This window comes from Medicago sativa, chromosome 3 (assembly GCF_051527215.1).
Source record: "Medicago sativa cultivar Bolivia chromosome 3, Bolivia_mono, whole genome shotgun sequence".
NCBI classification, from domain to species: Eukaryota; Viridiplantae; Streptophyta; class Magnoliopsida; order Fabales; family Fabaceae; genus Medicago; species Medicago sativa.
The window spans coordinates 79,031,854-79,103,942 of record NC_140751.1 but is presented as its reverse complement, the minus strand read 5'-3'; the positions used below and the strand labels follow the sequence as shown (position 1 = coordinate 79,103,942).

Here is a 72,089-nt window from a genome sequence, read left to right as displayed (position 1 = left end):
ATGATTATGTGACTTCCACATGTTATATAAAGAACGATCTACATGTATTTTACACAAAAATAAGGAGATATTTAGGTCCTTACAACAAATTTTTGGAACAGTTTGGTTCCCAAAAAATAAAAATAAAAAACCAAAAATGAGTAAATTTTGGAAATTGCTCGTTCTTCTTTAATTTTCATTTCCTCCTTCAATCACAAAATGGTCAAGTTTGTTGAACTCTAAGGAAACAAATTGGTACTTTTATATTTGTGAGAGACTATTGATACTTCATTTTTTATGGAGGATTGAACTTGACAAAATTACATATACATTCTCAAACTAGCTAGTTAAACCAATCTCTTATGTGCGAAAGCATAATTTGGTCCACCACAAAATATGAAAGTACTAATCTGATCTCTTAGAGTTCAACAAACTTGATGATTACATATCGACTAAACTAGACAAAATTATGTATACATTTTCAAACTAATTAGAAAAATACAATATTTCTGTCTAGTTAAACCAACAACTTAAGTAGTAAAAGCATAATTTGGTCCAGTGGCGGAACTGGGGGGTGGCAAGGGGGAGCCACCGCCACCCCATCCTAAAAAAAATAAAAAAATTTATATACTGCTTCTGGTGTTTTTTCTATCCTACTGAGCCAGTTTAAATTTGATGTTAACAATGTCTTTCAAATTTGATGAAAAGGCTTAAGCTTTTAGTTTGCTTTTGTAGAAATTGTGGTCTCTAAGCATGAGGAAGAAAGAATGAGAAGGAACAAGGAAAGGAATAAAGAAACATGAACTACAGTAGAACGAAAGAGAAAGTCGTTAGGTGCGGCTTAGGAAATACTACCAACCAATGTGATACAACAACTAATTTATGTTGGAACAAAATGTGTTTAACAATGAACCTTAAAGAGTTTTGATGATAACAAGGTATTAAAAATTGTAAATTGGACTAGCTAATATTTGTTCAAGTGTACAGGACCATAATTATAAAGTTACATCATTGGTTGGTTCTGAATGAGCAAATAAAGAGCAAAAGAAAATGAAGCTTAGATGATTCTGAAGGCAAAGCGCTCCTGAAGTCAAGCTGCTCCTGAAGAAATACCGCTTCTGAAGTAAAGCTGCTCCTGAAGAATAGTGCTTCTGAAGTCAAGAGGTCCAGAAGCCACATCGTCAGAAGCTGCGTCATCAGAAGCTGCAGAAGTCATATCATCAGAAGCTGCATCATCAGAAGCTGCCTCATCAGAAGCTATTTCACCAGAAGCTGAAAATCAACTGGATTTGCAAGAACATTCAAAGATTGAAGAATCTACATTGCAAAAGCTGTCTATTGAATTCGAAAACACAAACAAAGGATTAGTGGAGTTTGCAACGGTCATTTCAAAGGTGTTTGAAGGCGTGTGCTTGCAATTTGGACGAAAGCGTTGACATTGTACTTTGTACGAATTGTACAACCACGTTCTCCACTACTCTGCTTTGTGTCCACGCTACAGGACAAGAAAACAGCTCCAGAATACGGTCTCGCCTGCATAGATGTTCCTTTGGATAAGGAATGGATTTCAAATTTGTTCTTCATAGGACAACAACCAAATCAGGCAAAAGATCATTGGTGAAAGATCAAGCTTCAATAACGACTCTTTGGTGTGCTGGCAATTTCACAACGTCTCTTTCACACCTCTATATAAAGGAGTGAAGACCTAGTGATTTGGTAATGCAAGAACGCTGAACGAAAGACTCACAACATTTTTACAAGTGCCAAACCTCTGCTGAAATTGTTCTGCATTCACTTAGAATTTCTGTGTCTTAAAGTCATATCTTAGAAATTCTTAAGTCCATTGAGTCTGTATCTGATTTGTATTGTGAGCACCTCTGATTGTATATCAAGTGTTCAACCTTAAACAATTTTCTGTGTAATTTTGTTTAGTGAGGAAGTCTCTTGCAGTTGTGCTTGAGCAGGAAGTCTCTTGATTGTGTTCTTGAGCAAAGGAAGTCTCTTGCTTGTGTGCTTGAGCATTGGAAGTCTCTTGCTTGTGTGCTTGAGCATTTGTAATCAGATATTACTCATAGTGAAATCTCCTTGGAAGTGCAAGGGGGACTGGACTACTTCCGGATTGTGGAAGGAACCAGTATAATTGCTTTGTGTCGTTCTTCTTCTCTCTCTCTGTTTTATTCCGCTGCATTTAGATTCTGATTATCACTTCAGAAGCTGTCTCACCTAGCTTCTGATCAGTGTGTTCAGTTTTTAGGAGAAACGAAGAATTTTTCAAAACACAATTCAACCCCCCTTCTTGTGTTTTTCTCACCTTCAATTGGTATCAGAGCCTTGGTCTGTTGTGTATCACTTAACCGTGCAACAGTCAAAGATCTGAGAAAAACATGTCTACTCCTCCTCCTACTGGTTCTGGTGAAACTAGCTATAAACATGTCTCACATGATTATAGTGATAGTAAGAAAACCAGTGTTGGAAAAGTTCCAAAGTTCAATGGAGATGCTGAAGAGTTCTCTTGGTGGAAGACCAACTTTTACAGTTACATCATGAGCCTGGATGAAGAATTATGGGATATTCTGGAAGATGGTGTTGGTGATTTAGTCCTTGATGAAGAAGGAGCTGCTGTGGATAGAAAGAAACATACTCCAGAACTGAGGAAACTTTACAAGAAGCATCATATTATCATAGGAGCCCTTGTCACTGCCATACCCAAAGCAGAGTATATGAAGATGAGTGACAAATCCACTGCTAAAGCTATGTTTGCTTCTCTCTGTTCAAATTATGAAGGGAGCAAGAAGGTCAAAGAAGCAAAGGCTCTTCTGCTTGTACATCAGTATGAGCTATTCAAGATGAAGGATGATGAAACTATTGAGGAGATGTACTCAAGGTTTCAAACCTTAGTTTCTGGGCTACAGATTCTAAAGAAGAGCTATGTTGCTTCTGATCATGTAAGCAAGATTCTCAGAAGCTTACCTGCCAGATGGAGACCAAAAGTGACTGCCATTGAGGAAGCTAAAGATTTAAACACTTTAAGTGTCGAAGATCTTGTTAGTTCTCTCAAAGTTCATGAGTTAAGTCTTAATGAACATGAGTCTACTAAGAAGAGTAAATCAATAGCTCTTCCATCCAAAGGCAAGTCATCAAAAGCTCTCAAAGTGGTTGAATCTGAAGAGGAAGAACAGTCAAGTTCAGATTCTGAACCAGATGCTGCTGAAATGGCCATGCTCTCAAACAGACTTCAATATCTGGCCAAGAAGAACAGAAAGTTTCTCTCCAGAAGGGGTAACTCCAGAAGCTCAAAGAAAGAAGATCAGAAGGGATGCTTCAACTGTAAGAAGCCTGGACACTTCATTGCTGAATGCCCTGATCTTCAAAGAGAAAAGTCAAAGGACAAGTCAAAGAGGTCTACATTCAAACCAAGCAAACTCAAGAAGCAGATTAAGCAGAGTTTAATGGCAACCTGGGATGATTTGGGTAGTGAATCTGGATCTGATAAAGAGGAAGCTGATGAAGATGCAAAGGTAGCTGTTGGGTTGGTAGCAACAGCAACTTCAGAAGCTGGATCAGATTCAGACTCAGAAGATGAAAACGAGGTATATTCCAAAATTCCCAGAAATGAACTTGTTGAGTCACTTAAAGAACTTCTTACACATTTTGAAGTAAGAACCAATGAGTTGAAGGATTTAAAAGAAAAATATGCTGATTTGGTACAACAGCAAAAATCAACTCTATTGGATCTGAAAGCTTCTGAACAAGGACTTAGGGGCTTTGACTTCATGTGTAAAACATATGAAGATCAGCTCAGGTTCTTATGTCAGAAGCTACAAGAAAAGTGTAATGAAAAACCTTTAAGTAACCATGAAATTGCTCTTGAAGATTTTATTATATCTGGCATTGACAGAAGCAGAGTGGCTTCTATGATTTATAGCATTTACAAGAACAACGGCAGAGGAATTGGTTTTCCAGAAGTGAAACTTGAGAAAACCAATCTAAAATCTTGTTGTGAATGCATCAAGGAAGGTCTGAAAACATTCTTTGTACCAGAAAGGGCTGAGTTGGAAACTGTTGTTCAATCAGAACCTGAAGCTTCTAGTTCTAAGGCTAAGATTACTTCAAAGCCAAAGAACTCTAAGTCAAAGGCTATGATCAAATCTGATTCCAAGACTTCAAAGGTCAGGATCCTGAAAAGATCAGAACCTATTCCTCAGAGTCTGGTGAAACCAAAATCTGGGGTTCTGAAGTCTAAGTTTCAGAAGAAGACAGTTACTGCTTCTGAAGTACCAAAACCTAAGGTGATGGTTAATCAGAAGCAACCCAACTCACAGCACAAGATACAAGAAGTGAAGAGTAAAGCCTTAAGTACTAACCTTCCAGGACCCATAGAACAATGGGTACCTAAATCTAAAAATGTCAATGATGCAGGTATGTCTAAGAGCAGTGCCAAAGCAAAGATCATGGTACCTAGACAGCGGTTGCTCAAGACACATGACAGGAGACAAGTCCATGTTCCTCAGCCTAACAATGAAAGAGGGAGGAAATGTGAAATTTGGGGGCAACCAGTCAGGCAAGATCATAGGTACAGGAACTATTGGTAATTCCTCTACCTCAATTAATAATGTATGGTTGGTAGATGGTCTTGAACATAACCTTTTGAGCATTAGTCAATTTTGTGATAATGGTTATGATGTGCTTTTTGAAAAACCCAACTGTACAGTAATCAACAAGAAAGACAAATCCATTGTGTTCAAGGGAAAGAGAGTTGACAATGTCTATAAAATCAATTTTTCTGAACTGGCTGATCAGAAGGTGGTTTGCCTACTATCAGTGAATGATAAGAAATGGATGTGGCACAGAAGGTTGGGACATGCTAACTGGAGGTTAATCTCTAAGCTTAGTAAGTTACAACTTGTGAAAGGGCTACCAGACATTGACTATCATTCAGATGCACTCTGTGGTGCATGTCAGAGAGGGAAAATTGTGAAATCATCTTTTAAAACCAAAGACATTGTTTCAACCTCAAGACCTTTAGAATTACTCCATATTGATTTATTTGGACCAGTGAGTACTGCATCCCTATATGGAAGTAGATATGGATTAGTCATTGTTGATGATTACAGCAGATGGACTTGGGTGAAATTCATAAAGAGTAAAGATGTTGCGTGTGATGTATTCAGTAGCTTCTGCACTCAAATTCAATCTGAAAAAGAATCAAAAATTTTGAAAGTCAGAAGTGATCATGGTGGAGAATTTGAAAATGAGCCATTTGAAGCTTTTTGTGAAAAACATGGAATTTTCCATGAGTTCTCTTCTCCTAGAACACCACAACAAAATGGGGTTGTAGAGAGAAAGAATAGAACTTTACAAGAAATGGCCAGAACCATGATTCATGAAAACAATTTACCAAAACATTTTTGGGCAGAAGCAGTGAATACAGCATGCTATGTTCAAAACAGGATCTATATTAGACCTATTTTGGAGAAAACAGCATATGAACTCTTTAAAGGAAGAAAACCCAATATCTCTTACTTTCATCAATTTGGATGTACATGTTACATTCTGAACAACAAGCTCTACCTAAAGAAATTTGATGCCAAGGCCCAAAGAGGAATCTTTTTAGGTTACTCTGAAAGGTCAAAGGCATACAGAGTGTATAATTCAGAAACACTCTGTGTTGAAGAATCTATGCACGTTAAATTTGATGACAAGGAGCTTGAAGATAAAACTTCAAAGCAAGGTGAAAGTTTTGCAGAGATACAGGTTCCTGAAGCTACTCCAGAACCTGATCAGATAGCTGAGTCTGAAGATAGTCCAGAAGCTGAACCCACATCAGAAGCGCAAGATGAAGCTGCTTCTGATGAAGCACAAGATGGCTCTCATCAAGTAGATCCTCCCAGAAACACATTCAAACACAAGTCTTCACATCCTGAGGAGCTAATCATTGGAAACAAAGATAGTCCAAGAAGAACTCGATCACATTTCAGACAAGAGGAGTCAATGATTGGACTAATCTCAATGATTGAACCTACAACAGTTGATGAAGCACTTTCAGATGATGGATGGATCCTAGCTATGCAAGAAGAGTTGAATCAATTTCAAAGAAATGATGTGTGGGATCTGGTACCCAAACCTCAGCACAAGAACATTATTGGAACAAAATGGGTATTCAGAAACAAGCTGAATGAGCAAGGTGAAGTAACAAGAAACAAAGCCAGGCTTGTTGCACAAGGGTATAGTCAACAAGAAGGCATTGATTACACTGAAACGTTTGCTCCAGTTGCAAGATTGGAAGCAATCAGGTTACTTCTTTCCTATGCAGTTAATCATGGCATAATATTATATCAAATGGATGTCAAGAGTGCATTTCTAAATGGTGTCATAGAAGAAGAAGTGTATGTCAAGCAACCTCCTGGATTTGAGGATATTAAATATCCTGACCATGTTTTTAAACTGAAGAAATCACTATATGGCTTGAAACAAGCTCCCAGAGCTTGGTATGATAGACTAAGTAATTTCTTAATCAAAAATGATTTTAAAAGAGGACAGGTTGATACTACACTCTTCAGAAGGACCCTTGAGAAAGATATTCTTGTTGTGCAAATATATGTTGATGATATAATATTTGGTTCTACTAATGCATCTCTTTGCAAGGAATTTTCTGAGTTAATGCAGGATGAATTTGAAATGAGCATGATGGGAGAGCTGAAGTTCTTCCTGGGCATTCAAATCAATCAATGCAAAGATGGAGTCTACGTTCATCAATCAAAGTACACAAAGGAGCTTCTGAAGAAGTTCAAACTTGAAGATTGTAAAGTGATGAACACTCCAATGCACCCTACGTGCACCTTAAGCAAAGAAGATGAAGGAGCTAAAGTAGATCAGAAGCTGTATAGAGGTATGATTGGTTCTTTGTTATACCTCACTGCATCTAGGCCAGATATTTTATTCAGTGTATGCTTGTGTGCAAGATTCCAATCAGATCCTAGAGAATCTCATATGACTGCTGTCAAGAGAATCTTCAGGTATTTGAAAAGAACAACTAATCTTGGACTCCTTTATAGGAAATCCTTAGATTATAAGCTAATTGGATTCTGTGATGCTGATTATGCTGGTGATAGGATTGAAAGAAAGTCAACCAGTGGCAATTGTCAATTTCTGGGTGATAATCTTATATCCTGGGCTAGCAAAAGACAAACAACTATTGCTATGTCTACAGCAGAAGCAGAATACATTTCAGCTGCAAGTTGTTGTACACAACTACTTTGGATGAAACATCAGTTGGAAGACTATCAGATAATTGCTAACAGTATTCCCATTTATTGTGATAATACTGCTGCTATTTGTTTGTCTAAAAATCCAATTTTGCATTCAAGAGCCAAGCACATTGAAATCAAACACCATTTTATCAGAGATTATGTTCAAAAAGGAATTTTAGATATACAATTCATTGATACTGAAAATCAATGGGCTGATATATTTACTAAGCCTTTAACTGTTGAAAGATTTGATTTTATAAAGAAAAATTTGAACATGCACTTTGTATCTGATTAAATGCTTGCTTGCTCCTGAATAGGATTTTAGGTTCTGAAGTTAGTTCAGAAGCGGTAGTCCATCAGAAGCTCTTTATTGAGGTTCTGAGGAAAACTCGCTTCTGATGACGTCAGCATCTGAAGTCCATAAGCTGGATTTATTGCTTCTGAATAGTTGAATTAGTGGAAGCGTTGGGAGTTACTTTTTAAAGTAACTTCTGGCCCACTAATTTGGTAGTTACTCTGTGAACTTCTTACGTGGCCTGTATGTGTTGGTGTATAACTAAAAGGGCAATGATGATTTAATAGCTTTGAAAGTACTTTTCACGCGCCCCCAATTTTGTCATTAATGTTATGTTTGTTTGTCTCTTTTGAATTGCAATCGTTTTACTTTTAACACTTTGACAATTCACACACTACTCACTCACAACAAACACATTTGCTCTCAAACCTCTTGCGAAGTAAGCGCATTCTCTCAAACCTTAGAACCCTAAAATCTTCATCTTCTTCAAATCTTCGTCAATCATCAAATGGCATCATCAAGCTCAAATGTTTCAGAATCTACTTCACGGATGGTCCCTGAATATGACTTCAAAGGAAGGAGCATGAAATTAGAAGAATGGGAACTACAGGTTCAAATAGAAAATCCGGTGGATTTTGAATCACTCGCCTTCCATGAGTGTTGGATCAGAAGCTATTATGAAGAGCAGGAACTTATGCATTACTTCAAAATGTTGAATGGACCAACATACGAAGCATTGGTAAGACACTTCTGGGTAAGGGCTAAGGTTTATGACAAAGCTGCGTCTATAACTGAAGAAAGTCAAATGGTGTTGATTTATCCCGAACTGGAAGGGAAGACCAGAGAAGAAATGGGACTTGAGCCATTTACAGGTATTGAAATCAGGTCAAGTATTTGTGGTATTCCAGTAAGAATTGCGGAATGGCAGATAGAAGCTGTACTCTGTAGAGAGGCCTCTGGAAAATACTCTGGAATTGATCTCTCAAATACAGCTGAAGAACGCCTCTGGAAGGAAAAAGTAAACTTGGCCCTGTACAACTCAACGCAAGCAGGAAAGTATGTTGATCTAAGCATGGATAAGAAGCTGCTTCTGAAGATTCAGAATGAGGACTTACTTCCATGTGGTGGTAGTGAGAAACCCAATTTGGCACAAAAAGTCTTTCTTCAACACTTCATTAAGAAGGAGAAAGTGAACGTGCCAAAATATATGTTCAAATACTTGATAGAGTGTCTGAAACAGAGTCAGCTGCAGAATAGAACCTGGGTACCTTATGGAAGACTCCTGTCAGAAATATTCTATCAAGGAGGAGTCTTGGACAAGCTAAGCAGTGCTGAAGCCTTCACAGATGAGTTGCTTGATACTAAAACTGGAAAGTTCATTAATGTACAAACCCTCAAGAATATGAAGTTGATCCCTGCTGTCACCAAGCTTCATACAGATTTGAGTGAATCACTTGTTAAGTCTGATCTTATGAAGGACTTTCCACCCATCTGCAAGAAGGATCCCATTGAAGTGCAGATGTACTATATAAAGGAACATTTTGAGGCAACCAATGAGAGAATCAGATTGGAAGATATTCCAGAGGAAATGTATGGTGGTGCTCTGCCACGAGCCAGAGGCAGAAAGTCAAAAAGGAAGATGACTGCAGAGCAATATCTAGAGGTTGAACAATCTGCTAAAAAGGCAAAAGTTGCTACTGACAAGCTCAAGATTGGTAGTTCATCAGTACCTTCTATTGAAGAAGCCATTGAAGACATGGATTCCAGGATGATCATGGATGTTGGCATTACTCTTGATCAACCTGCAATACCAAAGAAGAAAAGGAAGCAAGCAGTAAGGAGGACCAAGAACTTCCCTCATGTTTCTAAGAAGACTGAAGCTGCTACTATTGTGTCAGAAGCTATTGGAAAAGCTATGGAGATTGCTGCTGAGCTACAAGAGTCTGTAGTTTCAGAAGCCAAGCAACTGTTGCTGATGACCAGTGAGTCTGTTAAAGAGGATTTTGTTCCTGAACCAGAGAAGGTAATTAATATATCATCAGATTCCGCATCCACACCATTATCAGATTCTGATGATTCTGATGATGATATACCCTTAGCCCAACTCTTTCAAAAACCAGTAAAAAGCCAGTCAACATCAACCAAAACCAACAAAAAGCCCTCTCAGTCAACTACTTATGAACCAGTTGGTCACATAATTAATGAGAAGTTGGCTGAAATGGCTGTGCAGAGAGAAAGAGTCATTGAGACTATCTTTCGCCTTAACCCTCAACCCCTTAACATTCAACCTCTCAACATGATTCCTCCAGAAAATGTTGAGTTTACTTCAGAAAAGGCCTCTGAAGCAACTCCAGAAGCAGCTGCTTCTGAAAATGTTGTTTCAGAAAACCCCCACCAACAAACACCTGAACCACATAAACCCACAACACCCCCACAATCACCAACAGCTACCATTGATCCCCAACTCAACACTCATACATCAACTTCACCACAACAACCACCAACTGAAATTGAACACTCCCCACAACCAACTCCCATGGATGTTGACATCTCTCTAGTCAATGTTCAAGCTCCAACCCCTACCACACACATTGCCTCTGACCAGCCTTCATCTTCAAACACACAAACACACTTTACCATCCCAGTTCCTAACCCTGTTCAAGATTTGGAAATCAGTGATTCTGATCTTGAAATCCTTGAACAACCACCCTCAAACATCCTGGAATCTGGATATATTAATTCTGAGCTTCTCACAATCCTGAGTCAGTTGCATAATCTTGTGGATCAACGAAGGACAATTGATCTCACAAGTGCATATGAAGACTCCTGGGCATCTCTTCAGAACCGGGCAACTGAGCTAATTGAAAGCATAAGGGCTAAGTGCATCAGATGCAAGGAAGCTTCTGTCAGGAAATTAATGGAGCATCTGAATCAGAGTCTCAGAGTAAGAAGTTCTACACTGCTCCTGGCAAACCAGCCTTTCTTCTCAGAAACGGATTACTTGACCAGAGAAGCCAGGTTGTGTAAGCTTCTGAAGAAACAGATGGCACAGCAGCAGCAAGAAGCTAAGGAAAGGGAACAGGCTCTTCTCCAGAGGCAACAACAGCTTGAAGAACTGTTGCAGAAGAAGATTGAAGAAATGGAGGAGATGAAGAAACAACATCAAACCAACACTTAGTTGCACACCTTTGTGTTTTTCTTTTTGTTTGTTGTTTGTTTTTAAATTCCTAGTCCTTGCTTCTGAAACCATTCTGTTTTAATTCTCTTTGCTTCTGAATGCTTACTGATTCTGACTGTTTAGCTGCTTCTGATATTTTAGATATTCATGTTTATATATCTTTGATCTAATTAATTTCTTGTATACTCTCTTTTGTTTGAGTTTTTCTCAAATCTTTTTGTCTTTTATGCTTATTTTTTTTTATCTTTTTTGATAATGACAAAAGGGGGAGTATATGTGACAAGTATTTAAAGGCTCTGAGCCCCATTAATGGCATTTGAAATTTTTTGAAAAACTTCTATCATTTTTTTACCTTATTGGTATAAGCTATGAACGAACGAAGGAGTATCAAAATTCAAGTAAAATTAATTGAACCATTCTTCTTATCTATAAGTTAATTCTTTCAATGATTCAATTTTGTTTTTAAGCTCTGATATTTTTTATTGTGCAAAAAATGAATTTAATTAACCTGGATAGAACTTAGGGGGAGCTTACAAACCTCACCTTAAAGACTATCAGACTCAGAGGGAGTTTGAGCTTACAAACCTCAGATTCTGAGCTTACAAACCTCAGAACCCCAAAGTCAACTTGTTAATTAGATTAACAACAATTGATCAATTTTAAATACTTTTGTTTGTCATCATCAAAAAGGGGGAGATTGTTGGAACAAAATGTGTTTAACAATGAACCTTAAAGAGTTTTGATGATAACAAGGTATTAAAAATTGTAAATTGGACTAGCTAATATTTGTTCAAGTGTACAGGACCATAATTATAAAGTTACATCATTGGTTGGTTCTGAATGAGCAAATAAAGAGCAAAAGAAAATGAAGCTTAGATGATTCTGAAGGCAAAGCGCTCCTGAAGTCAAGCTGCTCCTGAAGAAATACCGCTTCTGAAGTAAAGCTGCTCCTGAAGAATAGTGCTTCTGAAGTCAAGAGGTCCAGAAGCCACATCGTCAGAAGCTGCGTCATCAGAAGCTGCAGAAGTCATATCATCAGAAGCTGCATCATCAGAAGCTGCCTCATCAGAAGCTATTTCACCAGAAGCTGAAAATCAACTGGATTTGCAAGAACATTCAAAGATTGAAGAATCTACATTGCAAAAGCTGTCTATTGAATTCGAAAACACAAACAAAGGATTAGTGGAGTTTGCAACGGTCATTTCAAAGGTGTTTGAAGGCGTGTGCTTGCAATTTGGACGAAAGCGTTGACATTGTACTTTGTACGAATTGTACAACCACGTTCTCCACTACTCTGCTTTGTGTCCACGCTACAGGACAAGAAAACAGCTCCAGAATACGGTCTCGCCTGCATAGATGTTCCTTTGGATAAGGAATGGATTTCAAATTTGTTCTTCATAGGACAACAACCAAATCAGGCAAAAGATCATTGGTGAAAGATCAAGCTTCAATAACGACTCTTTGGTGTGCTGGCAATTTCACAACGTCTCTTTCACACCTCTATATAAAGGAGTGAAGACCTAGTGATTTGGTAATGCAAGAACGCTGAACGAAAGACTCACAACATTTTTACAAGTGCCAAACCTCTGCTGAAATTGTTCTGCATTCACTTAGAATTTCTGTGTCTTAAAGTCATATCTTAGAAATTCTTAAGTCCATTGAGTCTGTATCTGATTTGTATTGTGAGCACCTCTGATTGTATATCAAGTGTTCAACCTTAAACAATTTTCTGTGTAATTTTGTTTAGTGAGGAAGTCTCTTGCAGTTGTGCTTGAGCAGGAAGTCTCTTGATTGTGTTCTTGAGCAAAGGAAGTCTCTTGCTTGTGTGCTTGAGCATTGGAAGTCTCTTGCTTGTGTGCTTGAGCATTTGTAATCAGATATTACTCATAGTGAAATCTCCTTGGAAGTGCAAGGGGGACTGGACTACTTCCGGATTGTGGAAGGAACCAGTATAATTGCTTTGTGTCGTTCTTCTTCTCTCTCTCTGTTTTATTCCGCTGCATTTAGATTCTGATTATCACTTCAGAAGCTGTCTCACCTAGCTTCTGATCAGTGTGTTCAGTTTTTAGGAGAAACGAAGAATTTTTCAAAACACAATTCAACCCCCCTTCTTGTGTTTTTCTCACCTTCAATTGGTATCAGAGCCTTGGTCTGTTGTGTATCACTTAACCGTGCAACAGTCAAAGATCTGAGAAAAACATGTCTACTCCTCCTCCTACTGGTTCTGGTGAAACTAGCTATAAACATGTCTCACATGATTATAGTGATAGTAAGAAAACCAGTGTTGGAAAAGTTCCAAAGTTCAATGGAGATGCTGAAGAGTTCTCTTGGTGGAAGACCAACTTTTACAGTTACATCATGAGCCTGGATGAAGAATTATGGGATATTCTGGAAGATGGTGTTGGTGATTTAGTCCTTGATGAAGAAGGAGCTGCTGTGGATAGAAAGAAACATACTCCAGAACTGAGGAAACTTTACAAGAAGCATCATATTATCATAGGAGCCCTTGTCACTGCCATACCCAAAGCAGAGTATATGAAGATGAGTGACAAATCCACTGCTAAAGCTATGTTTGCTTCTCTCTGTTCAAATTATGAAGGGAGCAAGAAGGTCAAAGAAGCAAAGGCTCTTCTGCTTGTACATCAGTATGAGCTATTCAAGATGAAGGATGATGAAACTATTGAGGAGATGTACTCAAGGTTTCAAACCTTAGTTTCTGGGCTACAGATTCTAAAGAAGAGCTATGTTGCTTCTGATCATGTAAGCAAGATTCTCAGAAGCTTACCTGCCAGATGGAGACCAAAAGTGACTGCCATTGAGGAAGCTAAAGATTTAAACACTTTAAGTGTCGAAGATCTTGTTAGTTCTCTCAAAGTTCATGAGTTAAGTCTTAATGAACATGAGTCTACTAAGAAGAGTAAATCAATAGCTCTTCCATCCAAAGGCAAGTCATCAAAAGCTCTCAAAGTGGTTGAATCTAAAGAGGAAGAACAGTCAAGTTCAGATTCTGAACCAGATGCTGCTGAAATGGCCATGCTCTCAAACAGACTTCAATATCTGGCCAAGAAGAACAGAAAGTTTCTCTCCAGAAGGGGTAACTCCAGAAGCTCAAAGAAAGAAGATCAGAAGGGATGCTTCAACTGTAAGAAGCCTGGACACTTCATTGCTGAATGCCCTGATCTTCAAAGAGAAAAGTCAAAGGACAAGTCAAAGAGGTCTACATTCAAACCAAGCAAACTCAAGAAGCAGATTAAGCAGAGTTTAATGGCAACCTGGGATGATTTGGGTAGTGAATCTGGATCTGATAAAGAGGAAGCTGATGAAGATGCAAAGGTAGCTGTTGGGTTGGTAGCAACAGCAACTTCAGAAGCTGGATCAGATTCAGACTCAGAAGATGAAAACGAGGTATATTCCAAAATTCCCAGAAATGAACTTGTTGAGTCACTTAAAGAACTTCTTACACATTTTGAAGTAAGAACCAATGAGTTGAAGGATTTAAAAGAAAAATATGCTGATTTGGTACAACAGCAAAAATCAACTCTATTGGATCTGAAAGCTTCTGAACAAGGACTTAGGGGCTTTGACTTCATGTGTAAAACATATGAAGATCAGCTCAGGTTCTTATGTCAGAAGCTACAAGAAAAGTGTAATGAAAAACCTTTAAGTAACCATGAAATTGCTCTTGAAGATTTTATTATATCTGGCATTGACAGAAGCAGAGTGGCTTCTATGATTTATAGCATTTACAAGAACAACGGCAGAGGAATTGGTTTTCCAGAAGTGAAACTTGAGAAAACCAATCTAAAATCTTGTTGTGAATGCATCAAGGAAGGTCTGAAAACATTCTTTGTACCAGAAAGGGCTGAGTTGGAAACTGTTGTTCAATCAGAACCTGAAGCTTCTAGTTCTAAGGCTAAGATTACTTCAAAGCCAAAGAACTCTAAGTCAAAGGCTATGATCAAATCTGATTCCAAGACTTCAAAGGTCAGGATCCTGAAAAGATCAGAACCTATTCCTCAGAGTCTGGTGAAACCAAAATCTGGGGTTCTGAAGTCTAAGTTTCAGAAGAAGACAGTTACTGCTTCTGAAGTACCAAAACCTAAGGTGATGGTTAATCAGAAGCAACCCAACTCACAGCACAAGATACAAGAAGTGAAGAGTAAAGCCTTAAGTACTAACCTTCCAGGACCCATAGAACAATGGGTACCTAAATCTAAAAATGTCAATGATGCAGGTATGTCTAAGAGCAGTGCCAAAGCAAAGATCATGGTACCTAGACAGCGGTTGCTCAAGACACATGACAGGAGACAAGTCCATGTTCCTCAGCCTAACAATGAAAGAGGGAGGAAATGTGAAATTTGGGGGCAACCAGTCAGGCAAGATCATAGGTACAGGAACTATTGGTAATTCCTCTACCTCAATTAATAATGTATGGTTGGTAGATGGTCTTGAACATAACCTTTTGAGCATTAGTCAATTTTGTGATAATGGTTATGATGTGCTTTTTGAAAAACCCAACTGTACAGTAATCAACAAGAAAGACAAATCCATTGTGTTCAAGGGAAAGAGAGTTGACAATGTCTATAAAATCAATTTTTCTGAACTGGCTGATCAGAAGGTGGTTTGCCTACTATCAGTGAATGATAAGAAATGGATGTGGCACAGAAGGTTGGGACATGCTAACTGGAGGTTAATCTCTAAGCTTAGTAAGTTACAACTTGTGAAAGGGCTACCAGACATTGACTATCATTCAGATGCACTCTGTGGTGCATGTCAGAGAGGGAAAATTGTGAAATCATCTTTTAAAACCAAAGACATTGTTTCAACCTCAAGACCTTTAGAATTACTCCATATTGATTTATTTGGACCAGTGAGTACTGCATCCCTATATGGAAGTAGATATGGATTAGTCATTGTTGATGATTACAGCAGATGGACTTGGGTGAAATTCATAAAGAGTAAAGATGTTGCGTGTGATGTATTCAGTAGCTTCTGCACTCAAATTCAATCTGAAAAAGAATCAAAAATTTTGAAAGTCAGAAGTGATCATGGTGGAGAATTTGAAAATGAGCCATTTGAAGCTTTTTGTGAAAAACATGGAATTTTCCATGAGTTCTCTTCTCCTAGAACACCACAACAAAATGGGGTTGTAGAGAGAAAGAATAGAACTTTACAAGAAATGGCCAGAACCATGATTCATGAAAACAATTTACCAAAACATTTTTGGGCAGAAGCAGTGAATACAGCATGCTATGTTCAAAACAGGATCTATATTAGACCTATTTTGGAGAAAACAGCATATGAACTCTTTAAAGGAAGAAAACCCAATATCTCTTACTTTCATCAATTTGGATGTACATGTTACATTCTGAACAACAAGCTCTACCTAAAGAAATTTGATGCCAAGGCCCAAAGAGGAATCTTTTTAGGTTACTCTGAAAGGTCAAAGGCATACAGAGTGTATAATTCAGAAACACTCTGTGTTGAAGAATCTATGCACGTTAAATTTGATGACAAGGAGCTTGAAGATAAAACTTCAAAGCAAGGTGAAAGTTTTGCAGAGATACAGGTTCCTGAAGCTACTCCAGAACCTGATCAGATAGCTGAGTCTGAAGATAGTCCAGAAGCTGAACCCACATCAGAAGCGCAAGATGAAGCTGCTTCTGATGAAGCACAAGATGGCTCTCATCAAGTAGATCCTCCCAGAAACACATTCAAACACAAGTCTTCACATCCTGAGGAGCTAATCATTGGAAACAAAGATAGTCCAAGAAGAACTCGATCACATTTCAGACAAGAGGAGTCAATGATTGGACTAATCTCAATGATTGAACCTACAACAGTTGATGAAGCACTTTCAGATGATGGATGGATCCTAGCTATGCAAGAAGAGTTGAATCAATTTCAAAGAAATGATGTGTGGGATCTGGTACCCAAACCTCAGCACAAGAACATTATTGGAACAAAATGGGTATTCAGAAACAAGCTGAATGAGCAAGGTGAAGTAACAAGAAACAAAGCCAGGCTTGTTGCACAAGGGTATAGTCAACAAGAAGGCATTGATTACACTGAAACGTTTGCTCCAGTTGCAAGATTGGAAGCAATCAGGTTACTTCTTTCCTATGCAGTTAATCATGGCATAATATTATATCAAATGGATGTCAAGAGTGCATTTCTAAATGGTGTCATAGAAGAAGAAGTGTATGTCAAGCAACCTCCTGGATTTGAGGATATTAAATATCCTGACCATGTTTTTAAACTGAAGAAATCACTATATGGCTTGAAACAAGCTCCCAGAGCTTGGTATGATAGACTAAGTAATTTCTTAATCAAAAATGATTTTAAAAGAGGACAGGTTGATACTACACTCTTCAGAAGGACCCTTGAGAAAGATATTCTTGTTGTGCAAATATATGTTGATGATATAATATTTGGTTCTACTAATGCATCTCTTTGCAAGGAATTTTCTGAGTTAATGCAGGATGAATTTGAAATGAGCATGATGGGAGAGCTGAAGTTCTTCCTGGGCATTCAAATCAATCAATGCAAAGATGGAGTCTACGTTCATCAATCAAAGTACACAAAGGAGCTTCTGAAGAAGTTCAAACTTGAAGATTGTAAAGTGATGAACACTCCAATGCACCCTACGTGCACCTTAAGCAAAGAAGATGAAGGAGCTAAAGTAGATCAGAAGCTGTATAGAGGTATGATTGGTTCTTTGTTATACCTCACTGCATCTAGGCCAGATATTTTATTCAGTGTATGCTTGTGTGCAAGATTCCAATCAGATCCTAGAGAATCTCATATGACTGCTGTCAAGAGAATCTTCAGGTATTTGAAAAGAACAACTAATCTTGGACTCCTTTATAGGAAATCCTTAGATTATAAGCTAATTGGATTCTGTGATGCTGATTATGCTGGTGATAGGATTGAAAGAAAGTCAACCAGTGGCAATTGTCAATTTCTGGGTGATAATCTTATATCCTGGGCTAGCAAAAGACAAACAACTATTGCTATGTCTACAGCAGAAGCAGAATACATTTCAGCTGCAAGTTGTTGTACACAACTACTTTGGATGAAACATCAGTTGGAAGACTATCAGATAATTGCTAACAGTATTCCCATTTATTGTGATAATACTGCTGCTATTTGTTTGTCTAAAAATCCAATTTTGCATTCAAGAGCCAAGCACATTGAAATCAAACACCATTTTATCAGAGATTATGTTCAAAAAGGAATTTTAGATATACAATTCATTGATACTGAAAATCAATGGGCTGATATATTTACTAAGCCTTTAACTGTTGAAAGATTTGATTTTATAAAGAAAAATTTGAACATGCACTTTGTATCTGATTAAATGCTTGCTTGCTCCTGAATAGGATTTTAGGTTCTGAAGTTAGTTCAGAAGCGGTAGTCCATCAGAAGCTCTTTATTGAGGTTCTGAGGAAAACTCGCTTCTGATGACGTCAGCATCTGAAGTCCAGAAGCTGGATTTATTGCTTCTGAATAGTTGAATTAGTGGAAGCGTTGGGAGTTACTTTTTAAAGTAACTTCTGGCCCACTAATTTGGTAGTTACTCTGTGAACTTCTTACGTGGCCTGTATGTGTTGGTGTATAACTAAAAGGGCAATGATGATTTAATAGCTTTGAAAGTACTTTTCACGCGCCCCCAATTTTGTCATTAATGTTATGTTTGTTTGTCTCTTTTGAATTGCAATCGTTTTACTTTTAACACTTTGACAATTCACACACTACTCACTCACAACAAACACATTTGCTCTCAAACCTCTTGCGAAGTAAGCGCATTCTCTCAAACCTTAGAACCCTAAAATCTTCATCTTCTTCAAATCTTCGTCAATCATCAAATGGCATCATCAAGCTCAAATGTTTCAGAATCTACTTCACGGATGGTCCCTGAATATGACTTCAAAGGAAGGAGCATGAAATTAGAAGAATGGGAACTACAGGTTCAAATAGAAAATCCGGTGGATTTTGAATCACTCGCCTTCCATGAGTGTTGGATCAGAAGCTATTATGAAGAGCAGGAACTTATGCATTACTTCAAAATGTTGAATGGACCAACATACGAAGCATTGGTAAGACACTTCTGGGTAAGGGCTAAGGTTTATGACAAAGCTGCGTCTATAACTGAAGAAAGTCAAATGGTGTTGATTTATCCCGAACTGGAAGGGAAGACCAGAGAAGAAATGGGACTTGAGCCATTTACAGGTATTGAAATCAGGTCAAGTATTTGTGGTATTCCAGTAAGAATTGCGGAATGGCAGATAGAAGCTGTACTCTGTAGAGAGGCCTCTGGAAAATACTCTGGAATTGATCTCTCAAATACAGCTGAAGAACGCCTCTGGAAGGAAAAAGTAAACTTGGCCCTGTACAACTCAACGCAAGCAGGAAAGTATGTTGATCTAAGCATGGATAAGAAGCTGCTTCTGAAGATTCAGAATGAGGACTTACTTCCATGTGGTGGTAGTGAGAAACCCAATTTGGCACAAAAAGTCTTTCTTCAACACTTCATTAAGAAGGAGAAAGTGAACGTGCCAAAATATATGTTCAAATACTTGATAGAGTGTCTGAAACAGAGTCAGCTGCAGAATAGAACCTGGGTACCTTATGGAAGACTCCTGTCAGAAATATTCTATCAAGGAGGAGTCTTGGACAAGCTAAGCAGTGCTGAAGCCTTCACAGATGAGTTGCTTGATACTAAAACTGGAAAGTTCATTAATGTACAAACCCTCAAGAATATGAAGTTGATCCCTGCTGTCACCAAGCTTCATACAGATTTGAGTGAATCACTTGTTAAGTCTGATCTTATGAAGGACTTTCCACCCATCTGCAAGAAGGATCCCATTGAAGTGCAGATGTACTATATAAAGGAACATTTTTAGGCAACCAATGAGAGAATCAGATTGGAAGATATTCCAGAGGAAATGTATGGTGGTGCTCTGCCACGAGCCAGAGGCAGAAAGTCAAAAAGGAAGATGACTGCAGAGCAATATCTAGAGGTTGAACAATCTGCTAAAAAGGCAAAAGTTGCTACTGACAAGCTCAAGATTGGTAGTTCATCAGTACCTTCTATTGAAGAAGCCATTGAAGACATGGATTCCAGGATGATCATGGATGTTGGCATTACTCTTGATCAACCTGCAATACCAAAGAAGAAAAGGAAGCAAGCAGTAAGGAGGACCAAGAACTTCCCTCATGTTTCTAAGAAGACTGAAGCTGCTACTATTGTGTCAGAAGCTATTGGAAAAGCTATGGAGATTGCTGCTGAGCTACAAGAGTCTGTAGTTTCAGAAGCCAAGCAACTGTTGCTGATGACCAGTGAGTCTGTTAAAGAGGATTTTGTTCCTGAACCAGAGAAGGTAATTAATATATCATCAGATTCCGCATCCACACCATTATCAGATTCTGATGATTCTGATGATGATATACCCTTAGCCCAACTCTTTCAAAAACCAGTAAAAAGCCAGTCAACATCAACCAAAACCAACAAAAAGCCCTCTCAGTCAACTACTTATGAACCAGTTGGTCACATAATTAATGAGAAGTTGGCTGAAATGGCTGTGCAGAGAGAAAGAGTCATTGAGACTATCTTTCGCCTTAACCCTCAACCCCTTAACATTCAACCTCTCAACATGATTCCTCCAGAAAATGTTGAGTTTACTTCAGAAAAGGCCTCTGAAGCAACTCCAGAAGCAGCTGCTTCTGAAAATGTTGTTTCAGAAAACCCCCACCAACAAACACCTGAACCACATAAACCCACAACACCCCCACAATCACCAACAGCTACCATTGATCCCCAACTCAACACTCATACATCAACTTCACCACAACAACCACCAACTGAAATTGAACACTCCCCACAACCAACTCCCATGGATGTTGACATCTCTCTAGTCAATGTTCAAGCTCCAACCCCTACCACACACATTGCCTCTGACCAGCCTTCATCTTCAAACACACAAACACACTTTACCATCCCAGTTCCTAACCCTGTTCAAGATTTGGAAATCAGTGATTCTGATCTTGAAATCCTTGAACAACCACCCTCAAACATCCTGGAATCTGGATATATTAATTCTGAGCTTCTCACAATCCTGAGTCAGTTGCATAATCTTGTGGATCAACGAAGGACAATTGATCTCACAAGTGCATATGAAGACTCCTGGGCATCTCTTCAGAACCGGGCAACTGAGCTAATTGAAAGCATAAGGGCTAAGTGCATCAGATGCAAGGAAGCTTCTGTCAGGAAATTAATGGAGCATCTGAATCAGAGTCTCAGAGTAAGAAGTTCTACACTGCTCCTGGCAAACCAGCCTTTCTTCTCAGAAACGGATTACTTGACCAGAGAAGCCAGGTTGTGTAAGCTTCTGAAGAAACAGATGGCACAGCAGCAGCAAGAAGCTAAGGAAAGGGAACAGGCTCTTCTCCAGAGGCAACAACAGCTTGAAGAACTGTTGCAGAAGAAGATTGAAGAAATGGAGGAGATGAAGAAACAACATCAAACCAACACTTAGTTGCACACCTTTGTGTTTTTCTTTTTGTTTGTTGTTTGTTTTTAAATTCCTAGTCCTTGCTTCTGAAACCATTCTGTTTTAATTCTCTTTGCTTCTGAATGCTTACTGATTCTGACTGTTTAGCTGCTTCTGATATTTTAGATATTCATGTTTATATATCTTTGATCTAATTAATTTCTTGTATACTCTCTTTTGTTTGAGTTTTTCTCAAATCTTTTTGTCTTTTATGCTTATTTTTTTTTATCTTTTTTGATAATGACAAAAGGGGGAGTATATGTGACAAGTATTTAAAGGCTCTGAGCCCCATTAATGGCATTTGAAATTTTTTGAAAAACTTCTATCATTTTTTTACCTTATTGGTATAAGCTATGAACGAACGAAGGAGTATCAAAATTCAAGTAAAATTAATTGAACCATTCTTCTTATCTATAAGTTAATTCTTTCAATGATTCAATTTTGTTTTTAAGCTCTGATATTTTTTATTGTGCAAAAAATGAATTTAATTAACCTGGATAGAACTTAGGGGGAGCTTACAAACCTCACCTTAAAGACTATCAGACTCAGAGGGAGTTTGAGCTTACAAACCTCAGATTCTGAGCTTACAAACCTCAGAACCCCAAAGTCAACTTGTTAATTAGATTAACAACAATTGATCAATTTTAAATACTTTTGTTTGTCATCATCAAAAAGGGGGAGATTGTTGGAACAAAATGTGTTTAACAATGAACCTTAAAGAGTTTTGATGATAACAAGGTATTAAAAATTGTAAATTGGACTAGCTAATATTTGTTCAAGTGTACAGGACCATAATTATAAAGTTACATCATTGGTTGGTTCTGAATGAGCAAATAAAGAGCAAAAGAAAATGAAGCTTAGATGATTCTGAAGGCAAAGCGCTCCTGAAGTCAAGCTGCTCCTGAAGAAATACCGCTTCTGAAGTAAAGCTGCTCCTGAAGAATAGTGTTTCTGAAGTCAAGAGGTCCAGAAGCCACATCGTCAGAAGCTGCGTCATCAGAAGCTGCAGAAGTCATATCATCAGAAGCTGCATCATCAGAAGCTGCCTCATCAGAAGCTATTTCACCAGAAGCTGAAAATCAACTGGATTTGCAAGAACATTCAAAGATTGAAGAATCTACATTGCAAAAGCTGTCTATTGAATTCGAAAACACAAACAAAGGATTAGTGGAGTTTGCAACGGTCATTTCAAAGGTGTTTGAAGGCGTGTGCTTGCAATTTGGACGAAAGCGTTGACATTGTACTTTGTACGAATTGTACAACCACGTTCTCCACTACTCTGCTTTGTGTCCACGCTACAGGACAAGAAAACAGCTCCAGAATACGGTCTCGCCTGCATAGATGTTCCTTTGGATAAGGAATGGATTTCAAATTTGTTCTTCATAGGACAACAACCAAATCAGGCAAAAGATCATTGGTGAAAGATCAAGCTTCAATAACGACTCTTTGGTGTGCTGGCAATTTCACAACGTCTCTTTCACACCTCTATATAAAGGAGTGAAGACCTAGTGATTTGGTAATGCAAGAACGCTGAACGAAAGACTCACAACATTTTTACAAGTGCCAAACCTCTGCTGAAATTGTTCTGCATTCACTTAGAATTTCTGTGTCTTAAAGTCATATCTTAGAAATTCTTAAGTCCATTGAGTCTGTATCTGATTTGTATTGTGAGCACCTCTGATTGTATATCAAGTGTTCAACCTTAAACAATTTTCTGTGTAATTTTGTTTAGTGAGGAAGTCTCTTGCAGTTGTGCTTGAGCAGGAAGTCTCTTGATTGTGTTCTTGAGCAAAGGAAGTCTCTTGCTTGTGTGCTTGAGCATTGGAAGTCTCTTGCTTGTGTGCTTGAGCATTTGTAATCAGATATTACTCATAGTGAAATCTCCTTGGAAGTGCAAGGGGGACTGGACTACTTCCGGATTGTGGAAGGAACCAGTATAATTGCTTTGTGTCGTTCTTCTTCTCTCTCTCTGTTTTATTCCGCTGCATTTAGATTCTGATTATCACTTCAGAAGCTGTCTCACCTAGCTTCTGATCAGTGTGTTCAGTTTTTAGGAGAAACGAAGAATTTTTCAAAACACAATTCAACCCCCCTTCTTGTGTTTTTCTCACCTTCAATTTATATCTAGGGTTGGATACTTTGATTTGGACTTGGGCCCAATGAGTCAACTAAATGGATTAATATCCATATAAATAAAGTAGGTTGCATTAAAATATGAAAATTATTAAAATCTTTAGAGGTTTTTCTTGATTTATCTTCATATTTATTTTATGAATATTTATTTATTCATTAACCGGTTTAATAACGGTTTAACAAATTGAACCGATTGAACTATGAACTGAAGGTCTCACCGGTTCAATCTCTGGTCCGGCTTTAAAAACATTAGTATAGATGTAGTTTAAATTTTGAATGATCGATTTTTAGTTTATTATGACTTAAATGTGTTTTATGCAAAACGATTTATATATTTTAGTTATTTTTTTAATGGCGGTCACCCCAAACTTTTTTGTCTGGCTCCGCCACTGATTTGGTCCAACACAAAATACGAAAGTGTTGATTTGATCTCTTAGAGTTCAACAAACATAATTCTTACATTATGAAGGAAGAATGTGCAACTTAAAGAATGATTAATATTCAAAATTTATTGATTTTTTTTATTCTTGATTTTATTTTTAAGGACCAAATTAATTGTACTAAAATATTGTTGCAGAACCTAAATATCCCCTTATTTTGTTTAAAATATACACGGACCATTTATCATCTGACATTTGGACTGTCACATAATCCAATCATGGTTGGAAAATGAAAAAAAATATATATATATTCGATTAGAAAAAAAAATTGACATAAGGACTCAATTGTCCCGATTTATTTTTGTCAGGGACTAAAGCGGGTCGTTTTTTTTGTCAGAGACTAATTCGTGTGTATTTTTGTGAGGGACCAAAATATGTCTTCACCCTTTAAATTATTTTAGTAAGTTTTTATTTATTGATTAATTTAACTTGTTCACATTTTTTATTTTAATTATTTTTTACTCATATTTTAACTAATTTATTCTTACTTTACTAAAACAAAGTATTTCTTGAGCTCTCGTCAACCACAAACCTCATCCACAAAGTATTTTAACTAATTGATTTCTTAAATTGATGATGATCTAAACTGGAAAGAGTGGTTGTATTCACTGTTGAGTATTCACTCACTAGTTTTCTTTAAAGTAACATGTTTTAGCTAAGTGATAAAAACTTAACCTAGATAGCAATTAATCCTGTTACATCTAATACAAGAAAACTTCAGTGCCATGATGTGTAGTGAAAAACAAGTTTAAAAGTTGCAGGATCAAATTAGAGAGCACCAGCTGCAATATTAACCTGCACAAAACAAGTTTTCGTTTTCAAAATTTGACTCATTTTGATCCCAAAAATAGCAACAACAAAAAATTACTAATTTGTATTTGTCCAATCTCATGTCTACTGATCTCTTAGTTATAGACAATTTGAATGTGTAATTTTATCCAAATATATGAATTTTCATGATAACTATGAAGATTATAATCACTCAACAATAAGATGAATGAAAAATTTGGATGTTAGATATATAAAAGCAACGACCTCTAACCTAGATGTCAAACCTACCAAATTCTTCTTGGATCAACGTGGGCAATGACTCAATCATATATGCTTTAAGAAATTAACTGTATACAATGAACTCTGTCACCGAATGAGTCACGTATGTTCCATTTGATCTATATGTGGTGTGTGCTGCATGCATGAAGTCATCCTTTTCTATCAGCTTATCTCCTTTGTCCATCAACAATTAGACTAGTTGATATGGAACAACATTAATCACACACACACACATATATATATATATATATTCATATTAAGTAGTGCTTGAAGCAAGCTAATAGATATCCTTACTCTCATGGATGAAATTGGTGTAGAGAACATTTTAACATTCTGGATGTAAGTTAGAAAAGTTATTACTGTATAAGGATGATTAGTGATTGCATCCACCTAATGAAATGATGTTGTTGGAACCCAAGACATTGATACCCAAGACAAAATATCACATATTGTTGTATAACTTAAACATTTCATTCACAAACGGTCAATGGAATCATAACTTCGGTATGGTTCGATTTGTCCCAAACCACAAATGTTTTGGTTCAATTTTTACAAACTGCTACGATGGTTCGGTTCCATTCGGTTTGGATTTCCATAAAAGTTGAACCATGCCTAATAATGATTGTTCAATTAAACAATTCTCACTCGGTTAAACAATGATGATTGTTGTTCAGCCAACTGTTGTTCTGCCAAAAACTGGATCAGACTCATCAATTTAAATAGTTTATGTTAGGTCAAATTTAAATAAAAAATAATAATTGAATGATCCAACTATTATTTCCCATTTTATTATGATTGCTCTTAATTGAGTTTAACAACACACAATTGAGTTCTCATCAATTTAACTATGCATAATAAAATTCTTAGAGGTGGTTACTCCTCCGAAGTGCTTACATTATGCCTGAATCATTTGGAATTAATAAAATAGGAAATAATAGATGGATCATTCAATTATTGTTTTTCATTTAAATTTGACCTAACATAAACTATTTAAATTGATGAGTCTGGTCCAATTTTTGGTAGAACAACAATTGGCTGAAAAAATACTCATCACTGTTCAACTGAGTGAGAACTGTTTAACTGAACAATCATTCTGAGACATGGTTCAACTTTTAAAGAAAACCGAATCGAACCGAACCATCGTAGCGGTTTGCAAAAATTGAACCAAATCGTTTGTGGTTTGGGACAAATCGAACCATACCGAAGTTATGATTCCATTGACCATTTGTGAATGACATGTTTAAGTTATACGACAATATGTGATATTTTGTCTTGGGTATTAATGTCTTGGGTTCCAACAACATCATTTCATTAGATGAATGCAATCACTAATCATCCTTATACAGTAATAACTTTTCTAACTTATATCCAGAATGTTAAAATGTTCACTGCACCAATTTCATAAGGATATCTATTAGCTTGCTTCAAGCACTACTTAATGTGAATATATATTATATATATGCAATTAAATATATATTATATATATGCAATTAATGTTGTTCCATATCAACTAGTCTATTGATCATTAGATTAAGAGAAAAAATTTCAAATTTTTAGTTTTACTGTCTACGATCGGCTCTAATTTTTAGTTTAATATGTGTTGTAAAATTTAGGCTTAAATTATCTCTATAAATAATAATCAATATGTAAATAAAAGAATCAATAAAATATAAACAAATATCAATAAACTTATCTTTTTGAGAGATTATTGTTGAATTAGATTACCAGCCACAACTTTATCAACGTCTTTGACAACTAAATCAAACCTGCTACCAAATCTACTATCAAGATGAACGAACAAGAAATGAGGTAGTCTGAAACGTGCTGATCACACTTTCCTTAAGGATTTTCTACGTAATTATACATTAATCCATCAGGATTTAACAGACCCTTCTTAATTTAGAACCAAGGATGCAGAACTGACAAGAAAAAAATAATTCAAAAAGATGTAACCCAAGATTTTGTATTAGACTCATAGAAGAGATGATTTTATATAGGTTGTGCATCAGTTTTCATGTAAAAGAATGGTGTTATTGATATTGAAATTAAAAGAAAAAAGTAAAAAAAATTAAAAGAAACGTAACAATAAATGAAAATAGGCATCCCTCAAAAAAAAAAATGAAAATAGGCAGTTTGTTTATTAGAAAATGTAGGTACTAACTCCTCAAATATAATAGCAGCTCATACTCAAAACATAATGTGCCTTTTAATTTTGTTCCGGTTACAAAATAAAAAATCAATGCCTAAATTACCGTTTCAAATGATAGTAAAAATGCTTAAACTTAATCAAGACAAAATGATGTGGCCTAAAGAATTAGACCAAGTCAAGCATTAGTATTAATCATAAATAAAATAATAATAATTTTCTATTAATATATTATAAAACTTTTAAAATATATTCAAAATTTACAATAATATGTATCCAAAATTATAAGAAATTTCAAAGATTTAAAAAAATCACTTTTAGTATGACGAGATTAATGAAGATTTTTGAATAATAAAGAAAGAAAATATGAATAAAAAAAAGTAAAGGTAAGAGGATAAACTCAAGATAAAATCACGAGCACTAAATCATTGGTGTGAGAGTGCGTAAATAACATTACATGTAATAAATAAATAAATAAATAAAACACTACATGTAATAAATAATTTTTTTGAGTGAAATTACAACAATAAATCATAAATTGATATTCGTTAAAGATTAATGTCTTTTGTCAATTGCAAACAAAACCTTAATTTATTTTTCATTGTTATATATGCAGGAAATGAAATGATCCTGGTGCAAACACATGAATAATATAGTGAGTGGGTGGACCTTGCTTTCGTCATACCTATTGTCATAAATAATATAAATAAAATCAATCAATAATATATATATATATATATATATATATATATATATATATATATATATATAAAGTAAAAAAAAATTATGTCACTATGTCGCTTCCACGATTATTTTAAATAATTTTTTTTGAAACATTTCTAAATATTTTTTTTATTTTTTTTATTTTCTAAAACTAATATTTTATTTGGCATAAATATCTCAACAAACTTCATTGTTACTTTGATCTTATCAACTAATTATTTTGTTTAAGTTTTTAATTTATTTTTGATATTTATGCAGTATAAATATCTCAACAAACTACACAATTTAATTTTGATAAAGCCAGAGGAAAGCTTTGTATGGACCTGCTCACCAAAATTGGCACCGGGGGAATCGAACCAGAGAGACCTTGAGAGGAGCAAACTCCAAGATCCTAAGCCAACCACTAGGTCAATCCCAATGCGTTCAATGTTTATAGAAGTTACAAAGTATGTTTTTACGAGTGAGCTGACACATATTCCTTCTATTTTGATAAGACAAAAATATTATATCATGCATTTTCACTTTGACAACAAATTACTAATCAAACAAAAATTATTAATTATTAGGAAATCCATTTATATTTTTATTTCATGAAGAGAAAATCCTTATTTATGTAAAATGGCAATTGTATAATTTTATTAAGAGTAAATTACACTCCCCTCCCCTCAAATATGCTTGAATTACACATCCCTCCCCTCTTATTTTAAAATATACATTCCCCTCCTTTGAAAAGAAAAATTTATACTCCCCTCCCCTATAAGATGTTTGAATTACCACCCCTCCCTTAATAATTAAATATGCACTACATTTTAATCTATTTAACTTAAATAATTATTTTTATGATATATACTAATTTTTAACCACCAAAAAATATATTCATTTCTATATAATAATGTCAATGATAATTAAATTTAAATATTTTGCAATTAATTTTATATTTTAGAGTATAAAATTAACTTTTAAATAACCATATTTTATTGTCTTTAGTAATTTTTCACATATTTTAATTTTATTTTGGGTTGTTTCATATTTCATATTAGGGTTCAAAACTATATGTTAATGAAATTGTCAATAAGAAATAACGAAAAAATATGTATTCAAATTTTGATTACATTAAAATAGACCCGCAATGCTATTTTTTTCCAAAGTATGTTAGGTTATTATTTTTTGCTAGATTATTAGAAATAAAAAAAATTATTGAGGGATTAAAGTGTAGATTTTAACATAAGAGGGAGGGGAGTGTAATTCAAGCTTCTCTTAGGGGAGGGGAGTGAAATATTTTCTAATATATTTTCAATGAAAGGGGAGGGAAGTGTATATTTTAACATAAGAGGGGAGTGGAGTGTAATTCAAGCTTCTTTGAGGGAGGGAAGTGTAATTTACTCTTTTATTAATTTAATAATCGATAGGGATTTCTGCGAGCCCGAGTACTTATTAAAAGTTTGTTTATTATATTCTATATGTGTTAATAATTTTAATAAATCAAATTAATTTCATCCTCATGTGCATCTATTAATTTACGGATACTTAAAATATGGTTTATTTTATTCTATTTGTGTGTACGTATTAAATACGCATCATGTAACAGTCTATGATAATTTATATGCAGTGTGATTTTATCACAAATACTTAATATGACAAATATTTTTGGTATCATTTTTTCTCATGAGATGATAGCTTATTTTTACTAGCTTTGTGGTTTAAAGCTTATATCTTAATATTTTTCTCTCCATTATACCCTATCATCTTATTTGAAAAATTAAATATTAATTAAATAGTAATTTTTATGTCATTTCAAGTTTTAAGTTAGTTCGACCACTAACTTTATCAAACACTACAAATTCAATCATTTAACTTATCATTATAATTATTATTTTTTGTTAGAGGACCAAAATCACAATTTTTTTAAAGTTAAGGGGTCAAAAATACATTTAATCCTAACTAAAATACTCAACCTGACTCTTCCCTCGTATCAAAGTGCATTTAATTTCAACACAGGATGTTACAGTAATAGGAGTAAACTAAAAGTGGTACCAAGTTAGGTATAATGTACGTTGGAAATAGATGTTAAAAGCAACATTGTAATTGCGTCTTAGTACAGAGAAAGTAAGAAAGGTTGCATGGGTGGGAAAAAATAACCACGAACCAAACCGTCGAACAAAACTGAACCGAACCATTATTATGGTTCGCGAACCAAACCGTTAATCTTTATCTATCTTTAGGCCCATTGCTTTTGGGCCTGCTTATGCACCCAAGGCCGGGCCTAATGCAGTGTCACTTTTATTACCAATGATGATCTAAACTGGAAAGAGTGGCTGTATTCATGTTTGTTTTGAAAATTTTCACTTTTTTTTTTTTGAATCAGCAATAATATATATGAAAGAGGACTGTCCACAAAACATGGAAAGACCTCACAGAACAATTACAAAATGAGTGCTACAACTGCTGTTACAGAGTAACAAAAAACCCAGCCAGCCTAGACAACAACACGGCAACAGCATGAAATAAACACAGCAGCACCCTAACCCCACAAAACAGATACAAGCAAACCGCCCAACACCTATAAGCACCAACTACCTTATCTAGATAGACACTCTCTTGGGTTCCAACACCACTCATAAAATAAACAAGTCGGTATTTTCACCCTAGTCATACACCAATGCCAAGATATGACCTTGACTTGTTCCACCATTTCATCAATCCCCGGAATTACATTATTAAAAATTCGACCATTCCGCATCTTCCAAATAATCCAAATCACCGCATTCCAAATCACTAACAACCCTTTCTTTAATTTCTTGGGGTGCCAAGCGCTTGACCAACCAATGAAGTGAGTAGACAAATTAGGAGGAGTTATAAAATTGATTTGCATCCAATTCATTACCCCCCTCCAAACTTGTGAAATAACACGACAATGGAGGAACAAATGGACACTTGTTTCATCAACCAAATCACAAAAAACACACCTCTTTGAATCTTGACTAGATAAAAGTCTTCTCTTTGCAAGATTGACCTTTGTTGAAATGCGATCAAGAATCAACTTCCAAGAGAAAGCCAAGGCCTTTGATGGTGCCCTACACTTCCACAACTCACGGAAGAGCGCCCCCTCCTCCCCCGACACGTCTTCGTCCGTTAAATCCAATTTTTGTAAACTAGCATAACAAAATTTGACGGAGAAAAATCCCCCCTCACCCGGCTTCCACACCCACCTATCCGGTTCCACTCCCACTGTAACACCCACGTCGTGGCTTTCGATATCCCGCTAGGTGGATACGAAAGGTTCCCGACCTAAGGGGAACGGTTTAAGCCGCAAGGGACCCCCACGACAATAGTAGGAACCGAAACACATCGGAATGAGAGGGATCCGGAGGCCGTGTAGGTATGGGACTACATGGTCGAAGGAAGGCTTATAAGAATTGTTAGGTACTACCCATATCAACAAGATGCATCTTCTTTTCGGGAGCTCAATCCATAGGAACTCCATAGTTAAGCGTGCTTGGCTTGGAGTAGTACTAGGATGGGTGACCTACCGGGAAGTTTCCCGGTAAGCATGTGAGTGAGGACAAAGCATGCTGAAAAGACTCGTGTTGGTTTGTGGGGTTAGTCGGCAATCCTGTAAGCAGTCTGGGATGTTACACTTGGTATCAGAGCAGACCTCTCCCAGTACGGTGTGGTTCGGGGACGAACCAGGCGGAAGCTGGTGGGCATGTAACACCCACGTCGTGGCTTTCGATATCCCGCTAGGTGGATACGAAAGGTTCCCGACCTAAGGGGAACGGTTTAAGCCGCAAGGGACCCCCACGACAATAGTAGGAACCGAAACACATCGGAATGAGAGGGATCCGGAGGCCGTGTAGGTATGGGACTACATGGTCGAAGGAAGGCTTATAAGAATTGTTAGGTACTACCCATATCAACAAGATGCATCTTCTTTTCGGGAGCTCAATCCATAGGAACTCCATAGTTAAGCGTGCTTGGCTTGGAGTAGTACTAGGATGGGTGACCTACCGGGAAGTTTCCCGGTAAGCATGTGAGTGAGGACAAAGCATGCTGAAAAGACTCGTGTTGGTTTGTGGGGTTAGTCGGCAATCCTGTAAGCAGTCTGGGATGTTACACCCACCACCACCCCCTCCAAAACCACCTTAAGATTATGAACCAAGTCTCTTTCCCACTCAAACAACTCTCTCCGCCAAAGAAACTCCCAACCATCGGCCCCACCCCCTCTCCACAAATCCCCCACACAACAATCTTGAGTTATAGCAAGAGAATAAAGTCTCAGAAACGTCACACAAAGGGGCTCATTATTCACCCAATTTTCCTTCCAAAAGAGAGTTCCCCTACCGTTATTGACCTTCTTAACTAACTCTCTATCAAACCACCTTACATCACCCTCCAATCCCAATGCCATCAAGTCACGCCACCAACAAGATGAGAATGCCGGCCACCCCTCCCCTTCCAATTCCACTCGCCGCCCCACTCTTGGTCCATATTTACTCGCCAATACCAACTTCCAAAGTGACCCATCTTCACATAACAACTGCCACCTCCACTTAGCTAAAAGACTCATATTCATCTTCCTAATATCTTTTACACCTAAACCCCCTTTTTCTTTTGGTTGGCAAATCTTACTCCACCTTACCCAACAAGTCTTTCTCCCTCCACTCGTCTCCCCTCCCCAAAGAAAACTTCTTTGCAAGCCAACTACCTTCTTAACTACCTTCACCGGCATCTTCAGAAAAGACAAATAAAAAATTGGGACCGAATTAAGCACGGGGTTTAGTAGGACAATGCGACCTCCTAAACTAACATACTTATTCCCCCAAGAATTTAGTTTACTTCTCAATTGCTCCAACAAAGGTTCCCACGTAGACAATTTGCGAGCATTAGCTCCCACCGGAAGACCCAAATATGTAAAAGGGAAAGAATCTTCCACCATGATTTGGACCGCAACAGTCATGTTTTTGATATCTTTGATTCCCACTAGTCATAACAAATCCTTTGGACATAGTAGGATTCAGGCATGGTGTTCCTAACATTATAGGACATAATAGGATATGATATAAGATGAATATACGATACAGTATATCCTAACATTATAGTGTCACCGTTGAGTATTCACTGACCAGTTTTCTTTAAAGGATTCAGGCATGGTGTTCCTGACATTATAGGACATAATAGGATATGATATAAGATGAATATATGATACAGTATATCCTAACATTGTGCTAGTGTCACCGTTGAGTATTCACTGACCAGTTTTCTTAAAAGGATTGAGGCATGGTGTTCCTAACATTATAGGACATAATAGGATATGATATAAGATGAATATATGATACAGTATATCCTAACATTGTGCTAGTGTCACCGTTGAGTATTCACTCGCCAGTTTTCTTAAAAGTAACATGTTTTAGCTAGGTGATAAAAGTAACATGTAATACACGAAAACAGCTAACTTCTTAGACTAGTTGATAGTTTAAAAAATCTTATGTTATGGAACAACACTAATAGCATATATATTCACATTAAGTAGTGCTTGAAGCAAGCTCATAGATATCTTACTCTCATGGATGAAATTGGTGTAGAGAACATTTTTACTGTATAAGGATGATTAATGATTGCATCCACTTAATGAAATGTTGTTGGAACCATACCTCATAATGATTGTTCAGTGAAACAGTTTTCACTCAGTTAAACAGTTCTAACTTGTTCAGCCAACTGTTGTTCTGCACAAAAACTCATCAATTTAAATAGTGTATGATAGGTCAAAATTAAATGAAAAACAATAATTGAGATCCAACAATTATTTTCTATAATAAATAATTTATAAATTAATGTACAATAGAGATAAGTATTCCTTAGTAATTGTGTATTTGTGTTTACTTGTTGGACTCATCCATTGCCTTAGGAATAGGTTATGCAACAACCAGAACTCATGCCTTAGGATTAGGAACTGAAGACCTCACACGTATATTTAAATATTGTGCATTTCTCTTTTGTGAATATTAGATTAAAATTTGAAATCATTTTATTATGCCTTTAATTTCCCCTCCAATCCACAAAAAGGTATTTTCATAAAAAATAATATTAATTAATTATTATTAATAATAATTCATATAAGTTTGTTCTTCAATCCACAATTTTCTCCTCCAAAAACAAATTGTTTGTACCACCCTTTTAAAAAAAAAAATTGTTACAAAAATATTCGGATAATTGGATAACCACGTATTAGTTTAGGTTTGTTTTTTCCTTTGCGTACGATATATAGAGTAGACATAGATCACATTCTTAATTGTTTTCTAGCCTAATTCTTTTATGCATCAACCTTTCCTCCAATTCACAATGAAAAAATAATATTAAAAGTTCTTATTGGCCTTTTTTCATTCCACAATTTTCTACTCCCAACAACAATTCAATCTTTCTTAAAGAAATATCCACAGGTTTTTCCTCTCAATCATTTTTTAAGAGTATAATTAAAATAAAATAAAAAATTAGTCCAAAATTCCCCAATAATACTTGCAGAGACTTGCACTATCCACAAATTAAAGTATATACCTATATTTTCTCTGAACTTAATTAATAAATAGTATACTTAATATTCAAATTGTTAAAGGATATTTTTTTATTAAAAAAGATTTTATTAAAAGATATATTCAATTATAAAGTTATCTATATTATATAAATTTGTGACCTTCCTCAAGTCTATATATGGAAGTATTTTTCTCATCATATTTTCATGACATGTGGCACTCTCAATAAACAAATTTTCTTATCCTATTCTTATGACACGTGGCACTCTGAACAAACAAAGCATCCTTATGCATTTGGCTTTCAATACTCTTCCATATTAATATTTGTAACCATATATATCATTTTTTTAAAACATATATATCATGTATATATTTTTTTGGCCAATTCATGATTCTTTTTAGCCAATTCATGATTCTTTTTAGCCAATTCACATTTTTTTGAATTTATGAATTAATGAAATGAACTAACTTTTATTTTTATTTTCATGATGATAATATAATAATAATAATAATAATAATAATAATAATAATAATAATAATAATAATAATAATAATAATAATAATGTGAGACAATTTTATTATAATATATTTTATAATTGATATTAAAGAATGAAATTTTAACGAGATTATTTTATATAATATCATATTTCAATTGCATGTGTATTTGAATATGAAGAAAAAATTGCATATATTCTTTAATCTATTAAAAAGATTATCAAATTTATAATTTATCGAAAAGTATAAAATCTAAAAAACTAATAGTAATAAAACAAATATTATTTCATTAAACTGTTCTTTTTTTTTTTAAGAAATATCATTAAGCTGTTCACCCTTCAAAAAAAAATCATTAAGTTGTTCAATTTTAATTTTAGGATAGGAAAAAAAAAGCGGAATTGAAGCTGATTGTATTAGTCAAAGAAAATCATAAACATATCGAAACCATTATTTCAATTGATTTGTATTTAACAAACTTTTTTTTTGGACAGAAAAAAAACAACTTAATGAGCTCATTTTATTAAACAAGAAAAAATATAAAGATTTACCTCATTTTTTTTTATGTTTTTGTTAATATTTTATAACTTATATCGAGCCATATTATTAAACAAAAAAAAACATTTTTTCTTTTGCTCATAATAATTCTCCATCTTTGGACCTTGCCATTAAAACTTATTTAAGGCTGATTTAAGACTGATTCTCCATCTTTTGCCAGATTGGTGTTTTGGGAGCAAAACTATTTAAGACCTAACCGATAAAACCGATAAATTATTAAACAAATTAAATGCCATTCAACTAATAGTCCTATTTTTGTTCTTTTTCTAATGCAGGTCATTTAACAAAAAAAAAAATATTCCTTAAAAAAAATTATATTTTGCTTAATAAGTAAGACATGAGCTTGAATTTGATTGGTCGAGATAAATGTGGTTGTTTTACGTAATTGTCCTCTAAAATCTATTATAAATTAGACCCATTGGCCAACACTTTCTTCACACCACAACTCCTGTTTTGCAGTTGTCTTTCATATTCCTTTCTTTTTCTTTGGGTAATTTTCGTAATTTTTTTATTCATAATTTTATTCTTAATTTTCAGGTATTTTTCTTCCCTTTTATTTCGTTAATTCACATCAAAACTCCAATCAGCTTTCTTTCTATTTCGTTGGATTTTTTATATTTCGTTATATTTTTTTATTGTTTCTTCTTTGTATCTCTTCACAACTAAATTACACCAAAAAATTTGTTCACCGTCAAAGAATAAGGATGTTAAATGTTGGTATCGTGAGAATTTGTTGATTTGTATTTCTATTTGGATCAAGATGTGTGTTGTTTCTATTTAGCTTTGTAGTGAATTTGACACGTTCAATTTTTTGATTTTATTTTAGGTATGGAAAGAGAGTTTAAAAAGGCGGAGGAGAGCAACTGATTCGTTTTATAGAAGGCTAGAGAATTGATGAATAAGGATTGATGGACTTGAAAAGTTGTTCCGATCAAGATTCATTCTACCCTACATGCATATACCACTATTAAATTTTTTAGATTCAACTATAGAAGGAGCACAATACTTTATGGGAAGACCAAGGATACATTTTTTCACTAAGAGTCATAATTGTACATTCTTTTACAAGGATGATCATATATTTTTTTAATACATTTTTTCAGCCGTAAACATATATTATGTTATTATTTATTCAATTTTTTTATATATTATGTTATTATTAATGCTAAGTTCCACATTGTAATGGTCTTTCTATATGTTATTTATTATTTATTCAAAAAAAATTATATATATTATGCTATTATTAATGCTAAGTTCCACATTGTAATGGTCTTTCTATGTTTGTTTTAGTGTTGTATTATATCTGTTTGGAGGGTAGTATTTGAATGTGTGAATTTTTCTATCACTTTTCATTTAGTCAATTTATCCTACATGTTATTCTCATTTGATTTTATATATTTTAATTTATATATTTTAATGTTGATGTTAAAGAAGAGATTAAAAAGATTATGTTGATGTTAAAAAAGAGATTAAAAAGATTACGAGATTGCTGATTTTTTTTTTTGGTGTTTTTAATCGCAACTCTTTGACAAGAAGTTCCAAGACTGGAAAACCATTAACATGATTTGGCAGTCTAGATCCTACATTTTTGTCAATATTCCCAATTTGTAAATTGAATAAGTGGTATGTAGAAAATAAATTAATTGATCAATATTTTTTTTATAGAAATAGAATAGAGTAGTGAACGTTGATATACATTTACCTTTTGTGATTAGATGACAAAATATAGAGCTAAAAATTAGTTAAAAAATTGTGGCGTGGTAAAGGGTATTTGTGGTGCGTTTTAAATCAGTTTTGAGGTATAAATCATCCGGTCCAAAAATAAAATGATATGCGTTTAGGTTTATATTGAAAAAAACAAACTGATCCAATATAATGGTCTACATGAATATGTTTTTTGATATCCAAATTGAAAAAATGTAATTAAAATTATATTCTTTTTATAAAAGAAAATTTCTAATTTAATTTTAACTATAATATGACTATTCCTTCAAAAAAAAAAAACTAATGTGACTATTTTCTATCAATGCACTTAATGAATATTGATTTCATAATATCACTTTAAATTAATTTCTCTTTAATTCTCTTTTGGTAAAAAAAATATGTAACTTTACTTAAACCATCCACTACAGAGCACCATAAATTAGGTGCTTACATTTATTTCATATGTCCACATCACTCATTTTACGGTAATACTTAATAAGCATCATTTTTCTCCAACCCAGCACCTCAAAATAAATTATTAAACAGGTCCCACAAATAATTTTATATCAATACATTTTAACAACATTTATTTATTTTATTAAGATTTATTAAATGAGACTCATCAAAAATGAAGAGAGAGAGGGTGTTTCCATAGCCACAATTTTCCATAGCCACCCATATATTATTCTCCACAATGGGGGTGCTTATTTAATGTGGTGCTAAATAGGTGAAGCACCCATCATTGTGGATGGTCTTAGATGTGATTAAAGAAGAATGATTTCATAAAATCCATTTAGAGTAATTTTTTTTGCCAATAACTATAATAATTTGAAAATTATTAAATAATCACAGCTCTAATTGTCTTCTTTCTATTTCGTTAGTTTTTCAATTGTCTCCTCTTCGTACATTTTTACAATTAAATGATATCAAAAGTCGATTTTGTTTATGATATAAAAACAACTTCTTCATTTTCAAACAAAAATAAATTAAAAATTTCATCAATTTATCGAAAATATTTATACAAAGTCCTATTCTCTTTTGTTTCTATCAGTCGCTAATGATTTTTTTTAGAAGAAGCCAAAACAAAATTAACATAAATAGTTATCATCCTAATACAAGGTGTGGTTGGAGTCGTAACCTACAAAAGTCATACACATATACCACGAAGCCAAATCGGTTGAACGAAAAAAAGCTAAATGGACATTCCAAAATAAACTAAGACCATCCACAACAGAGCACCCTAAATTGGGTGCTTACATTAAATTCGTATGTCCACATCACTCATTTTACCATAATACTTAATAAGCACCAATTTTCTCCAACCCAGCACCTTAAAAGAAATTATTAAATAGGTCTCACAAATAATTTTATATCATTACATTTCAACAAAATTTATTTATTTCATTAAGATATATTAAATGGGACCCATGAAAAATGAAGAGAGAGAGGGTGCTTTCATAGCCACCCTTCTCCATAGGCACCCATGTATTATACTCCACAATGGGGGTGCCTATTTAATGTGATGCTAAATAGGTGAAACACCCACCATTGTGGATGGTCTAAGAGATTTTTCCCCAAGTATGCTAATCAAATAATAAATTACAAGACATGGCTTTGAGCTATAATACTAATATTGGGAAGCATCTTTCAACCAATCATTATTTTGTTAAAGTTTCGAATATTTTCACTCGGTCGTATATGATCATTTTCATAGAAATAAACAGTTAATTAGTCCCTAAACTATCACTCTTTCAATAACTTAATCTCTAAACTATTAAAATCAACTAAAAGATCATTAAATTGAATTTTTTACATGGTCCACTGGTGAGAAACTTCGCAGAGTCTTCGCCTTAGACTCTGCAATTTCTCAGGAGAGTCTTTACCTTAAAATGCATCTATAACTATGCATTGAATTTTTTTTTTATCCTTTCCTTTTTGGACTTAGATATAACTTAAGTAAAGTATTGATTATTTAAACCATTTGGTTTGGAAGAAAAAGATGTAACACATGTATGTTTTTTTTTTTTTTGTCAGCAGACAAAATGAAAAGTATCACTTGAAATTAACAAACACAATTGTGCGGTTGAAGTTCAAATTACCTGAGTGAAAGTGTCCAATCTAACAATATAACGACATTGTCAATCGAGTTAGATCTTACAAACATGACAATATTTTTTTAATATGGCAAAATGAAATATATTAAACCAAGAGAAGATTCCAACTTGGGCAAGAAATGCAAGGCTAAGACTCAAAAGAATATCAAGTTATATTACAAACCAAACACCGGCAATAAAAAGCAACAAAACAATACATATGAACCAAAACAAACACTAGCTAGAAAACAAAGTTCAAACACCCGCCGGCAATGAAAATCAAAAGCTAAGTGTTTAGCTTTCAACCACTAAAGATAACACACATTTTTGTTATAAATGCTTTGTTTATTTTTAATAGATATGTAGATGTTCTCATTTTCATTTTCAATAAATCTAAACCCATTTATTAAATTTAATGGTGTTTTTATATGGTTCATCAGTGAGAGACTTAATAGAGTCTTCATCTTATAATCCACCTATAACTATGCATCACTTTTTTTTTTGGTTATTTTCTTTTTTGACTTAGAGACAACTACAACAAAACATTGATTTTTTAACAAGTTGTTTTAGAAGAAAAAAACATGTAACACGTGTATTTATTTTGTCAATAGATGAAGTGACAAGTACCATTAAGACACATAAAATGGAAATATCCAACGTGGATGGTCGTAGGAGTCAAGAATGAATATGTTTAAAAAATTTGAGACAATTTTTAAGAAAATGATATAAAAAAAATCTTACAAAATTATTATATTAGACAGGACAATTTTTCATATCGCGACATGAATGCATGAAAAAAAATTGTACAAATTTTTCTAAATAATATGTATCAAATAATTAAAATTAGAGTTATAAATACATAAATCATAAATTTATGAACCTTTTTCAATATTTTTTTTCTTTTTTAACTAAAAAAACATTTTTTTCTTTTTTAAAAAATTCACATTAATAAAAAAAAAATATTTAGAATGGCAAACTAATTTCGTATTTGTTTTCCACCCGTTGTTTACTCTCTCTATTAATAATATAATTATTGTAATTTATTGATTTAATTGATTATAATTAAATTCACAATTATATGTTTAAATTCAAATATTAAATACTGAAAACAGAACACAAATTTATGATGGAGATTTGGTGTTAACTTTGTCTGCATTCAATAGAAAGTAGCTTCAAATAGTTATAGTCGCAGTGATTTTTGGATGTCAAACTATTAGATTAGTTTGAATCTTAATTCGGTTCCACCACCGATCTTTCATATTCCATTTATTTTTCAGGTATTTTTTTATTCTTAATTTTTTATCAGTAGCTATCTATAATAGACTAATAAAATTAACTTATACTTAATTGTTGCAGTTCTGGTGATTCTGTTAATAAAGTCAACACAGGTATGGTGGAGGAACTTAAGGAAATGGTTGACGTGTTTAATAAATATGCAAATAAATTTCATCAGGTGCGGGATCATGTGGAACAGGGCGGAACACCAAACTTTTCGGTTAGATTGCTTGGAAGACATAAACGGGACGCGAGGATGCACAATCTACTGACATGTGACGAAGTTGTTGCTCTAATTATTGGTGATTCAAATGATATGGAGAATGGCAGAGATGTTGATGCTAGAAATGCAGCAGAGGAGTATAAGAGGTTGTATGAAACTGAGCCTTATTTCATACCTTTACAGTATCCTCTGTTGTTTCCTCGCGAGGAGGATGGTTTTAGTACAAATATTCCAATTAGATCTGTTGACCATGGAAATAAGAAGCGGACACGGATAATAGTTACCATACACGAATGCATTGCATATAGAATGCAAGACAGGGTCGTTGAGTATGGCAACGTTGTTAACTCGAGGAGATTGTTGCAAAATTTGCTGTTGATTGCTATACTATGATTGAATCGCAACGGTTGTGGTACATTAGAAAAAAAATCAAAACACCATAAGGTGCGGCATTCTGAATGGTTTGCACGAGGCAATGGATTGGGGTGAAACTGATGCGTCTAACGTTGGATGAAAGATAGTGTGACCGCCGTCCTTTACGGGTGGCAGGCGTTACATGTTTAATAATTGTCAGGATGCAATGGCAATTTGTAAGAAATATGGATATCCCGATTTGTTTGTAACAATCACGTGCAATTCAAACTGGCGAGAAATTCAAGATTTTCTTAAAGAATGAAACTTAAAGGCATCTCATAGACCTGATATTGTTTGTCGAGTGTTCAAAATGAAGTTGGATAAATTGATGGGAGATTTTAAGAAGGAAGAATTGTTTAGCAAAGTTGACGTAGATATATATTGTAATATTATGACACCGTCTTTGTCTGCATAATAAATTTATGCAGGTATACATTGTAATACTATGCGGTATACATTGTTGATGTTTATTTATTTTTTAAATAAATTATTACACCATTTTTGTCTTAAAATAAATTATGACATCATTTTTGTCTTCGTAATAAACAGGTCATAGTCACGTTATTTTCGAGTGCGAACTATTGTGTTGATATTGCCAACTGTACTAACAGTTATTGTTTTGTTGGCAGGCATGTACACAGTCGAGTTTCAAAAAAGAGGTCTTCCGCATGCTCATATCTTGGTGTGGTTGAGTTCAGGGAACAAACTGAAGACGGGTGCTGACATTGATAAGATCATATCATCCGAGCTGCCTGACAATACACTTTATCCAAGACTTTATGATGTTGTTTCTTCTTATATGATGCACGGGCCATGTGGTGGTGCACGTCCCTTCTCCCCTTGCATGGACAGGGGCAGATGTACGAAATATTATCCGAAGGATTTTAAAGGAACTACGATGATAGACGACGAGGGTTATCCGAGGTACAAACGTCGCGATTTTGGGATACATGTTGACAAGCAGGGGGTCCAATTGGATAATCGCTATGTCGTTCCATACAATCCACATCTTCTCATTAGATACAGAGGTCATGTAAATGTGGAATATTGTAACAAATCCAACTCCATCAAGTACCTTTTCAAATACGTTAACAAAGGCCCTGATATGGCATTGATGCAGTTGTCTGTTGACGGTGATAATCGTGATAAGTCCAAGCCAGTTGATGAAATAAAGCAGTATTACGATTGTCGTTATGTTTCACCTTGTGAGGCTGTTTAGAGGATATTTGCTTTTGATATACACCATAAATGGGCTCCTGTTCTCAAACTAAAGTTTCACTTGCATAATGAACAATCGGTACTATATGATGGTGATCATGACATCGAGGATGTGGTGATGTATAACGAGAAAGCGTCTACCATGTTTCTCGCGTGGTTTGAAGCAAATCGTCGGTATGTAGGCGTGCGATCTAACGTGTGCTGAATTTCCAACAAGATTTACTTATGAGAAGAAAGACAAACAGAGGCAGCCACATAAACTAGGATATCAAATTGGAAGGCTTCATTACATGCCGCCTGGTATAGGGGAGTTGTACTACACGAGGATACTATTGACTGTTCAGAAGGGTTGCATGGGATATAGATGCATAAAAACAACTAATGGCCATACCTATGACACGTTCCAGGAAGCATGCTCTGCTTTGGGATTACTTGACGACGACAGAGAGTTTATAGATGGTATCACGGAAAATGGTGAGTTAGGATCAGGCCATCAATTGCGTTGGTTGTTTGTGCATCTCTTAACCACTAGCACAATGACGAGCCCTGATATAGTATGGGCTGCGACATGACAGTTACTGTCCAATGGTATCTTATTTGAACTTAGGAAGCATCTGAATATTCCGGGTAATGTCTATTGTACTTATTACGAAATCTATGCACCATTTTTGTTTTCTTTACGATCTAATTTTTGCATTTTTTTCTCTAGCTAAAAAGGCACAGTTTAGAAAAATGTTTAACATAGTCGTGCTCAAAGTATTTTATGCCTATCTCAATAAATATATTTATCTATTTAAGTAGTGATAATAAACAAATACAATATTCTTTCAAAAAAAAATAAACAAATACACTATTAAATATTTTTTTATTTCATGACAACGGGTTTATACAGCAATATATAGAATAGAATGAAAGGATTTAAATACTAGTGTATGCACGTAGGAAAATAATAACTTAAGTAAAACAGAAATAAATTCAAGGCTACCTAACAAAGTAGACACACCAGAGAGCTTTTCACTATTTTTTTTAGACGACAAATATTATTCTTCGTTGAGAGTGCATAGGAAACGCCAAGCACTCGCAGAAATGAACAGAGGATGAGAACCAACAAAGGCAACACGCCTGCACCAAAAAAATCATGAGGCCGAGGTGTAAACTAGGTTGCCTTAATCAAAGATCAAACCCAGCAAAGTACCACGACAAACTGTGGTGCTACCTACACGAGAGTACCCCTGTCTAACAATCTAATGCCCACAAAGATCCTCTAAAAAATCGCAGCTGCACTACAACAAGCCGAAATACCTGCAACTAAAAAACAAAAAAGCCAAGCGGACGCAGCAACAATTATGCACACACAGAAGCCTCCCAGCCAGCGGCTACATCACGTAGTAGCAGCGCAAAATTGACACCAACACACCCATAGATAATGCAAACATCATAAGGTTAATGCAGGACCTACTGCCAACGCCACAAAACTATCATATATAGCTTTTCCACTATGTATATCTTGGTTAATTTGATCACATTTTCTGTTCTTTAATTGATTATTTTTTCATGTTATCTAGATTAGCGAGCTATCATGACATCATTTTGTAGCAGTTCCTATATCTATTTATTTTCGCGTTAAATAAATAATGGCTTGGGAAATCCTTTACAAATAAGCTTATTTTTTTAGTTTGAGTTAAGCTGGAGAAACTTTTTTCGATTAAGAATTGAGTCGTGACTTTAATATCATTTTTTTCTGTTGCATTGCATATATTCTCTTACTATCATTTTTCTTCAGGTGTTAATATTAATTTCGTGACTTTACATTTAATATGAAAATCTGCATATCGGTGACGATAACATGAAGAACCTGTGTTTGATTGAAATTGAAATGCTGCTTCAGGAAAACAGACGGTCGCTTACAGACTTCAAATTTATGCCCATGCCAAACGCAGCAGACATGCCAACTTTCACAAACAAGCTTATCGTTGATGAGCTAAATTACAACAAAGTTGATCTGGAAAAGACACACACTGATCTGTTACTGATGCTGACTGATGAACAAAGATGTGTGCATGACAAGATCATGGTTCTGACGACGGTGGTTTCTTTTTCTTATATGGTTACGGTGGTACTGGAAAAACCTTTATATGGAAAACATTATCGGCTGCTGTTAGATCGAAGGGGTTAATTGTATTGAATGCTTAAGATGGAAAAGGATAGTCCTAGAGCAGATCTGGTGCGTGCTACAAAGTTGATAATTTGGGATGAGGCTCCAATGATGCACCAATGGTGTTTTGAGGCAGTTGACCGATCATTGCGTGATATCATGTCCAAGAACGATCCCCTAAATGAGGTTAGACTTTTGGTGGAATGACAATAGTTTTAGGTGGTGATTTCAGGCAGATATTGCATGTTGTCCGAAAAGGAACGAGGCAGAATATTGTTGATGCCACAATCAATTCATCAAAGATATGAGCTTATTGTAATGTGTTGAGGCTTACTGTTAATATGAGATTGGGTGCATCTTCGGTACCTGCGGAGCAGGAAGAAATTGCTAATTTTGGCAAGTGGATACTCTCAATTGGAGACGACAACGACACTTCGGATGAGAATGGTGAAATGAAGGTAGAAATTCCTGAAGATTTGCTCATGTCGGACACAACAAATCCTTTGATGTCACTTATAGACTTTGTGTATCCCGATTTGAATGAAACCTTGGTGACCCGCTATTTTTCCAAGAAAGGGGAATACTCGCACCAACGCTTGATTCAGTTGAGCATGTTAACGAATATATGATGTCACTGATTCCAGGTGAAGAGAAAGAGTATTTAAGCTCTGATTTTGTTTGTCGATCGGGTGAAAATTCTGATGTCCAAAGCGAGTGGTTCACAACGGAGTTTCTTAATGGTATTAAGAGCTCTGGAATTCCAAATCACTGGTTGAAACTAAAGGTGGGATGTCCAGTTATGCTGATGAGAAACATCGATCAGGCCAATGGACTGTGTAATGGTACGAGGCTGACAGTTACACATCTAGGGAAGAGCACGATAGCTGCTACCGTAATTACAGGAAAAAGGGCAGGTACCAGGGTATTCATTCCCGGGATGAATCTTATTCTGAGTGATCCAGGACTACCCTTCAAATTCAGGCACAAACAAAATTTCCATTGACACTTTGTTTTGCAATGACAGTAAATAAAAGTCAGGGTTAATCTTTATCTCGAGTGAGAGTTTATCTTCCTAAGCCCGTGTTCACGCATGTACAACTCTATGTCGCTGTCTCTCGAGTTAGTTCTAGAAAAGGTTTGAAGCTGCTCATCTTTGGATGAAAAGGAGACCACAAATGTTGTGTATCGCGAAGTTTTTCAAAAAGTATGATCATTGATTATGTTTTAGAATTGCTGTTGCTATAACTTAGGAAACTAAAGTTGCGTATTGTTTGGAAGTCGTTTTTTTTTTAATTTCTTTGTAAGGCAGACTGGTCATTACAGGACATGCAATTTCTATATAAGCAGATCCTCCTGCTATTGACTTTTAGTTGATGCACTTTTCAGGTATAACAATACGCGGAACTTTTTCTTTTACATTGTTGTTACCCTAAAATACAATATTTACATTAGACCATTAGTTTTGTAAAAAATAAAAACAAATAACAATTGGTGTTTCTGTAGCCCAAACTATATTTATACACACCCGTAAAAAATTTAACGTTTGCATTCACAGACTAGGTGTATACATCTGACACTGACTATTATATAAAAAAAAATACAAATATTTTAGTTTTAATGATTAATAAAATACATTATGTCAACAAATAATAATATACAGTACGTCGGCGTATTTTTGCAAAAATATTGCATATGCTAAGTTTAACAATGAGTACATCTTATACTACAAATAATTAGTATAAGTATAAATCCAAATACTTTAATCGTTATGTGCAATGTTTAGATATTTCAAAATATATACAAAATTAACAAAATTAAGATGATATTTTTTTCCATATCAAATTTAAATTATAACCACACTTATAACTTTAAGATAACATAATATAAAATCTATACATTTGATCAAATTTTTTTTATTTCCCCGTGCTTGGCACGGGTCACTATACTAGTAATCAAATAATTCATATAACACTACTCAACCACTTCTACCCTGTCAAATGATAAAAATTCATTCAAATGATCATACATAATTTTGATAAATTACAAAACTGTATGTTCATATATTGGTCGGCTAAGATGAGTATTCTTAAGACAAGACTCGCTTTCCTAAGATGAGTGTAATATCTTCTTATACTCAGCGAAGGTGCCATGGAATGGTGCCACTCTACCCTCGGATTAAGCAGTGCATGCCTTGCATTCAGGAGGGGGATCACACCCCTATCCCATCGGGACCCTGTCCTTTCAAATAAAAGTGTGTATGTGTGAATTAAAAATCTATCAAGTATTTCCAAATATGTATTATTTTATTAAGTTAAACAATTATCAAATAGTCCAAAAAATAACAATCCTTATGAACGTAAACTTAAAGTCTTATTTATTATACTTTTTTTTTCAGTTTATTGGATTTCAGTTTTACTATTTTCTACTTTTTTTATAAATTACGGAATCTTCACATGGATAAACTCACCCATGGGGGGTTGGAGACAGGGATGAGGGGTAGTATGGTGGAAGAAGAGCAGGGGAGTACCACGTACCCCCCCCCCCCCCATCCAATCAACATCCCTACTCGCAATAACTTACATTTATCGTATCCCAGCACCATACACGTATGAGAGAGATGTGAATAGAGAGAAAATATGATATAAAAATAAAAGTCACGTGTATAAATATATAGTGTTGATAACCTTCGGTTACTTGGTGTCTATATTGATATTCTTGAGTTTTCTTTTAATTGTTCTGCTTGTATACATCGTCTTTTGTTTTATTGTTTCTTTCTGTTAATTTCGGTTCATCTTGTGCAATGATTTTATTATTAATATATTTTGTGGTTTAAAAAAAATGTTGATATCGGATTTTATGTAAAAAAGGTAAAATATTTTTCTTGTACTTATATCCAACACCTTATGAAATCATGCAAGTTTTTTTTAGGTGAAAATCATGCAAGTTTGGTAATTTCTTCTTATTGGCGTATTATATTGATTGTGAAAAGCTTTCTATCACTTCTTTTCCACCCTACTATCTTACATTAAGAAACAATCAATCTTGGTTAGACAGTGCTACCATCAGAATTTTGAGCCTTTAATTTATAAGAAGGTAAAATGGCAATAACAAGTACGCCTTGATTCTAGATTGAACAAGGGACGCCCTCTTGGCATTATAATTGAAGGACTGGTAGAAAATAAAAACATCACATGTCAGAAGTCAAAGAGAATCTTGAATAAAATACTACCACAATTTCTATGAATTGCAGAACATGGAAATTTTCTGATGGTAGCACAAACGGAAAACTGTTATAATATCTTGCTATAGTAATAGTAGCATACTAGCAAATGTTTAGTTAAAAATGTCCATAAATTATGGTAATTGGATCAGTTATCGAAAAAAGCAAAGAAATGCTAGAAAGAGTAGCTTCTAACAAAAAGCTCTATAAAACCTTAATCATAAAAGTGCTCTTATCAAAGCTTGTCCAAGTGCACCATCAATCACTTAGGAGCCAGCTATCTTAGGTACTTAGGAGTATATATCTATAATTAGGATTTGATCATTGAAACTAATACTTTTTCAAAGCTTAACCAAGCTCTCCAAAACCAATTAGGAGCAATATCACAAACCAATCATGCATTTTGAAAAGAAAAAAAACCTAAGCAATGTTGAATTTTTTTGCTATTTTCTTGACTTGTATGTTTCAAATCAAATTCGTGTTTCTCTAATGCTGCATTGGTACAAACTCAAGTATTTAATATAATATGATATACAATTACTAAATATTTCTTCCCTCAAAAAAAATTACTAAATATTTCTTGTGTCCTAAACTTCGTATATTACTCTTCTACATAGTGCTAAATAAATTATATTAGTTGATTTATACAAATAAACACAGTCAAGACGGGCACGGGAATGAACGTTAGTAATAATAACAACTTTGAGCTTTTAAATCGTTCCAGTTTGAACTTTTAAATCGTTCAACTTTTAAACACAGTCAAGACGGGCACGGGAATATTAAAATTTCAACTATGATGGTTCCAGTTTGAGCTTTTGAATCGTCCCTCCCTGTTTTGCCCTTGTTCTATCTGTCTCACGACCGTCTTTGTTGTCATTTTGGCGGTTCGCAAACTGGGTTTCAGATCGCAATTTTTGGGTGTGGTTCGCTCGTTTTTCAGATTGTGGTTTTTGATTATGTTCAAATCGTAAACTCTTATCTTTGATTCTAAACTGATTGGTGATTGGGTTTCATTTGGTTGTGAAATCATTCACTGGTTGCTGTTATTGTTGTTGTTTTGCTCTCTGTTGCGGTTGTTGTTGTTTTGGTTTCACCGTTGTTTTGGTTTTGAAGGTTTGCAAGGTGCTTTCATTTGCCTCACTCACATGGGAGTTGAATAACCATTATATCACTATTGTAACCATTATATCACTACTTAATGTGTCAGGTTTTTGTTTTTTCAAGAAACTACTGTTTGGTTGTATGTGTCAACCATTATATCACTATATGTGTCAGGTTTTTGTTTCTATGAATTAATATTTTTTTTTTGAGAGATGAATTAATATTATATAGAATCTAGTCAAATTGAATTTTAGTTCTTCATTTAAGGACATATATCATTCTATATAGAGTAAAGATAGCTACATGAATAGAGATTAAGCAAAGGCAACAATGATCTAATCAGTCTATATAGAGCTAAGTTGACTACCCCAAAAATAATGAAAAGTCATGAACACGGGTTAAAGCACAACCTTACTCAAAGTATGCATGGTCAGTCTTGACTAGAAGATGTGGAAACACGGTGCCATGTTTGCAGTCATACCAAGAACCACACAGAAACAAGAAATAGAAACATAATAAAGTGATCAGGCATACCAAGCAAAGCATATATCCAGAATAATTATCACAATCCCAAACACAATCAATTGCAAATAACATTGGAATTTTTGTCATTTACTATTTATTATCTCTTTCTTTTCTTTTCACTTTCACTCCTACCAAACAACTAAACAATCATCCCACTTTCCACTCACTTTCTATTCACTTTCATTCCTTGAACATTCTTTCCTCTTACTTTCTTTCCTTAAACTTTTTCTTCTCTTCCAAACAAAGCCAAAATGTTATGTAGTAAAATATAGCACTGCCATTTACATATAAATTGTTTTAAAACATATATCTAATTGGCAAAAAGCAAAATGAAGACTGAGACTGAGGCTTCAAAACATTAAGAAGCAGAAAACTGTTATAATATCTTGCTATAGTAGCATACTAGCATATCTTGTGACAGAGGGCATGTTTGTTAACACATTTTTGTTAAAATAAGCAGTTTTTTTAATTAAAAATGTCCAAAAATTATGGTAATTGGATCAGTTATTGAAAAAAGCAAAGAAATGGGATTTATACTTTTATTAGATGCTAGAAAGAGCAGCTTCTAACAAAAAGCTCGATAATGTTGGGTCCAGCCAACAGTAGCACACAATGCTACACTATGTAGAGATGTTGAATTTTCTTATCCTACATGCACATAGGATCATAGCATGCGATGCTTAATTTCTACATGTGTCAGGATAAATGGAAAATGGGTGCAACAATGTTTGAAAGTGAGAACCAAGCATTTAATGCTTGTGGTTCAAATCTCTCTATAAATAGAGAAGAACTTCAGCAAAGCAAACACACCACAACACAACAACAATCCTCACTCACAAGAGAGTTGAGAGAAAAATAGAGAGTTCTTCGTCAGAGTGTGAGAAAAATATAGAGAGCCTCGGTTAGTGTTCTGAGAGAAAATATAGAAAGCTAATTGGTGAGAGTTGTATCTATAAATTGAGATACATAGTTAGGTCCACTTGAGGGTGAAGATTTAATTTGTATTTCCATTATTATTATTATTATAGTGAAGATTTAAGAGGCTTACAGGTCCCATGATTTTTCCTTACACACATTGAGAAGGTTTTTCACGCTAAAATTTTGTTGTCTCATTTTACGTTTCCGCTAAAGTGCCTATTTTGAGTTCACGGAGAAGGGAAATTATGCAAGCATTTCCCAACATATAAAACCTTAATCATAAAAGTGCTCTTTTTCAAAGCTTGTCCAAAGTGTAGTGTCAACAGTTAGGAGCCAGCTATCTTAGATACTTAGAGTATATATCTCCCAAGACCAATTAGGAGCAATATCACAAATCAATCATGCATTTTAAAATTATTGTTTACTTAATATTTAATTTTTCAAATAAGATGATAGGATATAATTGAGAGAAAAATCATAAGATATAAGCTTTAAACTAAAAGCTATTAAAAATAAGCTATAAACTTGTGGGAAAAAAATGATATCAAAAAAATTTGTCATGTTAGGTACTTGTGATAAAATCACACTGCATAGAAATTAACATATCAATGCAATTTACTCCAACCTCTGAATGCTTGTATAGTATATAGTGACACTATTTAAACGCTCCTATAGTGTCATAATGATATTATCTTCAACTTTGTCTTTTCCATCCAAACAAGCTTATAAAACACTACTACTTTCTTTTCCTATGCAGAGGTAAGCATAATAACCACATTCTCAAAATGGACAGCACAATAGTTAGTCTTATCTCAATACTCGTACTTTGCATTACAACATCACAGGGAAGAAACACGCTTAAGACAGCCCATGAATTTTCAACATCCTCTCTCGTTACAAACAATGGTATCTGCAAGACTATGGTAGAGACACAAGGTTACACATGTGAAGAACATAAGGTAAATATTACCAACATGTAATGGTTAGAATAAGTTAAGTCGTGCTAGCATTTACAAGCCCTAAACTTGGTCTAGTCAAAAAATTTAAGACATAAACTTGATTTGTAATCTGTCAAAAAGCTTGTTTTTAGGCATGAATTTGGCTTGTGCTGAAACTCATATATGATTTGTTTTAAGACATATTTCATATTAATAGACTAACGGGTTAATAGAACAGTGAAATTAATCTTCATTTTGATATTTAATAAAACATTTTAGAGTGTTTGACTTTATATAGTATCATATTTCAATCTATTTTATAAAAATTTAAATATGCAAATAAATTATGTAGGCAATATACCTAACTTACCGAGAATATTAGTAATTTTGTACTCCTACTTGAGTAAAATAATTGCAATAAAAAAAGTATTCATATCTGCTTGAATACATTAGTCTCGTACACCTAAAGTTTTTTTTTTTTTTTGTGGCTTGTGGTCTAGCATTTTATTTTATTTTTGACAAATTTTGGTCTAGCATTTTAGTTAATAAGACTTCTAAAAAGATCGTAGTCTTCTCTTTTAAAAACCAAAATAGTCTAGTTTTGTTTTTAAGTAAAACCGTAGACTCATATAAGTTGACTTGACCTACTCTCAACCCTACTAACTTGTTGCATTCCACATTCTATTTGCTTATGAACAAATTAAATTCTACCAATATAAATGGTTAATACACCCTCCATCAATTTTTAAAAGATTTTTACATTTTCATATATATTAAGAAAAAAGAAAAAAAAAAGTACGTAGTGAATTAAATGTGTTCATTTTATATGTTGATCATCCTAAAATATCATTTGTATATAAATGTGTAATTAACTTTAATTTTTAATCTTCTAAAATAAATTAATTGTATTAATAATATTAATAATGAGCGTGTTTGAATATATCTTCTTATATATAAAAGTTAACCCGGGTGATTATTTTAGCCCTAATTTTAACGTAAACCCTAATGCTTGGATTTATTGTTTTAACCCTAATGTTTATTTTCAGATATAACCTTATCTGCTTCTTACTCATTCTCCTTGATCTTAAACAACTTCTCTTCTTATATATCTTCTTATATATAAAAGGTAACCCGGGTGATTATTTTAGCCCTAATTTTAACCTAAACCCTAATGCTTGGATTTACTGTTTTAACCCTAATGCTTATTTTCAAATATAACCTTATCTGCTTCTTACTCTTTCTCCTTGATCTTAAACAACTTCTCTTCTTATATATCTTCTTATATATAAAAGTTAACCCGGGTGATTATTTTAGCCCTAATTTTAACCTAAACCCTAATGCTTGGATTTACTGTTTTAACCCTAATGCTTATTTTCAAATATAACCTTATCTGCTTCTTACTCTTTGTCCTTGATCTTAAACAACTTCTCTTCTTCTATATCTTCTTATATATAAAAGTTAACCCGGGTGATAATTTTAGCCCTAATTTTAACCTAAACCCTAATGGTTGGATTTACTGTTTTAACCCTAATGCTTATTTTCAAATATAACCTTATCTACTTCTTACTCTTTCTCCTTGATCTTAAACAACTTCTCTTCTTATAAATCTTCTTATATATAAAAGTTAACCCGGGTGATTATTTTAGCCCTAATGTTAACCCGGGTGATTATTTTAGCCTTAATTTTAACCTAAACCCTAATTCTTGGATTTACTGTTTTAACTCTAATGCTTATTTTCAACTATAACCTTATCTGCTTTTTACTCTTTCTCCTTGATCTTAAACAACTTCTCTTCTTATATATCTTCTTATATATAAAAGTTAACCCGGGTGATTATTTTAGCCCTAATTTTAACCTAAACCCTAATGCTTGGATTTACTGCTTTAACCCTAATGCTTATTTTCAAATATAACCTTATCTGCTTCTTACTTTTTCTCCTTGATCTTAAACAACTTCTCTTCTTATATATCTTCTTATATATAAAAGTTAACCCGGGTGATTATTTTACCCTTAATTTTAACCTAAACCCTAATGCTTGGATTTACTGTTTTAACCCTAATGCTTATTTTCAAATATAACCTTATCTGCTTCTTGCTCTTTCTCCTTGATCTTAAACAACTTCTCTTCTTATATATCTTCTTATATATAAAAGTTAACCCTGGTGATTATTTTAGCCCTAATTTTAACCTAAACCCTAATGCTTGGATTTACTGTTTTAACCCTAATGCTTATTTTCAAATATAACCTTATCTGCTTCTTACTCTTTCTCCTTGATCTTAAACAACATCTCTTCTTATATATCTTCTTATATATAAAAGTTAATCCGGGTGATTATTTTAGCCCTAATTTTAACCTAAACCCTAATGCTTGGATTTACTGTTTTAACCCTAATGCTTATTTTCAAATATAACCTTATCTGCTTCTTACTCTTTCTCCTTGATCTTAAACAACTTCTCTTCTTATATATCTTCTTATATATAAAAGTTAACCTGGGTGATTATTTTAGCCCTAATTTTAACCTAAACCCTAATGCTTGGATTTACTGTTTTAACCCTAATGCTTATTTTCAAATATAACCTTATCTGCTTCTTACTCTTTCTCCTTGATCTTAAACAACTTCTCTTCTTATATATCTTCTTATATATAAAAGTTGACCCGTGTGATTATTTTAGCCCTAATTTTAACCTAAACCATAATGCTTGGATTTACTGTTTTAACCGTAATGCTTATTTTCAAATATAACATTATCTGCTTCTTACTCTTTCTCCTTGATCTTAAACAACTTCTCTTCTTATGTTACCGTAACAGGGTCGATGTCGTGGAAATTGTTTAATATGGTACATTACAAAGGTTTCTGGCAATTTATTTTATGAATTGAATTATACTATTTTTTTTTATTCAAGTAAAATGTTTACTTTCATATTTGCGTAATATTTGTTCTTTCGTATGACCCGTGCGTTTGCACGGGTCGATGGTCTAGTATATATGAGTCAGGATCCGTTGACATCAGGTGTAAGTCTATTTAGTTACACCAAATCTTATCAGTAAATTTTAATTGATCCAATGGATATGGTTATTCATTTAATTTGTGCATGTGTTCCTTTACTCTCTCACCGCTCCTTATCTTTTACTCTTTCGGTGCCGAAAATTCCAATGTTGGAAGTCTGCTTGATATTGCGATCCCTTTAAGAAAAAGTCCTCTTTTTCTCTTTCGAATTGTGGTCATAATTCATCAATTTTAAAATTAAATTCATTCCTCTATTCTTAAATTTCTATTGCTACTTCACCGAATTTAATTTTAATCGGGTGTTTTTTGTTTGCTTTGGGATTGCTGGTTTTATTGTGTTTGAACAACGAGAAAGAGACATGCGTTGAGAGTTTGGGAGGGGACGATCCCAATAAAAAAAACCGACTGGATTGAACAAAAATTAATTTATCATAGAGATTGATCTTGTCAAAACAAGAAATTAAAGAGACTGATCTTGTAAAAAATGAAATTAAAGAGATAAAAAAAACAGGGCTGTCTTAACAAATTTGTTGGCCCTGTTTTAGTTTTTAAGGACCGACAAAAAATTGAAATTTTGGGCCCCAAAATACTTAAAAAGGCACTATAAAAAAAATTGATAATAAAAAGCTCTCAAGTGGGGGAGTTGAACCCACAACCACACACACTGTAATCAAGGAGCATGCCACTGAAGCAAAACAGTTTATATGACATATTTTCGCATTAACTCTATATAAATGCTAATTACTTGCTATACATATTAAAAAATATATGCTTTGGGCCCCAAAAAAATCGAGGCCCGGTGACATAGCCCTACCCCGACGGGCTATGGGCCGGCCCTGAAAAAAAATAATAACTTAACACTGAGATATTGTTCAGCCGTGTGGAAGAGAGACTAATAGGCGAGTCATGACCACGTGAGCCTATTTAGTAAATAAACATGAACCGTCATATTAATTAAATTAATGGATAAGATTTGATGTAAGTAAATACACTTACACCTGGTGTCAATAGATCATATATATATATATATAGTTAGGATCCGTTCACACCAGGTGTAAGTCTAATGACTTACACCAAATCTCAACCATTAATTTCAATTAATCAAATGGCTAATAATTCACAATATACCCAATAGAAATAAACCCCAACACGGCGGCACATGTAATCCCTTTTCTACATCCTTTTTAATTTTACCATCAACACAACTTATGTAAATCTAACCAATGTCAATCGCAGACTAGCAAACTTCTCCCCTTGAATAAATAGTTTCTAGAAGAACAGGAGCTCATCATCTTACAAGACAGTGAAGGATTTCAATTAGAGTTTATTATATGATTACAAATGAAAAGGAACTATCCCCAATTCTAAAACAAAAAAGAAACTCAACTATTTGAAGGTTAATTAAATCGACGTAAAGAAGAAATATAGTCTCAGGCATATTCGAACATAAGGAATGCAATTTCATTGAGAATTTGAGATTCACAAACTAGGACCTTTATTTATTTTATAATTTCGTCTCAGCGATCGATGGTTCAACACTACAAACTGAGATCCAACAAACCACAAATCCTATCAAAATCTAAATCCTGAAAATAAATGAGTTTAGGTAGAAGGTGTCTGGAAAAATAGGTTAGACATAAAAACTATTTTATGATTACAGAAAAGAGAGAAAATAGACGACGTTGATCATTGATCGGCACCCTGGAAGAGGAGGGAGAGAGAGATCGCATGTGCCACCGTTTTGGAGGTTTATTCAATGGGATACATTATGAGTTATTAGCCACTTGATTAATTGAAATCGATGGTTGCGATTTGGTGTAAGTTATTAGACTTACACCTGGTGTCAACGGATCCTGACTCATATATATATATACACACACCTAGTAATGTGCATAGGCACTTATATTTATGGACAATTTTTTAAAAAAGACACTTAAATTAGGGACAGAAGAAGTACAACACAATTGATGTTGTAACCTCAATTGATAGAGTTCATATTCCCTTAGAAACAACTATAAAACATTCATTAAGTAATATCACAAATTTCACATCAACATTGTTTTTGTTGTTTAGGTAACAACAGAAGATGGCTACATCCTAAGCCTGCAGAGAATACCGGCATGACGGTCTGGCAAGAAAGCAGACAAGCCACCTGTGCTGATACAACATGGTATTTTTGTGTAAGTTTTAGTGCTACAAATCTCATACAAATTACAATATTGTTTATGCAATGACAGCATGTTTGGCTCATGTAATTTATTTTAGGATGCTAGAATATGGTTGTTCAATTCACCAGAAGAATCGTTGGGATTTATCTTAGTAGACAGTGTGGATTTGAAGTGTGGCTTGTCAATGGTCGTGGCACAAAATATAGCACCATGCATACATCCCTAAGTCCTGATGACATGGTTCTTATAACTATGATATACTTCAATATAATCATGCATTTAAGTTTTTCCTCTAAAAATAGTTTTTTATAATTTTACAATTTGATAAAAAAAATTATAACTAATTATTGGTTTATATCATGTGTATAGGATTACTGGGATTGGTCATGGGATGAATTGGCTAATTATGATCTTCCTGCTTCAATCCAATATGTTTACAACCATACTGGTAAAAAAATCCACTTTGCAGGTCATTCTCAGGTTAGTTCACTCCTAATTTATTATTATTATTATTATTATTATTATTATTATTATGTTTTTAGTGTGTAACAATGCTATAAGTTTTTCAGGGAACTTTGATGGCTTTTGTTGCTTTATCTCAAGGGAAGCTTTTGAATATGTTGAGATCAGCTGCATTACTTAGTCCAATTGCTTATATGAATCCAAATCCTTCAAAGGAAATAAGTCTTGTTGTTGGCCTCTTTTAACTAATGTGAGACACACGAATAAAATCACATTTTTTTTAGGGAGAATAAAATCACACTTATTTAACTATTATTTTGGAGCAATATGTATTAAAATATTTATTGAATGCAATGAAGAAAAAAAATTTGGTCAAGTTTTGATAATGTTTTTCTTTTTTTAATATAACAGGAAGTATATTGGTCAGGCCTTTATCAATTCATTCCTAACATGTAAGAGAATAAATAACTTTTTTATCTACTTTTACTATATCTTTGCTAAAATGTTTTAGTGCAAAAGAAAAACGTAAATTTGTGAATAACATATCATATGTTTTTATGATTAACAGGGATGTTGCAACAAAATTTGTTAATGACATATGTAACACTCTAAACCTCGACCTCACAAACCTTTTGGCATTGTTTACAGGTACTTTATATGTTATTGATGGAATGATTAGTAAATTTTATGTATTAAGATTACCACAATTATTGGTTTTATTTTTGTGTTCCCTATCTTAAAATTATATAGGTCCGAATTGTTGCTTAAATTCTTCTAGACTGGATGTCTATCTTGATCATGTACCACAACCAACGTCAACTAAGAATTTGATCCATTTCTCTCAAAGTAAGTATACAAACACTCAATATTTTTTTATTTTTTTTGATGGACTCAATATTTTTTTATTGTTTTCTTGTTGCGATTAAATATCATTGGATTTAATTTGTATGTACAATATGTGTAATACAATTTTACACCTACATATAACTACGTCTCATCAAATTATAATTTGATTGGATGCATATGTATCAAAAATTTTATATTGTCAGTGTATTGAAATTGATCTCAATATCATGTTTATGCAATTCTAATTAGAACTAATAATTTTTTTAATGTCTTGACTCTTGTATTATAAAATTTGAGCAGTGACAAGAACTAGAAAAATCGCAAAGTATGATTATGTTCATCAAGCACAAAATCTACTACACTATGGACAACGAACTCCTCCAACTTATGATATGAACAAAATCTCGACTGAATTCCCTCTTTTTCTAGGTGTTGGAGAGAAAGATATGTTATCTGACCTACAAGATGTGAAGCTTTTGCTTAATGACCTCAATGGTCATGATTATAACAAGAAAGTGGTGTTCTTGAAGGATTATGCACATATTGATTTTATTGCAGCTATCAATGCTAAACAAGTTGTTTATGATCATATGATAGCTTTTTTGAATGCTAATTGATTTTACAAGATACGATGATTATGCACATGATCATTGAATGCAAGATATGCTGATTTCATTGTGCTTCAAATATATCTACTATCTATCTATTAATAATATTTTATGGTGAATTACGCGAACCTCCTTTAAAGTCTCTTTAACTAAAATAAACACATGTTCTAGTTTTTGACTCAACACTAACCTCCCTTGATTATTTCTTCATTGGACACTCATCCCTCTTGAAGGATAACATGTTATAGTTTTGTTAAAACAATCATGATTGGACATTAACACCTCTTATTCATTTGAATTTTGCATTACCTTACGTCATTTGTGAATCATGACTTGAAATATCATCTTTAGAAGCACCCAAAATCTAAGATTCCTTATACAATTTTACTTAGACATAATAACCACTAACGGCGTTTTAAAATTGGGTCTTGTAAACATTTCTTTTTGTGTTGTGCTTTTGTTAGGGAGTTGCTAATTCGTTCAAAATCAAAACCATAGGTGTAAACGGCTGTATATTTTTTTTGATTAATTACTTCTTCATCCAAAATATTACCCAGTTGAGTAAGACTAAGATGATAAGGAGATTATGACTTGTGTCACACTTTGCTTCCTTCCCAAACCTTTATATTTTTTATATACTATTGCAAATTTTGGAATACCTCATTAAGTATTGTATCACACTTCTCTTTTGTATTTAAAAAAAATTATATTTAAGAAAGAATGGGCGAAGGGTTTGAATTAAAGAAAAACATAACAAGGTTGAAGATATGGTAACTAACAAATTAGTCCTGCTCTCAGATAGACTCATATGATTTGTTTGGTCGTAATGAGAAAGTGGGAGAAAATGTTATAAGAAAGAAGTGTGATGAATAAAATTATATTTGATATATTGTTCGATATAAATGAGTTAGAGAAGAGAGAAATGTTGATTGTTTTTAAAAGTACTAGAAGCCCCCATTTTTTAAGTCAAATCAAAATTCATTTAATTTTCTTTAACTTAAATCAAATGATTGTATTATTAAATTACATGATTTAATTAACTATAATAATATCACTACATTTTTTTAATGATAAAGGTTAGTAGTTAGTTGTTAGATTAATATTTTATTAATATCACTAATACTAATTTAAATTAGAGTGAAGACTCAGTTTGCTTCCTTACAAAAAAAATATGAAGGATAGATCACCAAAGAAATGGCCCTCTTTAATCACTAACAATTTAGTCTTTATCTCAATTTTTTCCTTATATTATTATGTATCAACCTACATGTCATATAAAGAACGATCTACATCTATTTTAAACAAAAATAAGGATATATTTAGATCTTTACAACAATTTTTAGGAATGGCTTGGTCCAAAAAAAAAATTAATCTGTAAATTTTGGAAATTGCTCATTCTTCTTTAATTTTCATTTTCTCCTTCAATCACAAAATGGTCAAGGTTGTTGAACTCTAAGTAAACAAATTGGTACTTTCATATTTTGTGAGGGACTAAATTGATATTTCAATTTTAATGGAGGATTGAACTAGACAAAATTACGTATAGATTCTCAAACTAATTAGGAAAATACAATATTTCCATCTAGTTAAGTCAATCTCTTAGGTACGAAAGCACAATTTGGTCCACCACAAAATATGAAAGTATTAATTTGATCTCTTAGAGTTTAACAAACTTAATCCTTACATACTGACTGGACAAAATTACATATACATTCTCAAACTAATTAGAAAAATACAATATTTCCATCTAGCTAAACTAATCTCTTAGGTACAAAAGCATAATTTGGTCCACCACAAAATATAAAAGTACTAATTTGATCTCTTAGCGTTCAACAATCTTGATCCTTACATTTTTGAAGTAATTAATATTCAATTTTTTTTAAGTAATTAATATTCAAAATTAATTTACTTTTTTATTCTTATAGGGACCAAATTGTACCAAAATTTGTTGCAGAACCTAAATATCCCCTTATTTTTGTTTAAAATGACCGTTTATCATATGACATTTGAAATGTCACATGATCCAATCAAAAATAAAAAATAAAATCCGATTAGGAAAAAAAACTGACATAAGGACTGAACTGTCCTGATTTTTTTTTGAGGGACTAAAGAGGATCATTTTTTGTCAAGGACTAATTTGTCCTCTGTATTTTTTGTGAGGGATCAAAACATGTCTTCACCCTTTAAATTATTTTAAATAGGTTTTTGTGAGGCACGTTCTACAACGAATGAACTTTGTTTTCCATTGCATGCTTCACTCAACGACGGAAGCACAACCTACATATGGATCTTTCTTCTCAACTTCATATCTCTATTGTTTTCAATGGAACACAATCAATTTCAGGGGTGAAATTGGAGAAAAAAAGCTTTTATCTTATATTATAAATGAAAAGTTAGGACTTAACATTCTATAAGAGCAAGACTTTAGAATTTAGATAATCAACTACCACATATGCATGCATTCAGGAAGGAACTTGAAGTTTTAAAAAAATGACAAGAGAGGTGGAGTCATACGCAAAGCTCAATAGGATTGGAATGCATATTGTGCTAGTTTATGTCATGTAGATACTTGGCAATTGAGGAAGGTAGTGGACAAACACAAACATATGACTGCAATAGAGTATATGATGGACTTGTTAACTACCAAATGGTTAATTAAGAAGTTGCAAAATAACTTGAAGGAAAATTCTAAGGGTCTGTTTGGTGCGTCGAGAGAGACAAAATATCATAATATTATTATATCCAACTTAAATCATTTGTTTGATGCACCAATAGGAAAGGATAAATCAAACATTTTATTAACCCTATCCTATCATATTCACTCTTTGTTATTTTAATCTTTAGTTTAGGATGGGTTACCAACCAACCTGGTACCAAAAACAACACGTGTGTTTTCTATTACTCAACTCAAAAACCCTCCTTCGACTCCCACTCTCTCTTAATAATAGCGTTATCGACTTCTCTCATTCTTGTCCATTCCGTGGAACTACTCCTCTCTCTCACAACCCTTCTTCGTCTCTTCAGGTAACAATTTCAGCCAATTTATGTGTTCTTAGTGGGAAACAACCAATTTATGTGTAATTTCTAATCGCTGATTTCAACCGATTTCAATTTTTTTCCCTAATTTTTGCAACCACTTCATAAATTATATTTTTCCCTAATCGATGTGTAAAAGAACAAAAACTCGGCAATAAAGTAGGCAAGGCATAAACTTTGTTAATTTGATTCCTGAGTCATTGAATCGTACATGTGAAGGAAGCATATGTTTGCCAAATAGTCAATAACTGCCAACACGTGCCATGAACTTTTTTAATCTACTACTACAATGAGAAAGATGATTACTATCAATTTTCCTTAATTATCATTCTTAATTATCACCAAATCACTTATTTCATGGGTTAATCCGTCATTTTAAACCACAAATCAGGTTTTCCATCACCCACTTCACATTAATTATTGTCACCCTATTATTTTGGTTTTCCAATACCGTCATCTTAGTTGCTATCACCTAATAACTATTTTCAACCAAAGGTCATTAAACCTTTTAGTTTCCCTATTATTCTCAATCTACTTCATTCTATTCTGATATTTTGTTGATATTTTGAAAATAGTCACGAGTTTTTAAAATTTTATCATATCGATACAAAAAAAATTTCTTCTGCATATATAAGCATATAAAATCATCAACGAATGTGGTGTAAATATTTAACGGTGTTATAAATATAAAATAAAAATGTATTTAATATACACATTACATTAATATATGTTGATATTTTGAAAATAGTCACGGGTTTCCAAAATTTTATCATATTGACTTTCTCATATATGTATATAAAAATTTGTTTATGCATATATAAGTACATAAAATCTGCAACGGGTGTTTTGCAAACATTGACCAATATTTTGCATATAGAATAAAAAGTCATTTAATAGAAACACTATATCAATTTTGATTTTGAAAATGGTCATTAATATTTTCTTTTTGAAGAAATAATCTTGAGTTTTTAAAATTTTATCACATCGACTTTCTCATATACCTATATAAAAATTTGTTAATGCAGATATAAGTACATAAAGTCTGCAACGGGTGCGGTGCAAATATTGAACAATGTTTTGCATATAAAATAAAAATTTATTTAATAGAGACACTACATTAATTTTGATTATAAAAATAATAATGAGTTTTCAAAATTTTATCATATCAACTTTCATATATATCTACATAAAAGTTGATTGGAATATATAAACAAATAAAATTCATAACTGATGTGACTCAACTATTTAACAAATTTTTGTATATAAGAGAAAAATATTACATTAATACTCATAATGTTCATTTAACTATTTAACAAATTTTTGTATATAAGAGAAAAATATTACATTAATACTCATAATGTTCATTTAATATCCATAAACATTCTACAATATTAATAATTTAATTATGGAAAATGCTTCTTTCTACGAAATGTCATTCCACAAAATCCACGAATGTTTGTTAAATCCCAAATTTGTTTGCAACCAATACCCCCTTTTTGTATTCCACCAAGTACCAAATTAATTGTCATTCACGTTTTAATTAAAGAACACATATACATTATTAGTTTTCGTAGGCAATTTTGATCGTGGTATATAGCATAACTATTTAATTATATTTAATACAACTATCGAAATGTTATGTTACCCGTGCGGAACCACGGGTCTTTTACTAGTATTTATATGTATCTTATCATGTCAACATGATGTGTGCACCAAACACATGTTAGAATAAGTGTACCCGGTCTCTTATCATATCATATATCTTTTTTTTATCATGTGCCATAAACGGACCGTAAGATCAAAATTAATGGCACAAGGGAAATAATTAATATTGCATTAAAAAGTAAAACGAGCCACTTATTATGAGACAAATTTCTTTTACAAATGGTTCTATTTTTTTGGGACGAAGGAAGTAATTTATTTTGAAGTATTTAACATTAAAATGAAGATACAGGTATTACTGAAAATGATAATACTGCTACTGAAGATGCAGTTTCTTTACATATTTATTCGAGACCAATATTGCTTGCAGAGAATTGCATTATCCGCAAATTAAAGTATATACCTAAATTTTTTCAGACCGGGTATATACTTAATTAATAAATAGTATTCTTAATATTCAAATTTTTAAAGGATATTTTTTTTTATTATAAAAGGTTTTATTAAAGGATATTTCTAAATTATTTCAAGTGTAATGCTATATATATAGCAAACCACTTTCTCATAAATAATAAATTAGGGTTGAACATGAGTTGGGTTGAGTCTACTTTGACATAACCCTTTATCCAATCCGATGAGAATACTATGGGTTAAGTTTAACATGAAACCCGTACATAGACAAAACCATGGGTGTGTGTTGAAATCTCGATATCTTGTTCAAATATCCACTAAATTTACAATTTCTTTAATAAATATATATTATTAATATCTGCCAACAAAATATAATCAATGGTAAAAATAAGAAGAAAAAAAAATAACACAGTCAAGCTATTGGTGAAAAAATGTGAGCAAATAGAAAAAGGGAAGCAATATCTGCCATTTTCTTGTTACAATAACACAGTCAAATAGTACTTTCTTAAAAACAAAAAACTGAGAAGCAGTACTGATATAAAAGAAGGGATACAATATCTGTCATTTTCTTGTTACAACAACACAGCTAAATAGTAGTTTCTTGGAAACAGAAACCTGACATGCAATAATGATATAATTGTTATTCAACTATCCCATTGAGTCTGACAAAAGAAAGTGACATTGCAGCTTAACTGTATCAAACTTATCTCATGTGAGTCACACAAAATGAAAGTGACCTTGCAAACCTTCAAAACAATAACAATAGCGAACAACAACCGCAACAGAGAGCAAAACAACAACAATAACAACAAATCACATGAAGGATTTCACAACCAAAGAAACCCAATCACCAATCAGTTTAGAATCGAAGATAAGAGCCAACAATTTGAACAAAATCAAAAGTCACGATCTGGAAAACGAGCGAACCACACCTAGAAATTGCGATCTGGAACCAGTTTGCGAACCAACAAAATGGCAACAGAGACGGTCGTGAGACAGAACAGAGCAAGCACGAAACAGGGACAATTCAAAAGCTCAAATTGGAACCCAGATCATTATTGGAATTTTAATAATTTATTTTAAAGTTGTTATTATTACTGGCGTCCAGACGAACACTCTCGGTATAACTACAGGTTTAAAATGCACATCGGTACAACGAGTGACCAACCTGAAGGCATCTATGTGGTAGAGTTGACCGTAAAAAGTTAAACTAAAAATTAGAAATTTTCTCTCTTATTTTAATGATCAAGAGCCGGCTGATTAGTAATGTCATGAATTTAGATAAATTTGTGTAAAGTCAAATTTAATGATCAAGAGCCGGTTGATTAGTAATGTATAAATTTGTGTAAGGTCAAATTCAATTAAATACAAATTTAAGAAATTTATTAAAAGGAAAATATTATTTAGAATTCTAGAAGGTCACAACCCAATTGTCCATAACAAATTTTTTTTAAGAATTGTTCATAATAACATGAAGCAAAGAGAAAGACGAGTCATTCTTTCCCTTTTTATATACAAAAAGGTTGGACTAAATCGAGTTTTAATCATGTCTAGAAACTTCGATTCTAATTAGCCGGCTCTTGATCATTAGATTAAAAGAGAAAATTTCTAATTTTAAGTTTAATTTTCTATGGTTGGCTCTACCACATAGATGCCTTCAGGTCGGTCATTTGTTGTACCGAGGTGCGTTTTAAACATGTAGTTATATCGAGAGTGTCCGTCTGGACGCTAGTAATAATAACAACTTTAAAATAAATTATTAAAATTCCAACAATGATATGAGTTCCAATTTGAGCTTTTGAATCATCCTTGTTTCGCGCTTGCTATGTTCTATCTCACTACACTCTCTGTTGCCATTTTGGTGGTTCACAATCTGGTTCCAGATTGCAATTTCTGGATGTGGTTCGCTCGTTTTTCAGATCGTGGCTTTTGATTGTGTTCAAATCGTAGGCTCTTATCTTCAATTTTAAACTGATTGTTGATTGGGTTTCTTTTGATTGTGAAATATTTCATGTGGTTTGTTGTTATTGTTGTTGTTTTGCTCTCTGTTGCGGTTGTTGTTCGTCGTTGTTTTGGTTTTGAGGGTTTGCAAGGTCACTTTCATTTGTTGACTCACATGGGATAAAGTTTGGTACAATTAAGCTGCAAAGTCACTTTCTTTTGTCGGACTCACATGGGATAGTTGAATAACAATTATATCACTATTGTATGTCAGGTTTCTGTTTCCAAGAAACTACTATTTGGCTGTGTTGTTGTAACAAGAAAATGGCAGATATTGTATCCCTTCTTTTATTTGCTCATATTTTTTCACCAATAGTTTGGCTGCGTTATTAATTTTTTTTTTTTTGTTTTTTCTCATTATTGTCATTAATTATATTTTTTTGGAAGATATTTTTTGGTGTGCATATTTTTTTTTGGAAGATATTAATAATATATATTTATTAAAGAAATTGTGAATTTGTCTTCAAAAGAAAAAAAAATTGTGACTTTAGTGAATATTTGAAACAGCAATGCTATATCTCCCGATTCATAGCATAGCGAATTTATCAAGAAGAATCTGGGACGTCAGATGCTTCTTTGGCGGCAAAAACGGATGGTGCGATGCAAAAGTATGTTATGCTACAGTAACTAGTATATGGAATACAACCTGTTCAGGACAATTTCGGGTGAAATCTTCTCGCGATAAGAAGCATTTGCCTATTTGAAAAGGATACCGCGCTTTCAATACATACACGTATGTTTGTCAGTGTGAGTTAGTAGTATCAACCTAATTGAGAAATCCGATCTGCTACTTACTTTTCTTTTGCCAAAAAAAATCGTGGAAACTACATGTTATTAAAATAAAAATTCAATATGGCAACATCTTATGAAGACTATAAGTAAAAAAAAACATACTAGTATGGTTTAAGCAATAAATTAAGCAGAGAGTATGAGTATTATAGCGGATAACTGATAAGTTTGGTTAACAGAAAGACTGAATGGAAAACGTTTATAAACTTAAAAGGATTATGTGTGATCAAAATAACTTAAATTATCAATTTGATATAAACCTCATTCTTAAAGGACCCTGGTGTAATTTAGCCTAAATATTTGTAACTTGTGTCACTCTTAATTTGTTAATCCTCTGGCACACAAGTCTTTAAAAACCACATTACTCAATTTGTTGAATACGCACTTTTTTAAAGGGACAAACATGTGTCTGTTTCACATGTTCACATTTTTTGTTACAACACTGTCAAATATTACGGACATAATTGTTGTTGTTTGGCTTAACTGTACCAAACTCATGAATTTTGATAAATTGGTGTAAGGTCAAATTCAATTAAATACAAATTTAAGTAATTTATTTAAAGAAAAATCTTATTTAGAATTCTAGAAGGCCACGACCCAATTGTCCATAATAACTTTTTTTTTTTTTGTTGAAGAATTGTCCATGATAACATGAAACAAAGAGAAAAGCGAGTCATTCTTTTCCTTTGGACTAAATTGAGTTTTAAATATGTCTAGGAACTTTGATTATAATCATCCTGCTATTGATCGTTTAATTAAGAGAGAAATTTTTTAATTTTTAGCGTAACTGTCTACTATCAACTCTAATTTTTAGTTTAATATGTGTTGTAAAATTTAGGCATAAATTATCTCTATAAATAATAATCAATATAATATAAATAAAAGAATCAATAAAATATAAATAAAAAGAGAGATCAATAAACTTATCTCTTTTGAGATTGTTGTTGAAGTAGATCACCGGCCACAACTCTATCAACGTCTCTGACAATCAAATTATACCTGCTACCGAATCAACTATCAAGATCTGTCGAACAAACAAGCAGTGGGGCAGTGTGAGACGTGCTGATCGAACTGTCCTTAAGGATTTTCCGCGTAATTATACACTAATCCCCCAGAATTTAACAGACCCTTCTTGATTTAAAACCAAGTATGCATAACTGGTAAGAAGAAATATTTTCAAGATGTAACCCAAGATTTTGTATTAGACTCGTAAAAGAGAGGATTTTGTATAGGTTGTGCATGAGTTTTCATGTAAAAGAAAAATGGTGTTATTGATATTGAAAGGAAAAGGAACGTAACCATAGATGAAAATAGGCGGTTAGTTTATTAGAAAAAGTAGGTACTAGCTCCTCAAATATAATACTTACTCAAAACATAACATTATGTGCCTTTTAATTTTGTCTCGGTTACAAAATAAAAAAAATCAATGCATAAATTACCGTTTTAAATGATAGCAAAAATGCTTAAACTTAATCACGTCAAAATGATGTGGCCTAAAGAATTAGACCAAGTTAAATATTAATATTGATCATAAATAAAATAATAATAATTTTTTATTAATATATTATAGAACTTTTTAAATATATTTAAAATTTACAACAATATGTAGCAAAAATTATAAGAAATTTTAAAGATTTAAACAAGTCACTTTTAGTGTGATAAGACTAAAGAAGATTTTTGAATAATAAAGAAAGAAAACATGAATGAAAAAAAAATGTAAAGGTAAGCGGATAAACTCAAGATAAAATCACGAGCACTAAACCATTGGTGTGAGAGTGAGTAAATAACACTACATGCAATAAATAACTTTTTTTGAGTGAAATTGCAACAAAGAATCATAAATTGATATTCGTTAAGGATTAATATCTTTTGTCAATTGCAAACAAACCTTAATTTACGTTTCATTGTTATATATGCAATAATAGTTAGTGTAATTAAGTTTAGAAACTTGAGTGTTCAAGGCTAAATAAATTGAGCCAAAAAAAAATTCATACCATATAAAGTTTACAGAAAATAATTATAGTGACAAAAAATACCCTCAATTTTCAATACAAATAATACATGATAAAAATTCATTCAAATGATTATACATAATTTTGATAAATTACAAAACTGTATGTTCATATATTGGTTCGCTAAGATGAGTATTCTTAAGACTCACTTTCCTAAGATGAGTGTAATATCCTCTTATACTCAGCGAAGGTGCCATGGAATGGTGCCACTCTACCCTCGGATACAATCCATAGCTCCTCCACACTTCCAGAGATGAGATGCTCATCGTGACTCACCTGACAAAAAGCATAGGTCAATTTAGACATAAAATTGTTACGAGCATTCCAATCAAATAGTAATTAAAAAATAAATAAACATGGTGTCATCAGAACTGAGAATTCAGCATACCATGAGAATGCCTCCTTGGAATAACACAAGACCTTGAATCAGCGCCTCAACAGCATCCAAGTCCTACAACATAAAGATATCAATCAATGTTGCTTTTATATTTTAGCCACTTGATCTATATGTTACAATATTACATGCTACATGTATTGCAACCACTAAAACTAAAATGATCAACTTTGATCATCAAATGCGACAAATTCACTTTAGCTGGAAGGATTTTACTGTGCGGAGTTAAGATATCATCACAATGTATGCTATATAATACAGGAGGGGGATCACACCCCTATCTCATCGGGACCCTGTCCTTTCAAATAAAAGTGTGTATGTGTGAATTAAAAATCTATCAAGTATTTTCAAATATGTATTATTTTATTAAGTTAAACAATTATCAAATAGTCCAAAAAATAACAATCCTTATGAACGTAAACTTAAAGTCTTATTTTTATACTTTTTTTTTCAGTTTATTGGATTTTAGTTTTACTATTTTCTACTTTTTTTATGAATTACAGAATCTTCACATGGATAAACTCACCCATGCGGGGTTAGAGACAGGATGAGGGGTAGTATGGTGGAAGAGGAGCAGGGGAGTACTACGTACTCACCCACCCCCATCCAATCAACATCCCTACTCGCAATAACTTACTTATATCTTATCCCAGCACCATATACGGATGAGAGAGATGTGAATAGAGAGAAAATATAATATAAAAATAAAAGTCGCTATATAAATATGTAGTGTTGATAACCTTCGGTTACTTGGTGTCTATATTGATATTCTTGAGTTTTCTTCTTTTAATTGTTCCGCTTGCATACATCGCCTTTTGTTTTGTTGTTTCTTTCTGTTAATCTTGGTTCATCTTGTGCAATGATTTTATTATTAATATATTTTGTGGTTTAAAAAAAATGTTGATATCGGATTTTATGTAAAAAAGGTAAAATATTTTTCTTGTACTTATATCCAACACCTTATGAAATCATGCAAGTTTTTTTTAGGTGAAAATCATGCAAGTTTGGTAATTTCTTCTTATTGGCGTATTATATTGATTGTGAAAAGCTTTCTATCACTTCTTTTCCACCCTACTATCTTACATTAAGAAACAATCAATCTTGGTTAGACAGTGCTACCATCAGAATTTTGAGCCTTTAATTTATAAGAAGGTAAAATGGCAATAACAAGCACACCTTGATTCTAGATTGAACAAGGGACGCTCTCTTGGCATTATAATTGAAGGACTGGTAGAAAATAAAAACATCACATGTCAGAAGTCAAAGAGAATCTTGAATAAAATACTACCACAAGTTCTATGAATTGCAGAACATGGAAATTTTCTGATGGTAGCACAAACGGAAAACTGTTATAATATCTTGCTATAGTAATAGTATAGCATGCTAGCAATAGAAAAAAGCAAAGAAATGGGATTTAATTTATACTTCTACAAGATGCTAGAAAGAGTAGCTTCTAACAACAAGCTCTATAAAACCTTAATCATAAAAGTGCTCTTATCAAAGCTTGTCCAAGTGCACCATCAGTCACTTAGGAGCCAGCTATCTTAGATACTTAGGAGTATATATCTATTGTTAGGATTTGATCATTGAAACTAATATTTTTTCAAAGCTTAACCAAGTTCTCCCAAAACCAATTAGGAGCAATATCACAAACCAATTATGCATTTTGAAAAAAAAACCTAAGCATGTTGAATTTTTTTGCTATTTTCTTGACTCGTATGTCTCAAATAAAATTCGTGTTTCTCTAATGCTGCATTGGTACAAACTCGGGTATTTAATATAATATGATATACAATTACTAAACATTTCTTGTGTCATAAACTTTATATATAACTCTTCTACATAGTGCTAAATAAATTATATTAGTTGATTTATACTAATAAACACAGTCAAGACGGGCACGGAAATGGACGTTAGTAATAATAACAATTTTAAAATAAATTATTAAAATTTCAACAATGATGGTTCCAGTTTGAGCTTTGAATCGTCCCTCCCTGTTTTGCGCTTGCTCTATCTGTCTCACGACCATCTTCGTTGTCATTTTGGCGGTTCGCAAACTGGGTTTCAGATCACAATTTTTGGGTGTGGTTCGCTCGTTTTTCAGATTGTGGCTTTTGATTATGTTCAAATCGTAGACTCTTTATCTTTGATTCTAAACTGATTGGTGATTGGGTTTCATTTAGTTGTGAAATCATTCATTGGTTGTTGTTATTGTTATTGTTGTTGTTTTGCTCCCTGTTGCGGTTACTGTTGTTTTGGTTTCACCGTTGTTTTGGTTTTGAAGGTTTGTAAGGTGCTTTCATTTGTCTGACTCACATGGGAGTTGAATAACCATTATATCACTATTGTAACCATTATATCACTATTGTATGTGTCAGTTTTTTGTTTTTTCAAGAAACTACTGTTTGGCTGTATGTGTCAACCATTATATCAATACTGTATGTGTCAGGTTTTTGTTTCTTTTTTTGGTTACAGTCAGGTTTTTGTTTCTATGAATTAATATATATTTTTTTGAGAGATGAATTAATATTATATAGAATCTAGTCAAATTGAATTTTAGTTCTTCATTTAAGGACATATATCATTCTATAGAGTAAAGATAGCTACATGAATAGAGATTAAGCAAAGGCAACAATGATCTAATCAGTCTATATAGAGCTAAGTTGACTACCCCAAAAATAATGAAAAGTCATGAACACGGGTTAAAGCACAACCTTACTCAAAGTATGCATGGTCAGTCTTGACTAGAAGATGTGGAAACACGGTGCCATGTTTGCAGTCATACCAAGAACCACACAGAAACAAGAAATAGAAACATAATAAAGTGATCAGGCATACCAAGCAAAGCATATATCCAGAATAATTATCACAATTCCAAACACAATCAATTGCAAATAACATTGGTTTAAATCATGATTGTAAGTCAGCAAACACAATAACCATATTTTTTTTCTATAAAGGCAATAAGAGCACCAATATCGGTTGAATTTTTGAGTGTCTTTGCCTGTCCCTATGCCACTTTGTCAGACGAGTGAGGATATTTGACAATTTGGTATTGCAACCGTGCCACTGCAATGCTACCGTGGATTATGATGAAGGAAATTCCGGTAATAGTCGGCCAAGAATATTTCAATTAAAGATAAAACTACAGGAACTTACGAACCTTTAAACAATGAGAATGTGTGAACAATTATTGAAAATAATATGAAAGCATGATTAAGACAAAATAAGTCTCCCTTCTGAACTTCCAAAAATAATTATCCATACTGATCATTTCTTACTCCTAAATGTTAGGTAGTAAAATATAGCACTGCCATTTACATATAAATTGTTTTAAACATATATTTGATTGGCAAAAAGCAAAACGAAGACTGAGACTGAGGCTTCAAAACATTAAGAAGCAGAAAACTGTTATAATATCTTGTTATAGTAGCATACTAGCATATCTTGTGACAGAGGGCATGTTTGTTAACACATTTTTGTTAAAATAAGCAGTTTTTTTAATTAAAAATGTCCAAAAATTATGGTAATTGGATCAGTTATTGAAAAAATCTAGGGGTGGACAGCGGACGGGTTCGGACGGGGTTC

At 33.5% G+C, this 72,089-nt stretch overlaps 1 long non-coding RNA gene and 2 pseudogenes across 2 annotated transcripts; 2 read left to right on the top strand and 1 right to left on the bottom strand.

The window, feature by feature from the left end:
• Positions 1-40,247: 40,247 nt before the first annotated feature.
• Positions 40,248-45,616, top strand: LOC146940585 (uncharacterized; annotated as a pseudogene).
• Positions 45,617-50,034: 4,418 nt separating this feature from the next.
• LOC146940584 (triacylglycerol lipase 2-like) lies at positions 50,035-58,261 on the top strand (annotated as a pseudogene). The gene is made up of 9 exons (XR_015032061.1): positions 50,035-51,129; positions 56,189-56,293; positions 56,381-56,523; positions 56,653-56,763; positions 56,853-56,987; positions 57,148-57,197; positions 57,314-57,393; positions 57,496-57,591; positions 57,892-58,261. The product of XR_015032061.1 is annotated as a triacylglycerol lipase 2-like (transcript).
• Positions 58,262-68,066: 9,805 nt separating this feature from the next.
• On the bottom strand, positions 68,067-68,755 carry LOC146940583 (uncharacterized). Its single transcript, XR_015032062.1, has 2 exons — positions 68,496-68,755; positions 68,067-68,383 (listed from the first exon to the last, which is right to left on the bottom strand). It is a non-coding gene; the product is annotated as an uncharacterized LOC146940583 (long non-coding RNA).
• Positions 68,756-72,089: the final 3,334 nt, after the last annotated feature.